This window comes from Trichosurus vulpecula, chromosome 6 (genome assembly GCF_011100635.1).
Source record: "Trichosurus vulpecula isolate mTriVul1 chromosome 6, mTriVul1.pri, whole genome shotgun sequence".
NCBI lineage: Eukaryota > Metazoa > Chordata > Mammalia > Diprotodontia > Phalangeridae > Trichosurus > Trichosurus vulpecula.
The window spans coordinates 266,997,396-267,067,456 of NC_050578.1; the positions used below are offsets into that span (position 1 = coordinate 266,997,396).

The 70,061-nt window shown below is 37.9% G+C and overlaps 1 protein-coding gene and 1 pseudogene across 1 annotated transcript; both read left to right on the forward strand.

The window, feature by feature from the left end:
* Positions 1-21,309: 21,309 nt before the first annotated feature.
* Positions 21,310-22,829, forward strand: LOC118855133 (olfactory receptor 5B12-like). Its single transcript, XM_036765238.1, has 2 exons — positions 21,310-21,346; positions 21,838-22,829. Exons 1-2 carry the CDS (start codon positions 21,310-21,312, stop codon positions 22,827-22,829), a joined length of 1,029 nt encoding a protein of 342 aa, XP_036621133.1.
* A 191-nt stretch (positions 22,830-23,020) lies between these two features.
* LOC118855134 lies at positions 23,021-58,936 on the forward strand (annotated as a pseudogene).
* Positions 58,937-70,061: the final 11,125 nt, after the last annotated feature.

Genomic DNA, 70,061 nt, shown 5'->3' on the forward strand with positions numbered 1-70,061 from the left:
GTGTACCTATCCTATTCCACTGATCCACACCCCTGTTTCTTAACCAGTACCAGGCAGTTTTGATGACTGCTGCTGTGTAGTACAGTTTAATATCTGGTGTGGCTAAACCACCATCTCTAGCATGTCTTTTCATTAATATCCTAGATACTCTAGACCTCTTGATTTTCCAAATGAATTTTGTTATTATTTTGTCCAGCTCGGTAAAAAAATTTTTTGGTAGTTCGATTGGTATGGCACTGAATAGATAGATTAATTTAGGTAGAATTTTCATTTTTATTATATTAGCTCGGCCTAACCATGAGCAAGTGATATTTCTCCATTTATTTAGATCTGATTTTATTCGCGTGAAAAGTGTGTCATAGTTATGTTCATATAGGCCCTGGGTTTGTCTTGGCAAATAGACTCCCAAATATTTTATAGTGCCTTCAGTAACTTTGAATGGAATTTCTCTTTCTATCTCTTGCTGTTGGGCTTTGTCAGTAATGTATAGGAATGCTGAGGATTTCTGTGGGTTTATTTTATATCCTGCAACTTTGCTAAAGTTGTTTATTATTTCAAGTAGTTTTTTACTTGATTCTCTAGGATTCTCTAGATAAATCATCATATCATCTGCAAACAGTGATAATTTAGTTTCTTCTTTTCCTATTCTAATTCCTTCAATTTCTTTTTCTTCTCTTATTGCTACAGCTAATGTTTCTAGAACCAAATTGAATAATAGGGGTGATAATGGACATCTTGTTTCACCCCTGATCTTATTGGGAATGCATCTAGTTTATCCCCATTACAAATAATGCTTGTTGATGGTTTTAGGTAGATGCTATTTATAATTTTGAGGAAGATTCCCCTTATTCCTATGCTTTCTAGTGTTTTTAATAGGAATGGGTGTTGTACTTTGTCAAAGGCTTTTTCTGCGTCTATTGAGATGATCATATGGTTTCTGCTAGTTTTGTTGCTGATATGGTCAATTATGCTAATAGTTTTCCTAATATTGAACCAGCCTTGCATTCCTGGAATAAATCCTACCTGGTCATGGTGTATTATTCTCATAATGAGTTGCTGCAATCTTTTTGCTAATATTTTATTTAAAATTTTTGCATCAATATTCATTAGAGAAATTGGTCTATAATTTTCTTTCTCTGTTTTAACTCTACCTGGTTTGGGTATTAGTACCATATTTGTGTCATAAAAAGAATTTGGTAGGACTCCTTCTTCACCTATTTTCCCAAATAGTCTACAAAGTATTGGAATTAGTTGTTCTTTAAATGTTTGATAGAATTCACATGTAAAACCATCTGGCCCTGGAGATTTTTTCCTAGGGAGTTCGTTGATGGCCTGCTCAATTTCTTTTTCTGATATGGGGTCATTAAGAAATTTCACTTCCTTCTCTGTTAGTCTGGGCAATTTATGTTTTTGTAGATATTCATCCATATCTCTAAGGTTGTCAAATTTATGGGCATACAGTTGGGCAAAATAATTCCTAATTATTGTTTTGATTTCCTCTTCATTAGAGGTGACCTCACCCTTTTCATTTTTGATACTGGTAATTTGATTTTCTTCTTTCTTTTTTTTAATCAAATTGGCCAAAGGTTTGTCAATTTTATTGGTTTTTTCATAAAACCAGCTCTTTGTTTTATTTATTAATTCAATAGTTTTCTTGGTTTCAATTTTATTAATCTCTCCTTTGATTTTCAGTATTTCTAATTTGGTATTTAATTGGGGGTTTTCAATTTGCTCTTTTTCTAGCTTTTTCAGCTGTCTGCCCAGATCATTGATCTCCTCTTTCCCTATTTTATTCATGTAGGCATTTAGAGATATAAAACTTCCCCTAAGAACTGCTTTTGCTGCATCCCATAAGTTTTGGTATGTTGTTTCATTATTGTCATTATCTTGAATGAAATTATTAATTGTTTCTCTGATTTGATCTTTGGCCCACTCACTCTTTAGAATTAAATTATTTAGTTTCCAATTAGTTTTTAGCTTATTTTTCCATGGTACTTTATTAAAAATGATTCTTATTGCATCATGATCTGAAAAGGATGCATTGACTACTTCTGCTTTTCTGCACTGGATTGTGAGGTTTTTATGCCCTAGTACATGGTCAATTTTTGAGTATGTGCCATGTACTTTTGAGAAGAAAGTATATTCCTTTTTATCCCCATTCAGTTTTCTCCAGAGGTCTATCATATGTGCCTTTTCTAAAATTCTGTTTACCTCCTTAACTTTTTTCTTATTTATTTTGAGGTTAGATTTATCAAGTTCAGAAAGGGGGAGGTTGAGGTCTCCCAATATTATAGTTTTGCTGTCTATTTCTTCCTGTAACTCCCTTAACCTCTCCTCTAAGAATTTGTATGCCTTACCACTTGGTGCATATATGTTAAGCAATGATATTGCTTCATTGTTTATGGTGCCTTTTAGCAGGATATAATGTCCTTCCTTATCTCTTTTAATTAGATCTATCTTTACCTTTGCTTTGTCTGAGATTAGGATTGCTACATCTGCTTTTTTTACTTTAGCTGAGGCACAATATATTTTACTCCAGCCTTTTACCTTAACCCTATGTGTATCCCCCTGTTTCAGATGCGTTTCTTGTAAACAGCATATTGTAGGATTATGGTTTTTAATCCATTCTGCTATCTGCTTCTGTTTTGTGAGAATGTTCATCCCCTGAACGTTCAGGATTATGATTTCTATCTGTGTCTTTTTCTCCATCCTAATTCCCCCTGTTTATGCTTTTATTTCTCCCTTTCCCCTTCTCCTCCCCAACAAAGTTTTGCTTTTGACCGCCGCTTTCCTCAGTTAACCCTCCCTCTTTATTCCCCTCCCTTATCTTACCGTTACCCACTTGCTACTTCTCCTCTTCCTTCTGCCCTCCCCCCTCCCTTTTTCCCCCCTTTCCCTCCCACTTCCCGTAGGACAAGTTAGATTTCTAAACTTATCAGAGTATGTTATTCCCTTCTTGAACTAGATCAGATGACAGTAAAGCTCAAATACTGCTCTTCTCCCTCCCTTCTTTCCCTCTACTATAATATGTTTTTTTGCCACTTCCTTTGGTGTAATTTACCCTTTTCTACAACCTCCTTACCACTTCCCTCATAGCCCTCCCTTTATATCTCTTATTTATATTTTATATCTTTACATCAGTTAATTTATACAGGCATTCACAACCTATGTATATCCCTTTCATTTGTCACAATAGTTGTACCATTCACAAGAATGACTTATATATGTATATGTATAAATATATATATACATATATATATATATATATACATAAAAAACATACATAAGATGATATAATCCCATATAAAGATGTAAACAACCTAACCTTATTGGTTAATGAAGTTTGTGGGGTTTTTCCCCCTGGTTACCTTTTTATGTCTCTCTTGAGGTTTGTATTTGGAGATCAAATTTTCCATTGAGTTCTGGCCTTTTCATCAGGAAGGTCTGGAATTCCCCTATTTCATTGAATGTCCATCGCCTTGCCTGGAAAATTATGCTTAGTTTTGCTGGGTAGTTGATCCTTGGTTGTAGTCCCAGCTCCTTTGCCCTTCGGAATATCATATTCCAATTTCTCCTGTCTTTTAATATGGAAGCTGAGAGATCCTGCGTGATCCTGACTGTAGTTCCACGATATTTGAATTGCTTCTTTTTGGCTGCTTGCAGTATTTTCTCCTTGAGTTTATAGCTCTGAAATTTGGCTATAATATTTCTTGGTGTTTTCAGTTTGGGATCTCTTTCAGGGGGTGATCGGTGAATTCTTTCAATGACTATTTTGCACTCTGGTTCTAGGACCTCTGGGCAGTTGTCTTTGATAATTTCTTCGAAGATACTGTCAAGGCTCCTTTTTTCATCGTGGATTTCCGGTAGACCAATAACTCTCAAATTGTCTCTCCTGGATCTATTTTCCAGGTCAGTAGTTTTGCCAATCAGATATTTCACATTTTTTTCTATTTTTTCATTCTTTACGTTTTGTTTTATTACTTCTTGATGCCTCATAGATTCATTAGCTTCTATTTGCTCAAGTCTAATTTTAAATGAGTTAGTGTTTACATTTTGCTTTTGAGCCTCCATTTTCAATTGGTTGATTTCACCTCTCAGGGTGTCCTTTTCTCTCTCTAGATTCTGAATCTCCATAGCCATTTCACCAATCTTATTCTTTAGGGACTTTTCCATTTTTTCCATGTTTTCTTTTACCTCCCTAATTTGGTTTTTAAAATCCTCTTTTAGCTCTTCCAGCAGTGCTTTTTGGGCTGGAGACCAGATCATATTAGCTTTTGAGGTATCTGATGTATCTACTGTGTCATTGCTATCTTCTTCTATGTCGATATTTTGATCCTGCCTGTCTCCATAAAAAGAATCTATTGTCCTCGGTTTTTTTGTGTTCTTCTTCATGTTGGTTTGCCTTTTGCTGGCTTTACAATGAATTTCTATCTGTGGATCTCAGGGCTTTCTGTCCCAGCTTTCTTATTCTGGGGGTTGTGAGTCTAGAATTATAACCTTCAGTTTCCTGAGGTGTGGGGGAGGGGTCTGGCTCCCTGGCGTCTCACTCCCTGTGGGTGCTCTCCAGCACTTGCTTTTCAGCAATGGTCTCAGCTGTTTGTTGTTTGAGCTGATGACTGGCGCTTCCCCTGGGGGAGCAAGGTTACGTCTGGGCTCCTGGCTTGGCCCCCTGCCGACTCTTCCCCTCTGGGACTAATGAGCTTCTAGTATTTGTCCTGTGAAGCCCCGCTACTCTCTCCTCTGTTTCAATTCTCTTTTTTTTTTCCCCGAGGAATTCTCTGGGTGAGGGGGGGAGGGGTTAGAGCCGGTTACCTGGCCATTGAGTCTTCCGGAAGTTCAAGAAGCCGAGTTCCTGGGTTTTGCAAGCGGCAGGGCTGGGTGTTTTCGCGGCTGGTGGCGCTGGTGGCGTTGCGCTGCCTCTCGTCGCTCCCAGATACTACCGTCCTGTGTTGGGAGGCCTGGGGATCTCGGCCGGTTTCGGGCGCCCAGCTTTCTCCCAGCCCGTCTCCCACGTGGATTTCCCGGCCGGCTGCTTCCGCCTTGGTCTGGAGCAGCTCCGCACCGAGCACTCTCCGCGCCTGCAGGTACGTTCCTCCGGCCTTTCAAACTCTCCCGGCTCGGAAATTTGCCCCACGCAGACTGCTCGCGGTTTCTGACTCTCTCAAATCTGCTCAAATTCACTTTTTTATGGGAATCTGACAGACCTTGTGAGAGAGCTCCGGTAAGAGGCTGCCTTCATGCGGCCATCTTGGCTCCGCCCCCAAATTGTAGGATATTCTTTTGTATGAAGTTTATAGTTTGCATTTCCTCTTTTGAAAACTGTGTAGCCATATAATTTTACTTTTCAATTAGAAAACATTTTTTTCTATATATTTCTATAAAAAATAACTGTTATCACCCACATGGGACACAGGCTGGGAGAAAGCTGGGTGCCTGAAACCGGCAGAGATCCCCAGGCCTCCCAACACAGGATGGCAATCTGTGGAAGTGAGGAGAGGCAACACAATGCCACTGGCTGTGAGACACCAACTCCTGAGGCTTACAGCCCAAAGGTATGAAACGTGGGTTCTTGAACTTCTGGGAGACATAATGGCCAGGTAAATGGCTCTAATTACTCCCCTCTCCACCCAGAGAGTTCCTCAGAAAAAAAACCCTGGAATAGAGGAGGCAGAAGTGGCGCTTCAATGGCCAAGTAGTGGGAGTTCTTGAGTCCCAGAAGGGCAGAGCCAGCAGGGGTCAACACCAGGAGTCCAGACACACTCTTGTTCTCCCAGGGGAAGTGCCAGACACCAGCTCAAACAACAAAGAGCTTAGACCATTGCTGAAGAGCAACAGTGCTGGAGAGCAACCCTAGGGGAACAGACCACAGGCAGCCAGATCCCTCCCCCACACCTCAGGAAACTGAAAGCTATAATTAACAAAGCCAATAACTAGACTCACAATTCCCAGAATAAGGTAGCTGGGACAGAGAGCCACAAAAGCAGAAATTTGTTGTAAAGCCAGGAAAAGGCTAACCAACATGAAGAACACACACAAAAAAAACAAGGACCATTGATTCTTTTTATGGAGACAGGCATGATCAAAATATCAATTTGGAAGAGGATAGCAATGACCACCCACATCTGATACCTCAAAACGTAATGTGAACTGGTCTCAAGCCCAGAAAGTATTACTGGAAGTGCTAAAGGAGAATTTAAAAGAAAACAAATTAGGGAGGTAAAAGAAAAAATGGAAAAAAAATCCAGTGATGAAATCAAGTCCCTAAAGAATAAAATTGGTGAAATGGCTACAGAGATTCAGAATCTAAATACAGAAAATGACACCCTGAGAGGTAAAATCAACCAATTGGAAAAGGAGTCTCAAAAGCAAAATGAAGACAGTAACTCATTAAAATTAAAGCTGAGCAAGTGGAAGCTAATGACTCTATGAGGCATCAAGAAGTAGTAAAACAAAATGTAAAGAATGAAAAAATAGAAAAAAAATGTGAAATATCTGATTGGTAAAACAACTGACCTGGAAAATAGATCCAGGAGAGACAATTTAAGAGTTATTGGTCTGCTGGAAATCCATGATGAAAAAAAGACACTTGACAGTATCTTCAAAGAAATTATCAAAGATAACTGCCCAGAGGTCCTAGAACCAGAGGGGAAAATAGTCATTGAAAGAATTCACCGATCACCCCCGGAAAGAGATCCAAACTGAAAACACCAAGAAATATTATAACAAATTTCAGAATTACAAAGTCAAGGAGAAAATACTGCAAGCAGCCAAAAAGAAACAATTCAAATATCATGGAACTACAGTCAGGATCACGCAGGATCTCTCAGCTTCCACCTTAAAAGACAGGAGAAATTGGAATATGAAATTCCAAAGGGCAAAGGAGCTGGGACTACAACCAAGGATCAACTACCCAGCAAAATTAAGCATAAATTTTCAGGGAAGGAGATGGACATTCAATGAAATAAGGGAATTCCAGACCTTCCTGATGAAAAGGCCAGAACTCAATGGAAAATTTGATCTCCAAACACAAAATTCAAGAGAGACATAAAAAAGCAAACAAGGGGAAAACCCCCACAAACCCTATTAATCAATAAGGGCAAATTATTTGCATCTTTATATAGAATTATATCATCTTATGTATGTTATATATATATATATATATATATATGTACATATATGCATATATATATGTCAATCTTGAGAATAGTATAGCTATTATGACAATTGAAAGGGATACACATAGACCGTGAATGTCTGTATAAAATAACTGATATAAGGATAAAAACATAATTAAGAAATGTAAAGGGAGGGCTTTGAGAGAAGAGGTAAGGAGGCAGCAGAAAAGGGGAAATTACACCAAATGAAACAGCACAAAAACACATTTATTAGAGGGAAAGAAGGGAAGGAGAAGAGCAGTATTTGATCTTTACTGTCATCTGATCTGGTTCAAGAAGTAAATAACATACCCTGATAAGTATAGAAATCTAACGCGTACTACAGGAAGTGGGGGGGGAGGGGGAAAGAGAGAGGGGGGTGGTCAGAAGGGAGTGGAGAAGTATCAAGTGGGAAATGGTAAGATAAGGGAGGGAAATAAAGAGAGAGGTTAAACTGAAGAAGGCGGTGGTTAAAAGGAAAACTTTGTTGAGGAGGGGAAGGGGAAAAGGAGAAATAAAAGCATAAGCAGGGGGAAATAGGATGGAGAAAAAAACACAGCTAGAAATCATAGCTGTGAATGTGAATGGGGTGACGTCTCCCATAAAACGGAAGCAGATAGCAGAATGGATTAAAAACCATAATCCTACAATATGCTGTTTACAAGAAACACATTTGAAACAAGGGGATACACACAAGGTAAAGGTAAAAGGCTGGAGTAAAATATATTGCACCTCAGCTAATGTAAAAATAAGCAGGTGTAGCAATCCTAATCTCAGACAAAACAAAAGTAAAGATAGACTTAATTAAAAGAGATAAGGAAGGACACTACATCCTGCTAAAAGGTACCATAAACAATGAAGCAATATCATTGTTTCACATATATGCATCAAGTGGTATGGCATACGAATTCTTAGAGGAGAGGATAAGGGAGTTACAGGAAGAAATAGACAGCAAAACTATAATATTGGGACACCTCAACTTTCCCCTTTCTGAACTTGATAAATCTAGCCTCAAAATAAATAAGAAAGAAGTTAAGGAAGTGAACAGAATTTTAGAAAAGGCAGATATGATAGACCTCTGGAGAAAACTGAATGGGGATAAAAAGGAAGATACTTTCTTCTCAGCAGTACATGGCACATACTCAAAAATTGACCATGTACTAGGGCATAAAAACCTCACAATCCAGTGCAGAAAGTCAGAAGTAGTAAAAACATATGTTTGAATTGATTTAATAAATAAAACAAAGAGCTGGTTTTATGAAAAAAACAATAAAATTGATAAAACTTTGGTCAATTTGATTAAAAGAAGAAAGAAGAAAATCAAATTACCAGTATCAAAAATGAAAAGGGTGAGTTTACCTCTAATGAAGAGGAAATAAAAAAAAATAATTAGGAATTATTTTGCCCAATAGTATGCCCATAAATTTGACAACCTTAGAGATATCGATGAATATCTACAAAAACATAAATTGCCCAGGTTAATAGAAAAGGAAGTAAAATTTCTAAATAACCCCATCTCAGAAAAAGAAATTGAGCAAGCCATCAATGAACTCCCTAGGAAAAAATCTCCAGGGCCAGATGGTTTTACATGTGAATTCTATCAAACATTTAAAGAACAACTAATTCCAATACTTTGTAGACTATTTGGGAAAATAGGTGAAGAAGGAGTCCTACCAAATTCTTTTTATGACACAAATATGGTACTAATACCCAAACCAGGTAGAGTCAAAACAGAGAAAGAAAATTATAGACTAATTTCCCTAATGAATATTAATGCAAAAATTTTAAATAAAATATTAGCAAAAAGATTGCAGCAACGTATCACGAGAACAATGCACTATGACCAGGTAGCATTTATTCCAGGAATGCAAGGCCGGTTCAACATTAGGAAAACGATTAGCATAATTGACCATATCAACAAAAAAACTAGCAGAAACCGTATGATCATCTCAATAGATGCAGAAAAAGCATTTGACAAAATACAACACCCATTCCTATTAAAAACACTAAAAAGCATGGGAATAAATGGAGCCTTCCTTAAAATTATGAATAGCATCTACCTAAATCCATCAAAAAGCATTATTTGTAATAGGGGTAAGCTAGATGCATTCCCAGTAAAATCAGGGGTGAACCAAGGATGTCCATTATCACCCCTACTATTCAATTTGGTACTAGAAACGTTAGCTGTAGGAAGAAGAGAAGAAAAAGAAATTGGAGGAATTAGAATAGGCAAAGAAGAAGCTAAATTATCACTTTTTGCAGATGATATAATGATTTACTTAGAGAATCCTAGAGAATCAAGTAAAATACTACTTGAAATTATAAACAACTTTAGCAAACTTGCAGGATATAAAATTAACCCACATAAATCCTCAGCATTCCTATACATTACTGACAAAGCCCAACAGCAAGAGATAGAAAGAGAAATTCCATTCAAACTTATTGTAGACACTATAAAATATTTGGGAGTCTATCTTCCAAGACAAACCTAGGGAATATATGAACATAATTATGAAACAGTTTTCATGTGAATAAAGACAGATCTAAATAAGTGAAAAAATATCAGTTGCTCATGGTTAAGCTGACCTAATATAATAAACATGACAATTTTACCTAAATTAATCTATCTATTCAGGGCCATTCCAATTGAACTACCAAAAATTATTTTACAAAGCTGGATAAAATAATGACAAAATTCATCTGGAAGAACAATAGGTCTAGAATTTCTAGGGTATTAATGAAAAGAAATGCTAGAGAAGGTGGCCTAGCCATACCAGATATTAAACTGTACTATAGAACAGCAGTCATCAAAACTACCTGGTACTGGCTAAAAAACAGAGCTGTGGATCAGTGGAACAGGATGCACAGGATGGAGAAGTCAACGACTATAGCAATCTACACTTTGATAAACCCAAAGAGGCCAGCTTCTTGGCTAAGAATTCACTATTTGTGTTGGCAACCAAAAATGGGCTCCTTAGAACTTAGTCAACAAGTGGCCTTGACTAGTTTGGCTTTTTCCCCTGAACTGAATGCTGTTTGTATGTTGGACTGGAGTAAGCTTGTCGGCCCCTTCACCTTGCTTCCCTTGCTTAAGCTGATGGAAAGAACCTGTGCTTTCCCGGTCAACCCCTTCACCTTGCTTAAGCAGATTGAAAGAACCTGTGCTTTCCCTGGCGTATCTTACACCCCTGCAGAAGCTGGATGGTTAAAAACAGCTTCCGTTGGAGCCAGAGGCTGCCACAGCCACAGCTGAAGCAGGAGCTGCCAGTGGCAGAGCTGACCTATGGGAGGAAGCTGAACAAAGACTTCAGGCCAGTGGGTAATCTTTTTATCATAGAGGGGGAAGCATGATTTTGCTTTACACAATCATGCTTCTCTGTAGCCTCCTGGTTACTCTTTCGAGGCGTACTTATTGGGCCTGGAAGCTTTTGATCAATATATCAAAATGGGGTTGCTGGTTCATGGGTTGGTTACTGTGGAGCCTAAATATATGTTTTGATCCTTCTGCCTTCTACTTTGAGAGTTTCTTATATCTGGCGGTTCCGAACCTTTCAGACATGTATATGATCCTCTTTGAGATTATAAACTCTGCCCTCCTAATACACTATTTCACAAAAACTGCTGGGAAAATTGGAAAATGGTAGGGCAGAAACTGGGCATAGAACAATATCTTACACCATATACCAAAATAAAGTCAAAATGGGTTCATGATTTAGGAGTAAAAGCTGATACTATAAATAATTTGGGAGAGCAAAGAATAGTTTACCTATCAGATTTATGGAAAAGAAAAGAATTCATGACTCAACATGAGATAGAGAGCATTACAAAATGCAAAATGGATAATTTTGATTATGTTAAATTGAAATGTCTTTGTTAAAAAAAGCCAATGTAACAAGGATTAGTAGGGAAGCAGAAAATTGGGAGAAAATCTTTACAGCTAGTGTCACTGATTAAGGCCTCATTTCTAAAATATACAGGGAACTGAGCCAAATATATAGGAATACAAGTCATTCCCCAATTGAGAAATGGTCAAAGGATATGAACAGACTGTTTTCAGAGGAAGAAAATAAAGATATCTATAGGCATATGAAAAAATGTTCGAAATCAGTACTGATTAGAGAAATACAAAACAGAACTGCTCTTAGATACCACATCTCTCCTGTCAGATCGGCTAAAATAACAAAACAGGAAAATGATAAATGCTGGACAGGATGTGGGGAAATTGGAACATTGTTACATTGCTGATGGAGTTGAGAACTGATCCAGCAATTGGAGAGCAATTTGGAACTACACCCAAAGGGCTATAAAAATGTTCATACCCGGATGGCGGCTGGTAAGCACGGACTAGAGTGAGCTCCGTACCCCAGTCCCTCCAAAAACCTATAAAAATGGCTCTGAACCAATTCTAGAACGGCAGAACCCACAGAACAGCAGAGGGAAGCAGGGCTCCAGCCCAGGACAGCCTGGATGGTCTCTGGGTGAGGTCTATTCCACACAGAGCTGGGAGCTGGGAGCTGGGAACGGAGTGGAGCAGAGCCCAGCCTGAGCGGCGTGGACGATCCAGACCAGAAGCCGGGCGGAGGGGGCCCTAGCGCCCTGATTCAGTGAGCTGCGGCAGTTACCAGACCCCTCGACCCACAAACACCAAAGACTGCGGAGAAGGTTAGTGGGAAAAGCTGCGGGAGTGCAAGGAGTTCGCAGTTCGGCTTCCAGCCCCGGGGGCAGCGGAGGTGGGGCAGCTACAGCTGTTGCTGCTTCAGGCTCCAGGCCCACCTGGTGGGAGGAATTAAGTGGTGGATCAGAGCAGGAGTGCAACAGCCTGCTGAAGATCTAAGCCCAGTCTGGACTGGGGGTCCTTGGGGAAGGAGGAGTGCGGCTCTGACAGAGCTGGCACCTCCCCCCCAAACGTAGAACATAGAACTCGTTAGTCTACAAGCAGTCATACCCCACTGAAAAACTCAAGGGTCAAGTCAGTTGGTTGGGAATATGGCCAGGCAGCGAAAATGCGCCCAGATTCAATCTCAGACTTTGGATTCTTTCTTTGGTGACAAAGAAGACCAAAACATACAGCCTAAAGAAGACAACAAAGTCATAGAGCCTACAACAAAAGCCTCCAAGAAAAACATGAACTGGCCCCAGGCCATAGAAGAACTCAAAAAGGATTTGGAAGAGCAAGTTAGAGAAGTAGAGGAAAAACTGGGAAGAGAAATGAGAAGGATGCGAGAAAACCATGAAAAACAAGTCAATGACTTGCTAAAGGAGACCCAAAAAAATACTGAAAAATACACTGAAGAAAACAACACCTTAAAAAACAGACTAACTCAAATGGAAAAAGAGCTCCAAAAAGCCAATGAGGAGAAGAATGCCTTGAAAGGCAGAATTAGCCAAATGGAAAAGAAAGTCCAAAAGACCACTGAAGAAAATACTACTTTAAAAATTAGATTGGAGCAAGTGGAAGCTAGTGACTTTATGAGAAATCAGGATATTATAAAACAGAACCAAAGGAATGAAAAAATGGAAGACAATGTGAAATATCTCCTTGGAAAAACCACTGACCTGGAAAATAGATCCAGGAGAGATAATTTAAAAATTATTGGACTACCTGAAAGCCATGATCAGAAAAAGAGCCTAGATACCATCTTTCAAGAAATTATCAAGGAGAACTGCCCTGATATTCTAGAGCCACAGGGCAAAATAGAAATTGAAAGAATCCATCGATCACCTCCTCAAATAGATCCCAACAAGAAATCTCCTAGGAATATTGTTGCCAAATTCCAGAGCTCCCAGATCAAGGAGAAAATATTGCAAGCAGCCAGAAAGAAACAATTTGAGTATTGTGGAAACCCAATCAGAATAACCCAAGATCTGGCAGCTTCTACATTAAGAGATCGAAGGGCTTGGAATGCGATATTCCGGAGGTCAATGGAGCCAGGATTAAAACCGAGAATCACCTACCCAGCAAAACTGAGTATCATGTTCCAAGGCAAAATATGGATTTTCAATAAAATAGAGGACTTTCAAGCTTTCTCAGTGAAAAGACCAGAACTGAATAGAAAGTTTGACTTTCAATCACAAGAATCAAGAGAAGCATGAAAAGGTAATCAAGAAACGGAAATTGCAAGGGACTTACTAAAGTTGATCTGTTTTGTTTACATTCCTACATGGAAAGATGATGAGTATGATTCATGAGACCTCAGTATTAGGGTAGTTGAAGAATATGCATATATATATATATATGTTTATGTATATATATAAGTGAATGTGTATGTATGTATATATCTATGTGTATGTGTATGTATGTGTATATATATGTGTGTTTATATATATATTTATGTATGTATATATATATATATATATATATATATATATATATATATATATATGTAAAAGAGAGAGAGCAGACACAGGGTGAGTTGAAGATGAAGGGATGATATCTAAAAGAAATAAAATGAAATTAAGAGATGAGAGAGCTACATACTGAGAGAGGGAGATAGGGAAGATAGAATGGGGTGGATTATCTCGCATAAAGGTGGCAAGAGGAAGCAGTTCTGTGGGAGGAGGGGAGAGGGCAGGTGAGGGGGGAATGAGTGAACCTTGCTCTCATCAGATTTGGCCTGAGGGGGAATACCATACATACTCAGTTGGGTATCTTACCCCACAGGAAAGAAGAGGGAGGAAGATAAAAAAAAGGGGGGGGATGATGGAGGGGAGGTCAGATGAGGGTGGAGGTAATCAAAAACAGACACTTTGGAAAGGGGACAGGGTCAAGGGAGAAAATTCAATAAAGCGGGATGGGTTGGGAAGGAGCAAAATGTAGTTAGCCCTTCACAACATGAGTATTGTGGAAGGGTTATACACAATGATACATGTGTGGCGTAGGTTGAATTGCTCGACTTCTTAGGGAGGGTGGGTGGGAAGGGAAGAGGAGAGAGAATTTGGAACTCAAAGTTTTAAAATCAGATGCTGAAAAACAAAAAAAGTTTTTCCATGCAACTAAAAAATAAGATACACAGGCAATGGGGCGTAGAAATTTATCTTGCCCTACAAGAAAGGAAGGGAAAAGGGGATGAGAGGGGAGGGGGAGTGATAGAGGGGAGGGCTGACTGGGGAATAGGGCAACCAGAATATAAGCCATCTTGGAGTGGGGGGGAGGGTAGAAATGGGGAGAAAATTTGTAATTCAAACTGTTGTGAAAATCAACGCTGAAAACCAAATATGTTAAATAAATAAATTTAAATTTAAAAAAAAACTGAAGACACCAGCCTCTTCTCACTTTGCTGATGATGTAACAAAACATTATACTTTATTTCTCTCTCATCTTCCCCACAAATATTCATATATTTTTATTTAGAAAGTCATGTGATATTGAAGTCATGTGTAATAGTATCCCCAGCACCAAGGACTGTGATTAACAGTCAAATTCCTTTTTTTAATATTGTGTTTTGATTCTCTTATGCAGTGAACTTCAACTTTTCAAGGGGACTTCTACTGCATTTGATTTAACAAAAAAAGTCATGGTGAAAATGCAAATCATGTAGATTATCGCTGAAACCTCGATACCTATACGAACTCATTATTTTTGATAATTTATGATAAAAGGAACAGTGTGCAGTAACAGTGTCTCTCTTCTGTGAAGAGTGAGGACAATGGAGAAAGAAGATCTTTATAAATGCAACCCACTGCTGACTTGCTAGGTTCTCACCTGGGCCCTTCTCATCTAGGATAAAGATTCATTTTATTTTTATACTCTACTGCCCAAGCTCCCAGGCCTTTTCTTTCCTTCTCCAGTTGTCCTGTAAATCCAAAACTTCTGCACCCAGATCATTTATGTAAAATATTTACCAATTAATTAAAAACGAATTTTAAATGCTCACTTCAAGACATGAGATCATCATGGTGCAAGAGAAATTAGAATTCCAGAATTTAAGATGGGAGGTAGCAACTAGTTATGGCAGAGGCAAGCTAAGTGCAAGTTGAGAAAAGTAATTCCTTCTACAAAGAGAAAGGGGAATGGATAAAATGTCAGATAAGGAGAGGTGGATGGAACGATGTGATTAACAAGGAACAAGTAATTGGGAACAAGGCAATTACGGCAGTGTGAGAGGGATGAGTATGATACTCTTAGAGGTGAGATTAAGTACAAGGAGGGAAGTTCAGGTGAATGTCAGTCATACTTGTTGCCATTCAAAATAGTTGTACTCACTTTGTCTTCAAATGTCACTGACCTCATTTTGAAGATTAACACACAGTATGGTTGAGAGTTCAAGTAACTTACCCACGATCATATGGCGAGAGCCCTTAGTGTGAGTCACCTGATTTTAGGCTGATTATTAAATTACCCTGAACTTCAATGTCTCTCAAATAATTACAGTTTCAATAATAATAACTAATATGTGATATAATTTTAAATATGTATTGTATCGGCGTGTATAACAGCTATAAACGTAATATGAGTGCTGCATTCATAAATAGCTTCTTTTGGCCATGGTTCTGACTGATCATAGAGGAGGGACACTATTACCATACACTCTGTTCCTTTTATAGTGTACAAAAGTATATAATGAGTAAATAAATGATATTTAGTATTTTGATTTTTGTAAAATACTTAACATATATTAATTCATTTCACGGGGAAATGGAGACACAGCGAAGCCCAACTGACTTATCTGGGGTCAGACAGCTAGCAAGTTTTTGAAGCAGTATTTGAATGGAGTTCTCCCTGGCTACAAGTTTTGGCCTATGTCCGCTGTAGGAGGGAGGTCACAGTGGTGTAGCAGAGATGCTGACAAAGGAGGAAGACAGTTAGCGGTACCCACCATTGTCAGTGTGTCTGTGGGTACATTCCCATTTTCCAGATGCTGACCACTCAGCACTTGTTGATTGACTCCACATGCTTCTCCCAGATAAGAGTATGACACCCAGCTGGCATTTGATAGATTACACACATGTATGCATTCTCACAGGTATAATTCACCTCTCTGGAGTTCAGAGTTATGCATTGTTAGTGGTGGAAATGACCTTCTAGATCAGTGCTTCCCAACCTTTACGATATCAGAACTCCTTTACAATCTTAAGCATGATTTGTACTCCTAAGAGCTTTGTTTGATATGAGTTGTATATGTTGATTTTTTATAAGTAAATAGCCTAATGTAATCATAAAATATATTTCAACCTTGTGGACTCCTTGAAACTTTCTGAGGGACCCTAAGAGTCCGCAGATTGCATTTTGGGAACTGCTGTTCTAATGTGGACCATGGTTGAGATTCAGTCTTGGGAAGAAACAGGATTTTTAGGAGAATAAAATGTTCAAGCCAATGCTCATATCATTTCACCTGAAGTTTTTATGATTGCTCATTCTCATATGCAGCAATATCCAAGGTAGCAGGAGTAGGGAAGGAAGAGCACTATGGGGCAAACAGTTTGACCCTAAGTAGCACAGCAGCTGACACCTCTGACTAGAGGGGCCCTTTGATGCCCCATTCCGGAAACTTATAAAGGCTATTCAGAAGGGAAATCTTACAGAGAGTAATCCAAAAGTGCAATGGACTGCCTCAGGAAGACTTAGATTCTCCCTCACTGGAACACTTCAAACAGAGCCTGAATTGTCAGGAAACTTGAAGAGAAAATTGTAGTTCAAGAGTGTATTAAAAATAGGGCTGGTGAAGTCATTAACACTTCTGGAAACCTTGAATTCTGAAGTTGAATATTTCAACTTAGCTCTTAAGAAAGAGTAAGAAAAGCCAATTTTAGAGATTCATGCTAGAATGAACCATGATTGTTAATTTTCCAGAGAATCCAGGCTGTGCAGCCAAAGTGAAGAGGCATTTGATTTATGAGTGATTCACAAATTATACTCATTTTTTTTCAAGTCTACTATAGAAAAGGCCAAAGAATCACTCTAGAGTTTCATTGGTTTCATTATGAAAATGACTTTGAGCTATACAGTGGATTTGCAAAAGTAAGCTGGTCGATTCTTTAATATTGTGCTTGACACAGGTCCAATTTCTTTGGTTGATAATTACATGAAATTATGCAGAGGGACATTTCTTTTCAAAAACTTCAATGAAATCTAGTTGTACTGTATGAAGCCTCAGTGTTTACCCTAGAGGACTTGACAGTCCCCTGAATGTCTGCTGCTTAGTGAGGCTCATGGCCTTCACTTCTTGACTCTCCTGAGCTTTGTGTTCTATGCACCACAGAAAAGTGTTGATGACAACAACTGAATACTCCTTAGAAATCTGGACTCTATCTCTATGCACTAGAGAACTAATTTTCTCTTCTGAAATCAACTACATGAAGAGGTGTGGTCATTCTCAGAGGAGTGATTTCCCCTGAAGAGGACCTATATTCTCAGGTCTTGAATGGTCTGTCCTCAATTCCCTTGACATGGAAATCCTATTATGGCTTCATTTGGATTAATTTTAATGAAACAAAAGTGTAGTCAAGAGGGTGTCCATTATTCTTTTGTTTGCCCGAAAATATTTTTGCCATGCCACAGTTCACCTATTGACTTTGCCAGAATAAAATTCATATGAAAGTGATGGTTGAGGACCAGTCATTTTGATGAAGTGATCTGATTTCTAAATGCCATGAACTGGAGAGGAGTTTCTCCAATGTGACCTCTTCTCTCTTCTCTGAATGAGGCTTTGAATTGAAGATGGGTAAGTGAAGGTTCTCTGCCACTCCTATCACTTTTGAATTTTTCTACTCATCCTGAAAGACCTAGGTAGATATCCTATAATACAATTTTAATATCATATCTTACTCAGATTTACAATTCAAGTAACATATAAAATTAAAGGAAGGATTTTCGTGTAGGTAACATCACAGATTTTTAATATTAAAACAAAAACCACTAATGTCAAAAATTGTCCTCAGTGGAATGTTGAAGTTTTGAGAAAACTTCAAGCTTCCCTAAATTTCTAAAAATTGTAGTATCCAATTTTGTTAGACAAAAAGCAAATTATCTCCTTTTCCCTGGGTAAAAGGGGAAGTGTGCTGCTACAGCATCCACAGGAGAAAAATAGATTATGAACCTTTTAGAGGTTACACTTTAAAGATCCAAATGGAGAAGAAAAATATTATTCCTTTTTCTCCTTAGTTCAGCAAGGAGTAAAAGGAAAATTTTATTATTTTTGCAATGCCACTTTGCTTGATTTGAAACCACCCTGTGCCAATTCATGTCAAATTTGACTCATCTACTACAACAAAGTATGAGGAAATAAGTTAGAGAATAACTAAAGACTGTTTCTAACATGTTCAGAGGCTTTCTCAGATTTTGAATATTTACTTTTAGAAAGTATGAAAATTTTCTCATATGTTTTATTTTCTTTTTTCTCTTTATCACGCTTCTAATTGAACGTATTTTGTGAAGATGCTAGGTCAATTGTATTACTTGGGACCTTGTCAGTCACTTCTTGGATATCAGAAGTCTAGTGGCACACCTGACTCAGTTCTACAATATTCATGGCCCATAAAAGTTAAAAAATGTCTTTGTCTTCAAAGTGGGAGCATTTTGGAGACATTGTTTTTTTGTTCACTGTATTCAAACTGATGGTTGTAAGAGATAGTAAATATTTCACCCTTCAAACTTGGCACAATAATTTACATTTTAAAATATTCATTTGATCTTTACAACAACCTTTGTGAGGTAGGGGCTACTTTCATCCAAATTTTGTAGATTTGTAGAGAGAGGTTGAGTACCTTGTAGACTCATACAGATCCTAACTCTCTAGGACAGGGTTTGACCTCAGTTCTTCTAGACTTCACATCATTTGTTTATCCTTTATAGCATTGTGCTGTTCTCTGAGAATGCACAAACAAACCACCTGAAAGGCAGCAGAATATAGGACTAATTCAGAAAAAAACTCATCAGGTATTCAATTTTACTGCTGAAGTGACTCAGGCTCTGAGAATGTGAGAAAGGCCTAACCTAAAGGAAGAGAGTAAGTTAGTGTTGGTGGCAGGGTTATAACCAAGCTTTCCCAACTGAGAACCCACCAGCCTTTCCACAATGGTAGACTTCTTTAAGGAGTAAACAATTTAGAACTAGAGTACTGGAGTTACAACCCTAGTTCTGCCATTAGACCTTAGGCAAATATCTTAGCCTATCTGTGCCTCAGTTTCTTTCTTTGTAAAATTAAGGGATTAGACTAGAATCAAGGGTGGTGAACCTGTGGCCTCAAGGTCACATGTGTCCCTTTAAGTCCCTAAGTGTGGCCGTTTAACTGAATCCAAACTTCACAGAAGTTATCCCCTTAAAAAAGGATTTGTTCTGTGAATTTTGGATTCCAAGGGGCATTTCTCTGTCTTGATTACTGTTTTCCCAAGCTTCCTATTCCATGCCTTTTGTGCATTCCATTGTATTCATTCAAATAATTCAGTTCAATGAGTATTAATAAGGTGCCTGCTATGTGCCAGGCATTGTGTTATCCTCTGATGATATGCAAATAAATAAACCATTTCTTGTCATCAAAGAGCTTACATTCCACTGTGGGGGAACTGTGCATGAATAAGTCAATACAACATCTATTCCAAGGCAATATAAATCTTTCAAGTGGGGAGCTAACCACAAGAGAAACAGTAAAGGTTTGGATATAGGATTTGGTACCTAATTCCAATTTTGAATGATATATGGGATCTCAGAACAAATACCAAATAAATGGAACATTTGAGGCCTGGGGGACAGCTTGCACAAAGGTACCTAGATTGAAAAGAGCAGATCCTGGGTAGCAAAATATGATATCCGTGTGTCTGAAATGATGAATACATGACTGTACAAAAGTGAAATCCCACTGGAAAGATGAATTAGGCAGAAATGGTAAAGACCATGGGACACCAAACACACACATACACACACACAAACAAACTTACACACACACACACATACACACACACACACACAAACACACACACTTTGGAAGCAGTAGCCATTCAGTAAAGCAGAAGGTACTAGAGCATTATAATGACAAGGCTAAGCTGTTCTTTAGGGATAATCGGCAGTTGCATTGGAGGTGAATTCTCTTAAGGAAGATACTATTTAAAAAGATGGGGAAACAAAGGCATTATTTTAGATGGTAGAACAGGAAGATGTGAAAAAGGATAGAATTTAAAAAAAATATTGGGAATGATTGTTGGACAAGTTCCTGGAGGCAGTCAGATATCCTAGTGGATTCTGTGTTACCTGTGTTCTCAGGAAGACCAGACTTTACTCATTTAGTGTGTCACCCTGGGTGAATTGCTTAAATGTTGTCTGACTCAGTTTCCTCTTTTGGAAATTGGTTACAATAACAGCATCAACCTCCTTAGCTAATATTTCAGAATTATTCATAAGCTTTTTCATCATATATCAAAGTTGGTTATTGTCATTGTTTGGGAGAGGGCAGCTAGATGCTGCAGTGGATAGATCACCAGGCATACAGTCAGGAAGACTGAGTTGAAATTTGGTTTCATTCACTTACTAGGTTCGTGATATGGGGAAAATCACTGAATCCTTTTTGCCTCAGTTTCCTCATCTGTAAAATGAGTTGGAGAAGGAAATTTCAAACCACTTCACAATCTCTGCCAAGAAAACCCCATATCAGGTCATGTAGGTTTAGGATCAGACATGACTGAAAAGTGAGTGCACAACCACATCAGAATTGTTATTGGAGGAAAGAAGAGGAGATTCAATGGGGAAAAGAAATGAAGAAGTTAACATTGGTAAAGAGAAGACACATTTCTTCCCCTAAAGTAACGTAAAAGGAGAGAATGAGGCATAATGAAAATGGCATTCATGTATGGAGTAGGTGAAAGATAGAATTCAAGAAAGGAGACATGTTCCTCTGTTAAGACAGAAGATGAAGTAAATAACATAGGAAGACTTAGAAGAGAGAAAACTTTTGGTAATACTGTATTTTGGAAGGTGCCATTAGGAGTTAGTTATGATTAATAAGTTGATTGCTTTAGGCATGTGAGAACTCAAGTGAGAGACCTAACATAACAGTAATTTGTAGTAACCTCAGTCAACAGGGCAATGGGTCTTATTTGGTAATACATTAATAGTACCAGAAAATGTAGATGGTAAGCATAACCTAGAGTTCGAATAAGTGGTGAAAGTACAAAGTGTCATGGATACTAGCCGAACCAATAGAATATTGTTATAGCAGCCAACCACATGGTTGGGACTGTGAAAGTAAAGGAGACAGATCCTGGTAAGATTGGTGAACTTGCCAAACAGTGAGGGATTTAGCAATTGTTTTTCAGGGTAAGGAATACATTTGTTTTGAGAAGGGTTGAGGCAGAATGTGTGATGGAAAGCTAGGACATTGTTATTGTAAACAGGCATTTCAGAGTTCTGAATCATAAAGGTAGAACAATTATGAGTGATGGCCCAATCAAGGATATACACATTTCTCTGTGTGGCTAAGGTAGAATCCACATGGAGGTCATGGGAATTGAGGAGGTTGAAGTTCAGTAATAAAAAGTCTTTAAGGAGTTGAAAAATGTGGAAGGGGACTTTACGTATCATAACTTGTGCTGAGAAATATCATAATTGCAGCATTGGCATTATTTTGTGAAGTCTAACCTACATAAAAAGTTGTCATTTCAGAAGCTCACAGTTTCATATTTTAATAACATACATGATTCCATGATCCAGAGAAAATGTTGATTACTGCCACATCTTATGTATTTCTTTTCCCAGGCGAATTACCCAAATCCTTCAAGTCCTTCTTGGAAAATGGATCAGAGGTGAAGGAGTTCATCCTTGTGGGGCTAACAGATGTCTCAGAGTTTCAGGTGCCCCTTTTCATAGTTTTCACCATCATCTACCTCATTACCCTGGCGGGGAACCTAGGGATGATAGCCCTGATTTCTTGGGATCCCCGTCTCCACACACCCATGTACTTTTTCCTCAGTAATCTCTCTATAGTGGATTTTGGCTACTCCTCTGCTGTTACTCCAAAGGTGATGGCTGGGTTACTCCCAGGGGACAAGATTATTTCCTACAATGGATGTGCTACACAGTTATTCTTCCTTATTGGCTTAATCTTTGTTGAAAATTTCCTCCTCTCTGCAATGGCCTATGATCGCTGTGTAGCTATATGTAAGCCCCTCCATTATCCCACTCTCATGACTTCCAGGATATGTGCTCGTTTGACAATTGGGTCCTACATATGTGGGTTTCTTTGTTCCTGTATTCACACAGGAAACACTTTCAGTCTCCACTTCTGTAAGTCTAATGTGATCCATCACTTTGTCTGCGATATTCCACCAGTCATGGCTGCCTCTTGCTCTGACATACACATTAATGAAATGGTTGCCTTCTTTGTTATATCATTTACGGCCTTTTTTGCCCTTTTCATCATTTTGATATCCTATCTATTCATCTTTATCACCATCTTGAGGATGCATTCAACTGAGGGACGGCAGAAAGCCTTTTCCACCTGTGCTTCTCATCTCACAGCTGTATCCATCTTCTATGGATCTGGAATCTTCATGTACTTACAACCCAGCTCTAGTCATTCCATGGACAGAGATAAAATAGCATCAGTCTTCTACACTATGGTAATCCCCATGTTAAATCCTCTGGTGTATAGCCTGAGGAACAAAGAAGTCATAAGTGCATTTAAGAGAGCTCTGGATGGGACAAAATCATCCTTTAGGTCCTCGTTGCTCAGAAAAATTCCTCAATGATTGTCCTTGTCCACTTTGATCTTTTTGGTACACCTCAAATTTGTCCTTGAAGCTTACATACTTTGTCCACATATTGAGACGGCAGGACTCTTTGGAAAAGACCCTGATGTTGAAAAAGCTTGAGGGTGAGAGGAAAAAGGGGCAGCAGAGGATGAGATGAAGAGATAGATAGTTTCATGGAAACGGTGACCATGAGCTTGGACAGATTTTGGGAGATAGTGGGTGATAGAAGGGCCTGAAGTACTACAGTGAATGGGGTTATGAAGAGTTGGACAAGACTGAGTAATGAAACAACATCAAAACTCTGTGTGCGGTTTATCATTCCTCAAGGATCAAGGAATTTCCACTCTCCCTCTTGATCCAGCAGCTGAAACTGGTGCCCCCTTTGTGCCTTCCTTCATTTGATTCTGTGATTTATAGTTTTCATAAATTTGGGGATTCTGAAAACTTTTCTCACAATTCCATCCTTTTATTGAAGATTTTCCTTGAAGTTTAATAAAAAGTTTGTTCATTTTTAAACTTGTATTTTTAGAGTTTCATAGAGTTAGTAAATGCAGAGGTTTAATTAACTAGGTATGGTCACAATTCAATCTGAGAAGATTTAATTGACTCTGAATCATTTGTATTGATCTTATGTATGGTGAATTCATTTTGTCCTGTAATTACCTAAGTCTTGGTTCTCTGTCTCTGAATTTAATTCAGTTGACTTGTAATAGGTTAAGTTTAGAAATCTAGTTCGCCTCCTAATCACTGTTCTGTCCTTGTCTCAAAAACGTCTATTAACCTTGAGGGATGTGGCCTGCCATGCTGGAGTCTTGGCCTAATATGTACACACTACCAAGGTATCCTTTAAGGATGTCTGGTATTCTTTCTTAAAAAATCTATGTTCTTATTTTGTTCTTTCAGGTGGACTCAAGCACTGAACACTTTTTAGTCTCGGGAGTGAAGGAGGCGGTTGTTGCTAGACCCTCATTACTTCCTTACCAATTTCCAAGCAATTTTGTTAATTCCCATGCCTCAGGTATGGATCCAATCATGTTGCCCTTAATTCCTTGATGTAAATTATTTTGTTCTGTTCTTTGTCCTGTACTCCCCAACACCTATAGCAGGGGAACTGTCCTTTAGTTTGGGGTCTTTGGCTAGAAACTGAGGCAGCCATTGCCACTTTTCTAGGTAGGTAACATGCCCCTGTCAATAAAACCACATGTTGCTTGGAGCAACATGCCTTGGTTTACTTTTTAATCAAAGTTCATTAATGACAAATCATTGACAGGAACTACCATAGTGCCTGGCATAATGTATTTCATACATGCTTATTTTCTAATTCCCTGTTTTGTGTGTCAGATAAGCCTCTGTTGATTTATGCCATGAAGACTCATGCTTTTCGATAATAGAAATAAGAGTTTTAATTTAGCTGGATAGGCTTTTATCTAAAAAAAGGTGATCTTTTCTGCGTGATTTCTTCATAATGACCTTTAATATATTCACTATCACTTAGAATAAGAATCACAGATTTACCGAATGTGAAAACCAATTATGTATGTGGGTTTTATTGATATTGATATTATTGTGTTAAATTTACCTCCACTGACACACAGTCTAGGACATATTCAAAAGTCACGTTCAGTATCACATTCCTGACAAGATATCATCCCGTTTCTCTATGAACAATCTCAATAAAGGGAAAACCACTGACACTCAAGGCCTTCCATTCTACTTTTTCCATTGTTAACAGGAAGCTTTTTTATAATGTCATAACTAATTTTTCTCCTTCATGTCTTTCCTCCATTATTCGTAGTTCTGAACTGAAACTAAAAAAATGAGAATTTATTCTATAACTGATTGCTCCTGATATCCTCAAAGTCAATGATCATCTTCCTTCACTGATGCTTCTATTCTCCTTGCTAAAAATGCCCATTTTGTTTAAAGGATTCTCTTAGAAGTGGGCTACATTCCCTTCACTATTCTGCTTTCTTTTTTTGCATGACCCTGAATTTATCAAATTATTTATTATATTGTGAATCTGAGATAGAAAAAAAAGTTGTTCAGTCCTCTGTGGAGTTTGTTTTGCAATATCCTTCTTAGTCATGTGTCTACTTTTTCAGAGAGACTAAATGAAGGTGAGTCACCTGCCTCTTCTCCCCATGCTTATTAGAGATCAACATTTTACACCGAATTTCAGCCTTTCCTGTTCCCCAAAGATAACTATAGATTTTTATTCAAAAAGCATGAAATAATGAAGAGTGAAATGGAGAGAATGAAGAGAATGTTGTATATGATAACAGCCATATTGTTTTAAGAATGACTTTGAACAAATAAGTTACTTTGACTATTATCACTACCCAAATTAAATATAAAGGACGTATGAAGAAATGTGCTCTCTTCATCCAGAGAAAGAGGTGATAAATTAAAGTATTTCTAGAATAATTCTACATACATATGTACATATACATTTGTATATATGTATTATTTATGTCTAATAGTAGCCTTCTCTAGGGCAGGGTTTTGGAGAAGGGAAGAGAAAAAGAAATTTACATGATAATTTTGCTGCATATTTGAAAAGAAGAGCAATTTGTGCATAATAGATTTGCAGTTTCCTGTACAATTCCCTTTTTTTATTTTGCTACATTATGAAAAATCTTGTTTTATTCCAAAAATTAAAAATGAAATTTTAAAAATGTCATATGATCTTGATGTTGTATGTATTAATATCTCCAACTCACAACATAGTGGTTGACAAATTATAAATGCTTAATAAATGTTTATTGATTTGGTTGCTTGATTCTTCTGATGTTTTGTCCTTTTGTTTTTCTTATTTAATGAACTTTACCTTTAGGTCAATTCCAATGATTTTGGTTTAACAAAGAGCTATGGTTACATAGTGGAAATTCATGTAGATATGTATTAAAACTTGAAAATCTGTGAAAACTCATAAAACTTGTATATTTATTAGAAAGGAACAAAATGTATGCTAACAGTGACTCCCCTCTCTGAGCAGTCAGGACTATGGAGAAAAGAAGCAATTAGTGCTGCCTTTCACACTCTGCTGATTTGTTGACTTTCTGCCTAGGGCCTTTCTCATGTAGGAATAGGATTCATTCAATTTTCAGGCCCAATTGCACTGACTCCTAGGTCACCCCTTTCCTTTCCTTCTCAGGAAGTCCTAGACTGTTGCCTACCCCAAGGGTCTCCTCACTCCTTCCATCCATTCAGCCACTAAAGTGTTTTTCCTGAAAGGCAAATCTGATCATGTCACTCCTCCTCCCATGTTCAATAAAATCCAGTGGCTTCCAATTGCCTTAGAGAATAAATTGCTTAACTTGCAATTCAAATCCCTTCATAACCAACCCCTACCAATTCCAGTTTTTTTACATGTTACTCCCCACACATCTTCTTTGATCCAGTATCATTGGCCTTCTGGCTTTTTCACAAAGCAGACACTCCATCTTTTAGCTCCAAGCATCATATCTGGTTGTCCCCTATGCCTGGAAGTCTCTCCTTGTTCTATTGGAACTACTGATCTCCTTGGCTTCCTTTTAACTTCCCACTAAAATCTCATTTCCTAAAGGAACTCTTTCCCACCCCTGTTAATTTTCATGCCTTCCCACAGTTAATCACTTCCTATATACCTTGCATATATCTTGCTATGTTTAAACTTTTTTTTGCAAGTTTTCTCCTCCATTGAATTCTAAGCTCCTAGAGGGAAGAGATAGTTTTTATTTTTTCCTTTTATATCATCACCATCTTGAACAGTGCCTTGGATATAGTAGGATATTAACACATGTTTATTGATTGATAATGTTGATTGACCAAGACTGCAATTTATTTTTTAGAGAGTTTCCTGGAGATTTTAAATGATTTACCCAGAGCCATACAGCATGTGTAAATAGTAAGGAATGGACCTAGGGCTTCCTGGCTTCAAGGTGACTCTCCTGTTCATTATGCCATGGCTGCATCTCTTTCCCCAATTAATGGGTGCCCACTTGATTTTAAGTTCTTTAATACCAGAGAAGTGTTGCTAAAATATGATTATACCTATGGACCATTCTCTTCTGTCTTTTGAAGTCTTTTATGGATAATTTGGTAAATCTAGGTATAATTCCAAATTGTGTTTCATTTTGGTTGAATTAATTCAAAATTCTACTAATAGTGCACCAATGTGTCTCTCCTCCCATATCCACTTTCAACAGTCATCCTTTTCATTTTTCCTGTCTTTTACAATCTTATGAGTATGTAATAAATTATTTTATTTAAAATTATAGGATGTTCTTTCATATGATGTTTATAGTTTGCATTTTTTCTTTTGAAAGTTGGGTAGCTATATAATTTTATTATTCAATTAGAAAATATTTATTCTTATATATTTCTATAAATAAACTGTTTATGAGATTATTCTACAATCAGGAATATTTGTTGAAAATATTTTTTGTATTAACTGATGTTTTTATAATTATAATGTCATCGATTTTCTTTATGCACAATATTTTCCAATAACATTGTCCATTCAATCTTTGATTATCAATTCTACATTTTCTTTTACTGAAGAAATCTGCTTCACTCAAAAAATGTACCTCTTTCCATTCTTTTTAGAAGTTGGGGATGATGGGTGTTCAAGCTTATGTATATAATTTCTGACTTGGTTTATATGTTCATTGTTTTGAAGTGTTTTTTCCCACCTTCTTAATTGTTTGTTACAAGGAATAGCTCAATGGATGAGGGGATAAGTTGAAATATATCTGGAAATGAATGTAATATAAAAATAACAAAAAAATAGATAATAATAAATAATATATTTTAAAAAAATATATCCCATTAATGTCATAGTTCAGAGCCACATAGCTACTATTTGCTTCTGAATGTATTTCTTGCTCAGTAAACAGCCTAGCCCCTATGAATCTACTTTCCATCACCCTTTTATGGAAGTCCCTTCCTCAGTCCACCACTGATTGGTGACTTCCTGCTTTTACCTTTCCTGGTGTACAAATTTGGTCCTCTTTCAGTTCTTGGGAGATATAATGTTTTTCCTGGTATATTACCAGCCAAATCCCATCAGCAGTGGCCATACACCTCTGCTCTCTCTCTCTGTGCCCTGCCCTGAGCTGGAAAAGGAGTCACTGTGATTTTTTCTTGGATTTCTTGATCACAACCCTTATCTTGTGGGGATTTGCTTTGGTTTGTTTTTTTTTCAAATATTTGTGAAGCAGTTTGTCTTAGCTAGCTGGGCTATACTTCATCCTACTACTCCACTGTCTTGATTTTGACCCTCCAGAATTGTAAGTAATATGGATATACTAAATGTCTTTCCAATAAGAACAGGGCTGAATCAAGGCTTGACTATTACTTTCCATAGTGGATGAAATGCTAACTACAGCCATGTGACAAGTAGTGAGAAATGGAAGGAACAATCATAGGCAAAAATGAAACAATTAACACTTTTGCAGATAATTTGGTGGTCTATTATAGGAACCATAACCAGTCAACTAAAATTAATGAAACAAAAACATCAGCAAAGTAGTAGAATTAAAAAAAAAACATACATTGTTGGACTTTTTGCACAAATCCAATGAAATCAAGATTGAAGGGATAGATCAAGTCAATTAGAAAAACTACATAATCTATAAAACATTTGGGAGTATACCTATGAAGACACACTCACAACATATAAATACAACTACAGAATACCATTTACTTTACAGACAGGAATATATGCAGAGGTATTAATTGATTAATTTTGGGCCATGCCCAAGTTATACTACTTAATTTACTTATTCACTGCCATACCAAAGAAATTTTTAAGTTTAGGGCTTGAAACTACAGAGCTTGAAAAAAAATATTGACAACAATTTTTGAGGAATTAAGGGTCAATAATTTCAAGATGAATAATGAAAAAATATGAAAAGGAAGGTAGGCTAGGCATACCAGATCTCAAAGAATACTGTAAAGGTATAGTCATAATTTGCTACTGGTTAACAAAACTGAAGCAGTGGAACAGATTAGGTTAACAATAAACAAAAGCAAAATAATTTAGAAGCATAAAATTCTTTTCAATTCTTCCATTTGCTCTTTGTTTCACATCGGTACAATTCTTCATTAAATGATTTATGGGTCACTCTCCTTATATTACCTATGTCAGAGAGTTGCCAGAATGTTCAATAAAAAATTCAGTCATTCTTCTTCCTATCCTTTGCATCAGGGCTTTGGGCGTCCACTTCACAGAGGGTTAGTGTATAGAGCTCTCAGTGTAACAACGCCCTCTCCTGATGCAGTTTGGAAACTCATTAGTAATTATCCTCTTAGACATTTGTATTGGGGGGACTGGGAGGTTCAATTCTTTATAAGTGGTCATATTTCCAGTCATAGACGGGACCTAGTGTATGCTGGAAAATAGTAAAAAGTTAACAAATGTTTATTTATTGAGTGACTGCCTTGCATACAAACCAGCCTCTTCTCCATTATGCTATGGGGTCTTAATTTTTTTACATTGAAAATAAAAGTCATAATTCAGGTGAACAGGGGTGGAGCCAAGATGGCTGCTGGTAAGCAGGGACTAGAGTGAGCTCCATATGGAGTCCCTCCAGAAACCTATAAAAAATGGCTCTGAACCAATTCTAGAATGGCAGAACCCACAGAACAGCAGAGGGAAGCAGGGCTCCAGCCCAGGACAGCCTGGATGGTCTCTGGGTGAGGTCTATTCCACACGGAGCTGGGAGCTGGGAACGGAGTGGAGCAGAGCCCAGCCTGAGCGGCGTGGACCATCCAGACCAGAAGCCGGGCGGAGCGGGCCCTAGCACCCTGATTTAGTGAGCTGCGGCAGTTACTAGACCCCTCAACCCACAAACACCAAAGACTGCAGAGAAGGTTAGTGGGAAAAGCTGCGGGAGTGGAAGGAGTTTGCAGTTTGGCTTCCAGCCCCGGGGGCAGCGGAGGTGGGGCAGCTACAGCTGTTGTTACTTCTGGCTCCAGGCCCACCTGGTGGGAGGAATTAAGTGGCAGATCAGAGCAGGAGTGCAACAGCCTGCTTAAGATCTAAGCCCAGTCTGGACTGGGGGTTCTTGGGGAAGGAGTAGTGCGGGTCTGACAGAGCTGGCACCTCCCCCCCCCAAATGTGGAACATAGAACTCTGTAATCTACAAGCAGTCATACCCCACTGAAAAACTCAAGGGTCAAGTTAGTTGGCTGGTAACATGGCCAGGCAGCAAAAACGCACCCAGATTCAGTCTCATTTTGCATTCTTTCTTTGCTGACAAAGAAGACCAAAACATACAGACAGAAGAAATTACTAAAGTCAAAGAGCCTACAACAGAAACCTCCAAGAAAAACAGGAACTGGTCCCAGGCCATGGAAGAGCTCAAAAAGGATTTGGAAAAGCAAGTTAGAGAAGTAGAGGAAAAATTGGGAAGAGAAATGAGAAGGATGCGAGAAAACCATGAAAAACAAGTCAATGACTTGCTAAAGGAGACCCAAAAAAATACTGAAAAATACACTGAAGAAAACAACACCTTAAAAAACAGACTAACTCAAATGGCAAAAGAGCTCCAAAAAGCCAATGAGGAGAAGAATGCCTTGAAAGGCAGAATTAGCCAAATGGAAAAGGAGATCCAAAAGACCACTAAAGAAAATACTACTTCAAAAATTAGATTGGAGCAAGTGGAAGCTAGTGACTTTATGAGAAATCAGGATATTATAAAACAGAACCAAAGGAATGAAAAAATGGAAGACAATGTGAAATATCTCCTTGGAAAAACCACTGACCTGGAAAATAGATCCAGGAGAGATAATTTAAAAATTATTGGACTACCTGAAAGCCATGATCAAAAAAAGAGCCTAGATACCATCTTTCAAGAAATTATCAAGGAGAACTGCCCTGATATTCTAGAACCACAGGGCAAAATAGAAATTGAAAGAATCCATCGATCACCTCCTCAAATAGATCCCAAAAAGAAATCTCCTAGGAATATTGTCACCAAATTCCAGAGCTCCCAGATCAAGGAGAAAATACTGCAAGCAGCCAGAAAGAAACAATTTGAGTATTGTGGAAACCCAATCAGAATAACCCAAGATCTGGCAGCTTCTACATTAAGAGATCTAAAGGCTTGGAATGCGATATTCCGGAGGTCAATGGAGCTAGGATTAAAACCTAGAATCACCTACCCAGCAAAACTGAGTATCATGTTCCAAGGCAAAATATGGATTTTCAATAAAATAGAGGACTTTCAAGCTTTCTCAGTGAAAAGACCAGAACTGAATAGAAAATTTGACTTTCAAACACAAGAATCAAGAGAAGCATGAAAAGGTAATCAAGAAACGGAAATTGCAAGGGACTTACTAAAGTTGAACTGTTTTGTTTACATTCCTACATGGAAAGATGACATGTATGATTCATGAGACCTCAGTATTAGGGTAGTTGAAGGGAATATGCATATATATGTTTATGTATATATATATGAGTGAATGTGTATGTATTTATGTATCTATGTGTATATGTATGCATGTGTATGTATATATATATATATGTGTGTGTGTGTGTTTTTATATATGTATACAAACATATATATATATGTAAAAGAGAGAGAGCAGACACAGGGTGAGTTGAAGATGAAGGGAAGATATCTAAAAGAAATAAAATGAAATTAAGGGATGAGAGAGTAACATACTGAGAGAGGGAGATAGGGAGAGATAGAATGGGGTGGATTATCTCGCATAAAGGTGGCAAGAGGAAGCAGTTCTATGGGAGGAGGGGAGAGGGCAGGTGAGGGGGGAATGAGTGAACCTTGCTCTCATCAGATTTGGCCTGAGGGGGAATACCATACATACTCAGTTGGGTATCTTACCCCACAGGAAAGAAGAGGGAGGAAGATAAAAAAAAAATAAAAGGCGGGGGGATGATGGAGGGGAGGGCAGATGGGGGTGGAGGTAATCAAAACAAACACTTTGGAAAGGGGACAGGGTCAAGGAAGAAAATTCAATAAAGCGGGATGGGTTGGGAAGGAGCAAAATGTAGTTAGCCTTTCACAACATGAGTATTGTGGAAGGGTTATACATAATGATACATGTGTGGCCTAGGTTGAATTGCTCGGCTTCTTAGGGCGGGTGGGTGGGAAGGGAAGAAGGAAGAGAATTTGGAACTTAAAGTTTTAAAATCAGATGTTCAAAAACAAAAAAAAAGTTTTTGTATGCAACTAAAAAATAAGATACACAGGCAATGGGGCGTAGAAATTTATCTTGCCCTACAAGAAAGGAAGGGAAAAGGGGATGAGAGGTGAGGGGGGTGATAGAGGGGAGGGCTGACTGGGGAACAGGGCAATCAGAATATAAGCCATCTTGGAGTGGGGGGGAGGGTAGAAATGGGGAGAAAATTTGTAATTCAAACTGTTGTGAAAATCAATGCTGAAAACCAAATATGTTAAATAAATAAATTTAAATAAAAAAAAAGCTGTGAGGGGAAGATAACTTCCAATGGGCCATATTTTTCCTTAGAGAGAAAATCCTATCTATATATCCCTCATTCTGGGATTCAGCCTCCAATTCAGATTATTTTTCTTATACATACAGAAATATAATCAAGTTTTTTTTTCCAAAGGCAACATTTGGTAGTATTAAGTGTCATAGATCTTGAGTTAGAAGAGACCTGAATTTGTATTGTCTTAGATGCTTTCATGTTGTATAGCCTGATTCAAGATCCAATCTCACTTTCCTTATGATTAAGGGGCCTAAATAGTATCCCTTCTCTTGTTAGATTGCTAAGTGGAATGAATAATATATGTGTGCTGCTTTCTTCTTGTTGTTCCATTGTGTGTGGCTCTTTGTGACCCCCTTTTGTCTTGGGTTTATTCATTTTTTTTTGGCAAAGACACTGCAGAAGTTTCCCATTTCCTTTTCCAGGTCATTTCACAGATGTGGATCTGTGGCAAACATGGTTCAGAGACTTGCCCAGGGCTATATAGCTAGTAAGTGACTGAGGCTCTATTAGAACTCATGAAGATGAGTCCTACGGCCTAGATGCACATGCACACACACACACAGACACACACACATACGCCCCCTAAGTTCAAGATAGCAATTGTAGTGATTTTCCTAGAAAGAGAAGATCAGCTACATAATTTTTGAATAGTTCATTACTTTGAGAAAAAAAGCCTAAGTTATTCAGAAGATATAGCTTTGATGTTAATGACATTTATTGTTCCGCAGCCCCTAAGGCAGAGCTGAGCTGGAAAACACTTAAGAACCAACTATCCAGAAAAAAAGTAAATGTATACATGACACATTTTGAAATTTAACCTATTATATTCTCTGTCATTTTCTGAAATCTAGATAAAAATTAAAACTATAAATTAAGTCCTGATTTGGAGAATTTATTGTTTATAGTCTGGGTGCACAAACTTAAAATGTAATAACTTCTTTGGCTCCATGACACCACTGCAGTATGGCTGCCTTTAGGAAGGAATATAAAAAACAGGATTGTCCTATTGGCCTGGGAAGATCTTTGATCCTGTAGGAGAGGCATACTTCATTGGAATGTCAATGTTATATCTTGAGGCCAACACAAGTATTCACAAGCTTCAAGATTAATTCCATTCTATCTAATAGGTTCTTTATCTGTTCCATGTCTGAATAGGGGATTCTATAAGGTTTTATTTATATTAACATTTTTTGATTTTTTCTGTGGCATGAAACAAAGGGTGGCCAGGACTTAATAATTTGAATCGTTTTATAAGAGCTGAAAGCCCTGTTGACCACACTGGTAGAAACTTCGGAACAAGTTATGGTGTCATCAAGTAAGGGTAAGCTAGGGTAAGAAGCTAATGAGAGAGAGAGAGAGAGAGAGCAGAAAATCATTTTTGTATCTCTTTATTAAGGATGTGAGCCCAGATGACTCATTGGGGAGAGAGGGACTTTGAAAGGAGTTACAGTTGGACTTCAAGTTGAAACCTTTCATAGGTTTCAGAGAGGAAGTAATTGAGGCCCAACTCTGTAGTAGGTCGTTGGTGGTTCTTTCCATCCTTTGACACTACACAGTATCTATTTGTGAATTGAATTCGGGGAAATAAGGGGAGCTCAAACCAATTGGCTCTAAGTCACTATAAAGTAGCTGTGGTTCCTTTACAAAAGTACTTGAGTATTAGTGGGCCACCAGTATAACATCAATCAATGGTATACTTGGAAGCAAAAATAGTAATGTCATATTCAACCACATTGAGAAACCATTTTTTCCCAGATGAGGGAGGGGATGATACTCCTGTCATCAGCCCTTTGCAGAGTTTTTGTTGTTATTCAGTTGTTCAGTTTCCTCCAATTCTACACAACCCTATGGTAATTATTTGTGAGAGTTTTTTGTTTGTTTGTCAAAGTGTGGAAGTAATTCACCATTTCCTTCTTTGGTGTGTTCTAATTTTACAGAAGAGAAGCTAAGACAAATAGGGACTAAGTGAATTGTCCAGGGTTACATGACTAGTTAATATCTAATGCTGGCTTGGAACTCAGATCTTCCAAACTCCACACCCAGTGCTTTATCCACTGCAACACCTGGTTTCCTCCTTTCAAAGTTCTCCTGAGTGTTTTCTTCAGTCCTGCTTGTCACAATTTAGGAAGAACATTGACAGCTGCATCATGCAAAGGTTAGATTTACTGGAGATGATTCCATATATGGAATAATAAGGAATGAGTACATTTATCTTGGTGAACAAAAATGTTAGTGTGTCTGGGTGAAGTATATGAAGATGTTCTCATGGAAGAGATATTAGGCCCATTCTGTTGGCCCCTAGAAGGAAGAACTGGGGGAATGGCTGGGATGTTCATGGGCACATTTTGGCTTAGAGCAGTGAATAGGTTTCCTAACAAATGTATCACTTTACAACTGGCACCCTATCTTGAATAATGCTTTGCTGTAGGTCTCCAGGTGGGTTATCCATTTATTGGATATTTTACTGAGAATATCCCTTTTCAGAAATGGATTAGATTTCACTGCCTCTGAGAGCACTCTGACTCAGATTCCATGATTCCCTCCATCTTTCCTTCTCAAGAATTTCTGCTGCAGGGGCACTTATGTCAACAGTGGGTAGAGCACCATCCCTGGACTCAGGATGTGATGACCTGAGTAAAAATCCAAACACCTCATGCCCTTAGTAGCTGTATGAACTTGGACAAGTCACTTAGCCTGATTTCTTCCAACCTCTCCCCCCCAAAAACAAACAAAACCAAAAAGCTTTCCATTTGGACCTTTGATGTTGGCCTGGTGTTCAATAATATCACTGCTTCCAGACACCTGTTACCCTATTGGGACATATCAAACTTGTACCTTTTGCTTTGTCTGTCTAAGTGCTCATATGCCATCATGAGCATAGATTGCAATGCATGAAATAAAAGAGTACTCTAATGTTAACTAGCTTTCTCAAGATATGAGTCACAGGAATATGTGGTAAGCCTGACACCTTTATCCATGTAATTGATGGTTTCCATCAATTCAATTTTATTTGTGTGCATTTGGTGCCTACTGAAAAAGGGCAGAAGAGGGGGGCAGAGTCAAGATGGTGGCTGGAAAGCAGGGGCTTGCCTACAGCTCCCCCCCAGGACCCTCCAAACACCTATAAAAATTGCTCTGACCAAATTCTAGAACTGCAGAACCCATGAAATGTCAGAGGGAAGAAGGGCTCCAGTCAAGGACAGCCTGTATGGTTGCAGGGTAAGGTCTATCTCACCATACTGGGAGCAGAGCCCAGTGTGGGCCATACCATGAACAACCAGAGTGGGAGCTGGGCAGAACAGGCCATAGCACCCTGAATCAGTGTTTCAACAATACAGCTAGCAGCTGTTGTGGGGGTGAAAGCCCAACAACAAGAACACTAAAAGCACGCTGCAAAAGCATAGGTTTTTTTGATCTGCTTAACTAAGGAAAGCTATGTTAAGGGGTTTGACAAGCTTACTCTAATTCAGCATACAAATATCATTCACTTAGTTCAGGGGAAAAAGCCAGCACCCTGAACTTCAGAATAAATACAAACAAATTACAAACAGACAGACCCAATACAATTCATAGTTACCAACATCTAGGTTCAGCCCGGGAGCTCATAACGTGGGCTGACCCAGAGTCACTGGCACCACTACTGCTGTGGGAAAGAGCTCCAAAGAAGAGAAGGCCAACCCCTAGTTTTATATCTTTTTCAGCATCAGGGGTGAGTCACACATGCGACTCACCCATGTGACCTAAAATCGTCATAAAGAGGCGACTTAAACCCACGTGGTCTAAGAGCCTCTGATGTCCCAAACCTATCACTCAAACTCATTTGTAAACTAGGCCCTCCCCTGAGTTAGCCCCACCTTGGGCCCCACCTTAGCTACCAATCCACACCCACATAGGTTTTACACCTAATAGGGTTTTGGGCCTGGGGCTTAGCACCTAGTAAGGCTCAATGAAATACACTGAATTACTCAAAGGAAACAAACCAAACTCTTCAAGGGCACTTGTTGAACTAAGTGCTAAGAGCCCATTTTGCTTACCAACACAATCAGTGATCTGTGGGAGTAACCAGACTTCTCAACCCACAAACACCAAAGACACCAGAGAATTTTAGTGAGAAAACTTCAGGGACATAGTGAATAGAGGTAATGGAGTTCTGAGGCTGCTGACAGAGCTCCAGCAGCAGTTGCTCCTGGCCCCAGGTCCACCTGGTGGGAGGAATTAATTGGGGGATCAGAGCAGGAGTGCAGAGACTGCTTAGATCTGAGTTGCAGTCCGGGTTAGGAGTTCTTGGGGGAGGAGTAGCACTGGTGTGACAGAGCTTGTTGTGTAGAAATAGCTCTGAAAACAACAGCACAGTCCCTCAAGTTTGAGACAAAGTACTCTCTATTCTACAAGCAGTCATACACCAATGAAAAGCTCAAGGGTCAGGTAGTTGACTGGGAACATGAACAGGCAGTGAAAACAAACACAGACTCCAACTCAGACCCAAACTCAAACTCTAGATTCCGTTTCTGGTGACAAAGAAGACCAAAACATACAGCCAAAAGGAGTCAACAAAGTCAAAGAAACTAGATCAAAAGCCTTCAAGAAAAATATGAATTGGTCTCAGTCCATGGAAGAGCTCAAAAAGGATTTGGAAAAGCAAGTAAGAGAAGTAGAGGAAGAATTGGGACAAAAAATGGGAATGACACAAGAAAACAATGAAAAACAAGTCAATGACTTACCAAAGGAGACCCAAAAATACTGAAGAAAATAATACCTTAAAGAATAGACTAACCCAAATAAAAAAGAGCTCCAAAAAGCCAATGAGGAGAAGAATGCCTTGAAAGGCAGAATTAGCCAAATGGAAAAGGATGTCCAAAAGACCACATAAGAAAATACCACCTTAAAAATTAGATTGGAGCAAGTGAAAGTTACTGACTTTATGAGAAACCAAGATATTATAAAAAAGAATCAAAGGAATGAAAAATGGAAGACAATGTGAAATATCTCATTGGAAAAACCACCTACCTGGAAAATAGATTCAAGAGAGATAATTTAAAAATTATTGAGCTACATGAAAGCCATGATCAAAAAAGGAGTCTAGACATCATCTTTCAAGACTTAATCAAGGAGATCTGCCCTGATATTCTAGAACCAGAGGGTAAAATAGAAATTTAAATAATCCACTGATTGTCTCCTGAAAAAGATCTCAAAAAGAAAATTCCTAGGAGTATCGTCGCCAAATTCCAGAATTCCCAGATCAAGGACAAAATGCTGTAAGCAGCCAGAAAGAAACAATTTGAGTGCTGTGGAAAAACAATCACAATAACACAGGATCTAGCAGCTTCCACATTAAGGGACCATTGGAATACGATATTCCTGAGGTCAATGGAGCTAGGATTAAAACCAAGAATCACCTACCCAGCAAAACTGAGTATCATGCCCCAAGGCAAAATATGGATTTTCAATAAAATAGAGGACTTTCAAGCTTTCTCAGTGAAAAAACCAGAGCTGAATAGAAAATTTGACTTTCAAACACAAGAATCAAGAGAAGCATGAAAAGGTAAACAAGAAAGAGAAATCATAAGGGAGTTACTAAAGTTGAACTGTTTTGTTTGCATTCCAACACGGAAAGATGATGTGTATAATTCATGAGACCTCAGTATCATAGTATCTGAAAGGAATATGCATATATATACATATGTGTGTGTCTCTGTATGTATATATGTAGGTGTATATATATATATATATATATATATGTATGTATATATATATATATATATATACACATATGTATATATATAGACAGAGGGCACAGGGTGAGTTGAATATGAAGGGATGATATTTTAAAAAAATCAAATTAAGGGATAAGAGAGGAATATATTGAGAGAGGGAGAAAAGGAGAGATAGAATTGGGTAAATTATCTTGCATAAAAGTGGCAAGAAAAAGTGGTTTTCTAGGAAGGGAAGAGGGGGCAGGTGAGGAAGAATGAGTAAATCTTGCTCTCTTCGGATTTGACCTGAGGAGGGAATACCATACACACTCAGTTGGGTATCTTACCCCACAGGAAAGAAGAAGGAAGAAGATAGAAAAGGAGGGATGATGGAAGGGAGGCCAGACAGGGGCAGAAGTAATCAAAAACAAACACTTTAGAAAAGGGACAGGGTCAAGGGAGAAATTCAATAAAGGGGGATAGGTTAGGCAGGAGCAAAACATAGTTAATCTTTCACAACATGAGTATTGTAGAAGGGTTTTACATAATGATACGCATGTGGTCTATGTTGAATTGTTTGCCTTCTTTGAGAGGATGGGTGGGGAGGGAAGAGGGGACAGAACTTGCAACTCCAACTTTTAAAAACAGACTTCAAAAACAACAAAAAAATTTTTTGCATGCAACTAGGAAATAAGATACACAGGCAATGGGGTGTAGAAATTTATTATGCCCTACAAGAGAAGAAGGGAAAGGGGGATGGGAGGGCAGTGGGGTGACAGATAGGAGGGCTGAGTGGGGAATGGGGCAACCAGAATATACGCCATCTTGGAGCTGGTGGGAGGGTAGAAATGGGGAGAAAATTTGTAATTCAAACTCTTGTGAAAATCAATGCTGAAAACTAAATATATTAAATAAATTAAATATAAGAAGAAAAAAAAGAAACTAAGCTTTGTCTTCCATGTCAAGGGCTCCTTCTATTTCTCCCAATGATGAGGTAGATTAACAAAGGAACACAGCCAAGAAAACAGAATACTTTAGTTTTGGCCCCATGGCCAGAGTGTAATTGTATGTTTTCTATATGGTGACTGAAGAGCAGCCGTTTGTTTCTTAGGGAAAATATTCTCTCAATAGTAACTGCCCTCCAAGGTTTGTATAAAGATGTTGCTTAATTTAAGACTTCACCTTTGACTTCCATGTAGTACACTACTAAGTCTCCTTAAAATGGGACAAACCCAGAGACAGCAATTGCTATAGTCACTCAGTCATTTATCTGCTTTCCATTGCTCATCCAGAGACTAAGAAGGAAGGAAGGTCCCTAATTCTGCCTCTATCCTTGCAGGACAAATGATCAGGGATAACCTCACCTGATTTAAGGCCTTTCCTATAGCTAGCATAAGGTACTGGGGAAGAGGTTCTTGAAAAGCATCAACTACATAGTAAGGTTGGGACTTCAAACCAAAGACACCCATGTGATGGTGCTTGGCCAACTCTCCCCTTTGCTGTCCCACCCACTTATGTCCACATGCCAGTAGGTTCTGGGAAATATAATGGAAGGCTAAGGGGCTCATATGGAGAGCAGCATAGCCCAGCGGGAAAAGTGATGGACCTGGAGTCAGAAAGATCTGGATAAAAACCTTGCCTGAGCAAGTCGTGGTGTACGATTGTGATGGAATACTACTATGCTGTAAGAAGTGATCATCTCCATGATCTTAGGAAAGCCTGGAAAGACTGACATAAAATAATGATGAGTGAAATGAGCAGCACCAGGAGAAAATTATATATAGTAATAGCAATATTACATCCAGAGAAAACTGATAAAAATAAGTATAGAAAAGTTTACATATATATGTGTATGTGTGTGAATGTGTGTGTCTAATGATAGCCAGCCGGGGGGGGAGCAGAGAAGAAAAAAAGAAAATAAATTTAAACAACTTTGTTGTATATTCAAAAGGAATAGAAATTTATGTATATTAGATATGTAGTTTCATATGCAATCATCTTTTTTCATTATGCTATTTTATAGAAATGTTTGTTTTATTCCATTAATTAAAAAGTAAAAGAAAAAAAACTCTTGCCTCTGAGATTTCCTTCCATTAATACAGTATACAGCTTGTGCTTACATAGATATTTGCTTATCTCCCTTTTGGAATGTGAGCTTCTTTAGAGCAGGGACCATGGTTTTGCCTCCTTTGTATCCCTGACACTTAGCACAGTGCCTGTCATACAGTGAGTGATTGAGAGATGCTTTTTGACCAACATCTTTACCTCTGAAATTTACCAGCTGATTCACCATGGGTAAGTCATCTCAACTCTCTGAGCTGCGATTTTCTCCTCCACAAAATGTGCATAATCATTCCAATGAACTTATCTCATAGTCTTGTCCTCAGAATTAAATGGGATAATAGGCAATATGGTATTTGCTGACCTACAACTCCACAGGAAAGGCCAGGAGCAGAACGGGGTCTGTATAAAACATGTAATGATCTGATCATGGTCTTTAATAATGTTAGTCATTATGGCTTATAGAAAATTTTTTCAAAATTTGGTTACCTCAAGAAATTCATCAATATTGTGTCTCAGCTTCACGATGGCACACTTGTACAGGTTCTAGATAATGTAGGATTCTCCTTTGCTTTTCCAGTCACCAATGGAGTGAAGCAGGGATTCACTTGTGTGTGCTTGCTTGGATGTAATTAGAAATGACATTTTCAGCAACATTGTCTGACATCTTCAATGAAGATGAAAAGGTCATTAAGGTTAGCTAACACACTGATAGTAAATTATTTATTTAACATAAAAAAGCTCCAAGCCAAGGCTAAAGTAGAGGGAGGTTGCTGCATGATTTTTTTGTTTTCACATGATTGTGTAGCCATTGAGGCTTGTGAAGTTGAGATGCAACAAAGTATGGATCAAATTACTGTGCTAATTTTGGCCTAACAATTAACAGCAAGAAAACACAGGTTCTTCACCTGCCAGCACCACATCATCCATATGTGGAAACATTGGTTACAGAAAATGTACTGTACAGTACAGAGAAGTACTGATTACTGTGGATAAGTTTACTTACCTTTGCAGTATACTTTCTAGGCATGTACATGTAAATGATGAAGTCAATGCACACTTTGCCAGAGCTAGCTTAGTGTTTGGGAGACTCTAAAAGAAAGTGTTAGATCAAAGAGGTATTATATTACTTACCAAATTGATGGTCCACAGAGGTATTGTGCTGACCCTATTGGTGTATGCCTCTCATACCAGTACCATTCTAGAAACTGAGTTGCTTCCATTTGAATTGTCTTAGGAAGGTTCTGAAGATCATCTGGCAAGATAAGGTACCAGACACTGAGGTGTTTTCTTGAGCTAAACTGCCAAGCATTAAAATTTCTACTGGAGAGTGCAACTCCAATTGGCTAGCCATGTTGTCTGACTGTCAAACATCTATTTGCCTAAAAGACTATTTTATGGAAAATTAGCACATGGCAAGTGCTCACATGGAAGTCAGAAGAAGTAATACAAGGACACTTTCAAAGTGTATTGAATGGCATGGGAGACACTGGCAAACGATAAAATGTCGTGACATGTCTGCATCAAAGAAGGTACTCTGTGAGTGAAGCAGCATTTCAGTAGCTCAAAAGAAAAGTGAGATGTTCAAGTATAGAGACATCTCCATTCCAAAAATTTCATATGGATTATGAGATAGAGCCTTCCAACCTCATATTGTTCTGATCAGCAACAGTTGGACATGCTGTACCTTGACTCCATCATAGTGGTCCTTTCCAAGTGGTCCTCTTCAAGAACAAAGGACAACAACCAACCACCATCTCCACAAGACGGCTACATAATTCCCTTCAATAAATACTATAGGCATTACTACAAGAAAATTTCTGTCATTATTGTTAGGGGAGAATCTGAAGCTTTTGAAGAATGTACATTCTGTAGATATGGTTACTATCCTACACATGGGGAATATGGATCAGATTTGAGCTTCTATTCACTTTTTCATTTATGTACATCAAATGTCTACTAAGTATCTACTTTGTGAAAGGCTAGACTTGGACCCAGAAGAGTTCTACAGATCAGAGGTAGAAAGGTTTAGTGCAATGTTTCCCTTTTCGTTCATAAACTCTTCTGGTGTTTGCAATGACAGTCCAAGGACTTGGAGCTAACCATATCTGGTTAATTGAATAAACACTAAATGATTATTCAATTGTAGTAAAATGTCTTTTTCTTCTGTGGTAATCAAGCATGCTCATGTTTAAAACCATTTAGACTTGTTTCTGCAGCAACCTGAAACTGTCAGGACTGTGTGTACAATAATTTGGAGGCATGTTAAAAAAATACCATGTAAAAGTCTTGGACAGCTCTGACAAATGTGAGGGGCTCTTTCAGTTTTTCAAATTCTTGAATTGTTTCCAAAATACCACAAAGGTTCTACATGTGAATGCAAACTGATCTCAATGGATAGGCACACAAAGCTGCATTCCCTCCTTTTCACTCTGTCCAATGCCCCAGAGTAGCTCACTTGTTTCTTTCTTTTACCACGTAAATGTAGCTATGAAACTTTGTGACATTATATTACGAAGACTTAGAATTTTTGTGTGCTTGAAACCAAATCCTCAGACTGTCTGGAAAGCCATTTCACTGGACATTCTGATTGCAATCCTTCTTGAAATCATCGTGGACCATGACAAATGTTCTTCAAAACAAACCTGAAGGAGGTGGAGGCAAGATGGTGGAGGAAAGCCAGGGACTGAATTGGGTTCTCCCTTAAGCCCCTCCAAACAGCTTTATATAATACCTCAAAATAATTTCTGGTGGCAGAACCCACATAAGAATTGGAAGAAACAATTTCCCCATCTAAGACAACTTACAAGGTAGACAGGAAAGGTCTTTTGCATCAGGGTAAGAGTGCAGTGCAATCCAGCATAAGTCATTCCATAACAAACCAAAGAGCAATGCCCCAGGCCTTGAGGCTGACTGAATGAGTGGCTGCAGTGGATGTTTTCTGGACCTCTCAGGCCACAGACAATAAGAAGTCAGACAACTGGTAAGAAGGAATTGCAGAGGTGCCTTTACTGGCAGCAGGGTCAGGACTCAGTTGCATTTCCTAGATTTGGATCTTGGTTGAAGCCATGGGTCATATGAATCCTTTTCTCATCAGAAGCCGCCCAAAAGGGAATAATGACAAACACATTCAGTTAGGTAGGGAAATCTATTTTTTTTCCATTCAGGAATGTAGGAGGGGAAGAGGATAAGCAAAGAGAGGTGTTGATAGAAGGGAGTGAAGACCGGGGGAGGCAAAAGTCAGAAGCAAAATGCTTTTGATAATGGGCAGGGTGAAAGGAGAGAGAGATTAGGATAAAGAGAGCAAAATAGGGTGGAGGGAAATACATAGTAAGCTTAAACATGGAAAAACTGTACAACAGTTTTCTCTGATTAAGACCTTATTTATGAACTATATAAAGAATTGAGTCAAATTTATAGATATAGGAGCCATTCACCAGTTGATAGATGGTCAAAAGCAGTTTTCACAAGAAGAAATCAAAGTTTTCTATAGTCAGATGAAAAATGCTCTAAATCACTATTGATTAGAGAAATGCAAATTAAAAAAAAACTCTGAACTACTGTCCCACTTGTATCAGATTAGCTATTACGAGAGAAGAGAAAAATGATAAATTTAGAGGGCATGTGGGAAAATTGAGACACTAGTACTCTGTTGGTGATATTGATTCTACCCTTCTGAAGATCAATTTGGACCTATGTCAAAAGGGCAACTAAACCTTGCATACCTTTTGAGCAAGCCATACTACTACTATGTATGTGTCCCAAAGAGATAAAAAATGCAAAGATGAATATGACCTTTACATTTAAAAATATTCATAGCCATTTTAGTGGTGGCAATGAATTGGAAATTGAAGGGATTTCCTTCATTTGGGGAATGGACACGTTGTGTATGACTGTTATGGAATACTATTGTGCTGTGAGAAATGACAATAAGAGTGCTCTTAGAAAAACCTGGAAAGATTTACATAAACTGATAAAAGTGAAATGAGCAGAACCCAGAGAACATGGCACACAGTAACAGCAACACTGTGTGATGATCAATTGTGAATGACTTAACTATTCTCAGCAATACAATATCCCAAGGCAGTTCTGAACGGCTTATTATGAAAAATGCTATCCATCTCCAGAGAAAGAGTTGGTGGAGTCTGAATGCAGATTGAAGCACACTTTTTCTTTACTTTCTTATTGTTCTTGTTTTTCTATCTGCATTGTTTTCACATGACTGACATGTAAATATGTTTTGTGTGACTGAACATGTATAAGCTATATTAAATTGCTTGCCTTCTCAATGTGGGGAGAGAAGGTAGTAAGGGAGGGACAGAATTTGCATCTCAAACAATTTTAAAGGACTGTTAAAATGGTTTTTACATGTAATTGGGGGAATGATAAAATATAAAATTAAAAAAAGAAACAAACCTTATATTGCCTCTTATTTTGGTATTGAGGCTGAAATTTGCCAATTTAGCCTTATTTTCTACATATGTTACTCTCCTATTTGGTGAATTTTGAAATGACGTGGTTGGCAACACTGATCAGTCATTCAATAGAGTTTCTGTAGGCATGGAGCCAGTGTACCAGTACTAGTATAATGATGATGAAGATAAGAATGAGGAGGAGGAGGATGGTGATAGTGGTGGTGGTGGTGGTGGTGGTGATGATGATGATGATAATGCTAATTAGCGGGCATATAGCATCTACCTTTTGCCAGGCATTGCACTAAGTGCTTTACAAAAAGCCTTGCATTTCATCCTCACAACAACCCTGGGAGATAGATGCTATTCCTCAATTTCACAATTGAGGAAACTGAAGCAAACAGAGGTTCAATGACTTACCCAAGGTAACACATCTAGTGTCTTAGATTGGATTTGAACTCAGGTGTTCCTGGCTTCACAACCAATGCTTTCCCCATTGTGCCAACAAGCAGCCTTTAAGAGAAGGAAGTAATATCTGAAGAAATTCTTTCCCTAACAAGGTTAGTCCATATATTTAAATAATGCTTTAAAAGGGCAATACATACAATTGAACATCAAGTTCATTTATCATTCATTGTTTCTCTTCTTCAGGGAAGGCACCGTCTTTTACCTCTTTTTACATTCCCAGCAGTTAGAACAGTGTCTGACACCTATTAGGTATTTAATGAATATTTATTGATTTAGTGATTTTTAGCAAGTAGAAAAGTAAATAGTTCATGTCACAACTAGTTATTTTCAATGATTTGTTAGGTGGATAAAGTTTTTAAAAAATGTTCCTTCACAAAAGAAATTCTTAAAATTCTTCTACCATTTTCCACCTCATATATCTGTGAGCAAGCATTTCTATTTTACTCTTGTTTTTAATCAAAATGCAGACATAAACTTGATAGAGAACCAGGTTTAAGACTGTGTGAGATGTTCAGCCAAATAGTGTAATCTTTCTTCAAATTAAAAAGTTTAGCACTGAATTTTAATTACACAGCTGTATAAATGCATGTTTATGGCATATAATGTTGCCCATATTACTATGTGTCACTTAATGTATTAAAATGTATTTTTTATTCAACAAAATTTATAAAACAATAAAATTTATCAGGAAATCTGACAGATAAGGGTAAGCATTTGAGTTCTTCCTAAATTATTTTTTTAATGCTTCCATAATGTGCCACATAAGCATATTTGGATAATTAATTGAAGTTTTATAAATTTGCACTTAAAGTTTCATTTAGAATTATAGGTAGAATAAAATTTTGAGTTTTATAATTATAATTCAATAATATGGACTTTTCTTTTGAGGTTTTTGGGCAAAAGTTATCATTGTAGTTGTTATAAAAGAACATATACATACACACACACTCACAAACACACAAACATACACACATATCCTGAACCTGGTCATCTAAGTACAGAATATGAGGTGAAATTTCTGGGAGGATGCACATTGGACAGCAAATAACAGAAGCATACAATTTTGCATGTTTCCTTTGTAAATTTCATCTTGTTAGATCCAATTGAAAATTCTGGCCTGCCGAGATATTTCTCGTCACTGAGTGTGTTTGTTATCCCTACTGTATTTTTCCCATCTGGGAATGTGATAAGGATGCCAAAGGTTATTTGTCCATGTAAGTGACAAATCAGTTGAATTCCACAATAATTCATTAGGCTATTACTTTAATTAAGGCTCAGTGTATGTTCTGAGTACACTAAGACAAAAAGAATATAGTATGTGTCCCACGAGAAGCCAAATTTTATTGGGTGAAAATAAATACACATATATAAGTGAACATAAAATATATACAAGTAAATAAAAGTTGATTTTGCAGAGTGGGGAGATACTAGGAGGCCAGGCCCAGTTGACAATGAGGCATTATTGAATCATTCTTGATAAGTAATCAAAAAATTTGGAATCTGCTACGCTGTGTTCTTTTTTGTTTTTCTTTGCATCTTGTCATTAAGATGCGAGCTTGTCAAAGACTCTACTTAAACTTTGAAATATGATTATTATGACATTCCTTCCAAGTATGATTGAGCTAGAACCTTAAAGGCACCTGTCCTCATGGACCAGCGTTACAAAGCAGTGTGAGACAAGACCAGATGGAAGTTGGGGAGAGAAATTGGGATCTCGGAGTAGATTTTTTAAAAAAGAATATTCAGGATATAAAGAATTAAGAATACTTAAATATTCAGGGTAATAAGAACTCTCCTCACAATGGTGCTGAGAGGTAGAGCATATAAATATACTTATTTGCATTCACAAATGAGAAAATCAAGGTTCATCCGGGATAAGGGACTTGCCTAAAGTTTCAAACTGACCATCATTCCATAATCAATCTTCTAACACCAACTTCAGTGATCTGTTCACTACCCCACGTCATGGAGGTCTTTTCATTACCCTATCTCTCTTTCATTTTCAGTAACATATTTGGTCTCAGGTCTGAGATTCTTATATGCATTTAAAAGATGAATGAACTGAGATTTGGAGATGTTCAGTGACTTGGACAATGTCACATAGCTAGGAGGTGGCAGAAGCAATACTAGAGTCTAGTTTTTGACGATGGTCATCTCCAGGTTGCTTTCTTATGTAATTTTGTTAACAACAAGGTAAGAATGACCAAGTACCCATGATAAAATAGATTTTTCTTTCCCAATTGTGAGAGCAGACCTTAATGGCTTGTTTCTTCATGAGCTGGCAGCAGAGCTGCCAAGTATCTCCAAGGGAGCCCCATTTCCCAAGAGTGGTAGGGCTTCCTGGTCTGCATAAAGTCTCTGCAGCCTCCCTGACTTTTGCCCTCTACATTGAAACATTCCATTTTATGTCTCAGTTCTGTTGTACCAGTTTGTAGGTCAAATTCCCTGAGTCATTCATTTATTCATCTAGCTCTTTTTCTATTTGCAGAGGCTGAGCTGAAGGTTGGGTTTGGGTGGATGTTGCTAACTCTATTGCCATCTATGCCACAACAACGACCAAGAGTGACCACTCTACCACTAGGAACCTTTTAACTCTTTACCCCAGTGACTAGTGAAGAATTTCTCCAACAACATCACATGTTTCCTAGGCTTGGGATTTCAAGGTCAACCTTTGAAGATAAAGTTCTGGGCTACCTCTCCTCTTTGGAGTCCTAGCCACCTTTCTCCACAATCAACCCAGCTAAATGCTAAAGAACCAGCTCTCTGGAAAAACAGACAAACCAGAAACTTTCTCTATGACATACTTTAACATTTGATCCTCATTATCGATTTCTAGATTATCAACAAAACAATAAATTAAGGTTTGATTGGTCACATTTACTGATGTCTTCATTCTAAGTGTTCACATTCAAACTTCAGTTATCTCTTTTCAATCTACTTGTAGCTCACTCCCTCACACTACTACAGTATGGCAGCCTTCAGGAAGGAATATAAACCACTGGGTGGTTGTAAGGGCATGGAAAGAACTTTGAATGATCTTGTGTGGAGGGAGATATACCAATGTACTCTCGGTGTAGTATCCTGATGCCAATCAATTCCACTCTAGATAATATGTTCTTTTGGTGCTTTATGTGTTTCTGTGTCTGAATAGGGATTCATGTGATTTTTAAAAATGTTTTGAATTTTCTGGGTGATGAAATAAAAGCTGGCCAATATTTGTTGATTTGAATTATTTTGTATGAGCTTGAGACACACCTTTGTCATATTGGGAGAGACACAGGGACATGTTATACTATCACAACATAAGATGATTTTCCAAAAACAACTCCATTCAGAGACTAATGTGAAATTGAAAATTGATACCCCACTTTATTTTGGACCATTAATTAATTATTAATTACTAATTGTATGTAGTCACTGGAATTAATATTTGACTATCAAATGCAGACTTGTTTGACCTCACTGGTAATATTTGTAAGAGTTTAGCTTCCCCATTTGAATGGGCTTAAGTCCAACCACAAAAAACATTTCTTTGAGCTTTTGTTTACCATTGACAGAGATGAGTCACTCTTGTCATAGGATATTTGCTTACCATCAGACTTTCCAGGGGACGTTAATTAACTCTATGTTTTCCTGGATTATGGATTTTCCTGCTTGTAGTTAAGCCAAGGTAAGCCCATCATACCTCTGTATGTGTGACCAATCACTGTCTTAGTTTAGTTTGCATCCCTGGATGGGTTCTGGTACTTTATGTAATCAACTATATAAAAAAGCTGTTCTGATTGTCAGGTGTATCCTTGACTAATGAAATGCTTGGATCCATTTTATTGGTAATTGCTAGCCTTGCTAATAAATTGATTTGTGGTCAGAGCTTTCTGCTTCAGTTTCTTTTTGTCTGGATTTTTATGATGACAATAAGGAGGTAATAAGAGAGAGAGAGAGAGAGAGAGAGAGAGAGAGAGAGAGAGAGAGAGAGAGAGAAAGAGAGAGAGAGAGAGAACATTGTGTTGTCATTTTCCATGATTAAACATGGTCCTTGTGAGCCAATAAGTCTCTACTGAGTACAAGGGACTTTGCTAAGTGTTTGGTGTTTCTTTCACTACTTTGACTACACTTTCTCCCTTTGGGATGTGAGTTATTTGTGACTCAAATCAACTGGTAATGGGTCACTATAGAAAAGGCATAGTTCATCTGAAAAAGTGCAGTGGGTTTTAATGGTCTCCTAGTATAATACTAGTCAATAGTAGGTCTTGGAAAGAAAAATGCTGATGACATACACAACCACATTGAGGAATTTTTTTGCCCAAAATGAGGGAGGTAATGGTAAGGCTATCTTTTGCCCTTTCTAGAGTCCATCTGAGCATTTCATTCAGTCTTGGTAGTCACATTTTAGGAAAAACAAAAACAAAATTGATATCTGGAGCATGTACAGAGGAGGATTACTGGACACTATTCCATATTAGGAACAGATAAGGAACTGAGTATATTCATCTTGGAGAGTGAAAATGTAAGTGTGTGAGGGGTTGAGGAAGTATTTGAAGGCATGTCTTGTGGAAAAGGGATTGGACACATTCTGCTTAGCCCTAATGGGCAGAACAGGAACATTCCATGCCTGCAGCGTTCAAAGGCAAAATTTGGCTCAATGCAAGAAAAATTTTCCCTCTAAAATGAAGCAATTCATAATTGGCAGATGAATTCTCCTTCACTGTAGGACTTCAATAGGGATATCCACTTACTCGGTAGGTTAAAAGAATATTCCTTTTCAAGCATGGATTAGATTTGTTGACTTCTGGGAGCTCTCTGACTCTAAGATTCTATGAATCCCTCACTCTATCCATCTCAAGAATTGTCCCTTGACCTTTGGTGCCTGGCCTGGTATTCATATACTATCATTGCTTCCAGATACCTGGGGCCCTGTTATAAATTTTACATATAATATATGTTATAAAATTACACATGCATTTTACTTAATATCTCTAAAGCCTCACCATGCCATCATAGACATGGATTGCAAAGCAAGAAAAAATACATCACTCTACCACTCCCCACCAAGTTTAAAATGGAATGTGAAATGGTAAGGATATTCAGGCAAAATTAACAATATTCATATCCCTCTGCATTATTCTAACAAGGTCAACTTATGTCTTAGTATTTTCTCTTTATAACCCCAATGAATGGCATGATCTATGACTTTTTGTCTTTGATTTCACAGCCCTTTACATGTTTAATTCATTAGAAAATGAATGAATGAAACCTCATGCATTAAGTATTTATTATAATCTGTCATCCTGTGCATTTTACTGTCTTTATTTATGTCCTATCCTCAAGAAGAGGAGGAAGGAGTTTGTCAAAGGCTCTACTTAAACCTTGACAAATAATTGCTTCAGGCTTCCTCTAGTTACCATTTAACTAGAACTCTAAGGGCATGCATCATGGAGAAACAGAGCTACGAAGAAGAGTGAGACAGAATAAGATGGAATTTGGGGAGACAGATAAATTGGGAGCTTTGAGCAGATTAAAAAAAGAATAGCAGATTAATAAAAAATATCATTTAAAATTTCCAAATTACTATCCTCATAATAATATTGAGAATTAGATGATACAATTATGCTTATTTGCATGTTATATATGAGGAAATCAAGGTTCAGCCAGGATAAGTCACCTGCCTATAGTTTCACAGTGACCTCTAACTTCATCTCACATCTTCAAAACCCAGTTCAGGGATCTTTTTACAACCTCATTGTCTAGAGATCTTTTCACTACCCCACATCTCTTCCATCTTAAGTATCTTATTTGGTCATCATCAAAACTTTTTTATTGTATTCTGAGCTTATTATGCCCATTTCAAAGGCGGATAAACTGAGAATTGGAGATATTCAGTAACTTAGCCAATGTCACATAGCTAGGAGGACTAGAATCCAGTTTTTTTTACTAATGTCCTTGTCCAGGCCCTGTTCTGCTTCGCTTTGGTAACAACAAGATAAGAATGACAAAGTACCTGTGAGGAAATGGTCTCTGTGGATATTCATGGTTTTTCCCCATGTTTGGAGCAGAGTTTAATGGTTTATTTTGTTCATGATTTGGCAGTAGAACTGCCAGGTGTCTCTAAGGGATCAGCATCTCCCAAGAGCTGCAGGCCTCCCAGGTCTGCATATAGTCCTTGCCTCATCCCTGACTTCAGCTACTGACATTGAAACATTCCACTACAGGGCTCAGAGCTGTAATACCAACTTATAGGTCAAGTTCCCTGAGTCATTGACTCATTCATTGAGTTTCTTTTGTTTTTGCTGAGGCAGAGGTGAATGGAGGGTAGGGATATGCATTACTAACGCTGTGTCCATTTGTGTCACAATGATGACCAGGAACCAACTCTCTGTCAATAGGAACCTCGACCTCTTTACCCCAGTGACTAGTGAAAAGTTTCTCCAATACTATCACATTATTCTTAGGCTTGGAAATTCAAGGCCAAACCTTGAATATAAAGTACTTGGCTAACTCTCCTCTTTGAAGTCCTGGCCACATTTCTCCATATCATTTCAGCTAGGATCTAGAACATCCAATACAAGGATAAAGTGCTTATGTATACAACAACATGGTATAGTGGAAACATCACTGGACACTAACTCACTCTTTCCCCATGGGTAAGTCACTTGACTTCTTCCCTTTTCTTATCCATAAATTTGTTAAGGCAATTAGACTTTTCTCAGTTCTTCACTTTGGGGATGCTAAGACTATCAAGTCTCCCTTTTGTTTGAATGTGTGGGAAATCTTTTTGCTATCTTTGTCTTGGAATATTTCTCAGCTATTTCTCAGAATTAAGACAATGGTTAGTAATTGAATCGTATATGATGTGATACTAGGAATGGGGAACTTTCACACACCCAGCCTGGGTGAGGTAAGAGCCCACAGGGATCTGAAGAGGATATAATTGAGGGAAGGCTCATGTTTCACTTTTGGGGCACACTCATGTAAGCAGTGTTGAGACTCTGGGCAAGCCATAACTGCCTCCGGCTTTGTAACCCAGACAGATAAGACGTTGATGCTTCTTTGGTAACTATGAATTGCGAATTGAATCAGACAACGTTTGTCTGTTGATGTTTGTAATTTATGCTGGCATTTGCTACTTTAAAAGTTCAGGGGGCTGATCTTTTCTCTCTGACTTAAGTGAATAATGTATGTATATTTGATTAAACTGACATTTTTAACCCCATAAAGTTACTTTCCTTAGTAAAGAAGATCAAAGAACCTGTGTTGGCAACTTTCTGTGTGCTGGTTGTTGGTGGGTCTTAACCCCCAAAAGCAGCAGCTGCTAGCAGATTGATGCTACAAAAATGTGCATGATTACAGTTGTATTTATCTCCTAGGGCTGTGTTGGGGCTCAGACAAATTCATGAATGTGTTCAAACAATTGTGTTCAAACATGCCTATGCTCTATAAACACCAGCTATTACCTTCTGTGTGTAGCTTTGTGTAGCTTTTCAGGGTCATTATCCTTCAAGTTACTGAAGGAGCAATTTGAGGAACTGATGTCTTTATGGTACTAATGAACATTTAATTGAGTAATGGTGATTAATTGGATACTGTGTACAGAGCACTACATTAAGTTCTTGAGGGAAGGGGAATGATAACAAAATTTAGATGAGATATAGTCGTTGTTCTCAATAATACTAGCTCTCATTTATGTAGTACTTAAATATTTGCAAAGACCTTTTTACATTGATTTTCTCATATCAATCTCCCCAAAAGTGTGTGAGATAAATACCATCATTATATCATTTTTACAGAGATTACCAATTTGAGGCTAAGTGAGTTAAGTAACTTGTCCAGATATATACAATTAATAAGAATTTAAGGTGGGATTTATATCCACATCTTCTTGACTCAAATCAAACAAAGCTCTCTGTACCACACCACATTCTCACACAAGTGCTTTGTAGTTTAGTAACACTTCTATCCTCTTTTCCCTCTGTCTTTGTTTCCCCCCCACCAGAGGACTCACTCATTCATTATCATGTACAAGCCCATAACTTTTGCTGATCATGGTAACTCTCATGTCTACACCACTCGATCCTTGGTAAACACTTTTTTCACAACCACTGTGCGACCTCCATAGTTGAAAAACAGAATTCCCATTTTCCAAATGAGGAGGCAGAGGCCCATGAGGAGTGATTAACTTCTGTGAAATCACAGGAGAAATTAGTGGAAATCCAAGCAAGATTAGATTTCAAGTCTTCAGAATCCTAATCAAGTGCTCCTTGCAAAATGGTACTACCTATCAACACCTCAGCATTTCTGAGTAAAAGACAAATCATCTTATCTGCCCTGGCAACCAAGAAGGGCTCTCTCCACACATGGGAACGCAAAAGGACACAATCTTGTACTACATCAGCAAGATGGTAATAGACATCCTGACCTATTTATTCAATGTATCGATTACCAAAAAAATTTCTCAAGAGTACCACGTAGGAGACAAACATAAATCTTGACCCTAAATTGCTTGTTTCTCTTCTATTTAATGTAGTTCCTATTGGATTAAAGGAAAATCCTTCAATGCCTTAAGTTGTAAAAACACATTTTTCCTTACACCCCTAATAGTTTATGGGATGAAGCTTTAATTATTTATTTGCCCTTTTTAAATTTTGTCCTTACCTACAAGTTCCACATTAAAAATGTTAGAACAACAATCCTTTTAGGGTAGTGTTATGAACACTAATGAAAATCTTTAAAATTAATACAGGTTAAAAAACATCATTAAATCACTGATTTAGAGCTAGAAACAACCTTACAGGTTATCTAGTCCAATGGCTTTTTTCTTCATCAGTGAGGAATTTAAGGTCCATAAGGTCCCAGGAGTAAAAGACCTTGAGAAACTCATGAAAGAGAACAGAGATAGTACTAGTATTGGTAACATTTATATAGAGGTTTAAGGTTTTCAATGTAATTTACAGGATAATCTCCTTCCATAGTTTGAAAAGTCCTATGATGTAGGTGTCATGAATATTATCCTCTTTTAACCTATGAGCGAATGGAAACTCTGAGATGAAGTGACTTTTCTATGGATATAGTAACAATAAGAAAAGCTAGGAGTCACATTTGCCCCAAAATGATGAATAAACTTTTTCTGACTCTGTTTCTCTTCCCCCCACTCTATGTCTCTCTCTCTCTGTGTCTCTGTCTCTGTCTCTGTCTCTGTCTCTGTCTCTCTCTCTCTCTCTCTATATATATATATATATATATATATATAATCTCCATTCACATACATATACGTGTATATGTATGTATATGTATATGTTTGTGTGTTTATAGAATTTATGTGTATTTGTATATATGCACGTAGACATACATTTGTATGTGTATACCTGCATAACAATATTGAACATGTGGTCCACTCACCCTTCCCTCAAGACTTCAATTGAGGCAAATCCTGTATATGTCAAAGCACTCCCTTACGTATCTGAATAAGAGTGGTTTTGGAATATTTTCCTTACTTAAAACCTGTTTGTTTCTTCTTAACTCCTACACTTTGCTCTTGGTTCTTCCTTTTAGGTACAAATGAAACAAACCAAATCCTTTCTCCATATGTCAGTTCAGCTGATTCCTGAAGATGGCTAATCCCAACCCCTGCCCTGACACCCATCTTTTATATTATTTTTACCAAACACACTCATTTTCTTACACCAGTCTCAATATAACAAGATTTCAAAGTCCTTCTTCATCATGGCTGAACTCTTCTGGAGAATCTCTGGGTTATCAATGCCCTTCCTAAAGCATGAAATGCACAACTGAACATTTTGCTGCAAATTCAGAATGGAGATTACCACCTCTGTACACCTGGATACAGTTCCCTCCATTCAGTGTAAGGTCAGATTAATTTTCTTATTTGCCATGTATGTCACAAAGTTGTTGTGGTGATAAAATGATGCAATGTATTTAAAATACTTGGCCAACTTTAAAGAGGAAGCTCTGGCACAGTGGATACAATGAACTGGGCTCGACTGAAATCAGGAAGCCCTGAGTTCAAATCCAACCTCAGATACTTAGGATGTGGCCCTGAGCAAGTCACTTAAGCTCTGTTTGCCTCAGTTCCCTCAACTTTAAAATGGGGATAATAATAGCACCTATGTTGCAGGGCTGTTGTGAAAATCAAATGAAATAATATTTTTAAAGTGCCCAACACAAGCCAAGCACTTCATAGATGCCATAGAAATACTTCTTCTTTTCTCTTTACTAACAGAGGTGACTCCCCATTATCTCTAGTTGTTCAGTTCTTCTAAATCCAAAAATCATTTCCTTGTCAGAGAAAACAGAAGCAAAATAGATTTGAGATACTCTCCCTATGCCTTCCATTCACTGCTCTTTTCTCATCAACCTTGAGAATCAATCCAATTCTATGTCTTTTATTTACATAAATGGCCAATTCCCTCCCCCCCCCCAAAAGAACTCAACCTTCTTATAGTCTTTAGCTTTCTGAGCTTCCCTCAGTTCATCCTGAGCCCTGGCACTCCTCTGACTCTATAAGATAGTATCCGCTTTCACATTCGTCCTTGGTTACCTGCATGTTTTTTTACTGCAGATTTTTTCATATCTAAGTTGGCCTAAGAGACAATTTTTTTCTTCTTGTACCTTCAAATTTTTTTTTTGTGAAATCTTCCTGTCCCTTCAGATTTGAACTTCCTCTATAAATAATTCATAGCATCCTGATTTATCCCTCCTCTGAAAGGTCTGAAATTGACCCACCTCAAACCTAATGTGCATGTCCAACAACTGCAAGTTTGACTTTCTTTGTCTATCTCAAACTTTGAGATGACTGAATTACTTTCCTCCTGTTCCTGTAACATTCCCCATTATTTTGATCCTACCTAACAGTTCTGCATCAATTTTGAGAATCAAATTTCCTCTTATTGGTTGTTTCACTTTGGAACTTGGTAAAAAATACTGTCATCAAGAAATCAATAGCAGTACTTTGAGGGGAGAGAGAGAGAGAGAGAGAGAGAGAGAGAGAGAGAGAGAGAGAGAGAGAGAGAGGGAGATGCTAATATGTAGATATATAGGAAGAGACCACAGAGAAAACCAGGCAAACACAATGTCAAAGACAGAGACAGACAGATAGAGAAAGATGTAGAGACAGAGACAGTGATAGAGGGAGACAGAGAGATAGAATGAGAGAGACAAAATGACAAAAAGCAGTCTGGCAAATGCCTAGACGAAGTCCCCTATCACTAATATATCATTCCTTCATGCCAATTTTGTGATGTTTACCAAATTCCTGATCTATTTCCTCTTCCAATACAAATAATGGATATAACAGTATACTTATATGCTGATGACAATATAATTCTTTCCACCATGTTTTCCCGTTCTAGTTCCTAGATATCCTCATATGAATACATATTCTCAGTTCTAAAAAAAAAATACAGCAGCCTACTGTTACCTATCGCATTTCATTCAAATAAGGGAGAAATTTCTCCCACAACCACATTCCAGTTATGGTTCCCATTTCTCTAGTCTAAATGTTTTCTTAGCAGCCAGAATTGTTTTCTTGTGTTAGAGATTCTAATTTATCCTCCTTGTCATGCATAATTCCTTGAGGACCCCACTAGGCTACTATAGGTGTATATCTGTTACATTTCCTTCTTTGCACTTAATCAGCTCTTCTCCTTTTCCAATCTTATGTACCTGTTGGCATGCTTTGATAGAGTTGACTTTTGGTCACATGTGAGCTAAGGTAAGTGACCTTGGAGGAAATATACTGACTTAAGCTTCTCTGATTTTGTTTTCTATATTTTCAGCAAGATGCAACTTGACATAGATGCTATGTGGCAGCCTACTTATAACTTCTATGAAAACTTTTTTTCTAATGCCTAATGTTTGTGGAGATGAAGCTAAGTATTCTAAAAAAAAGTCAGTGAAACATAACCATGGAAGGTGCTTCCAAGCTGTAAAGTCTTATAGTGGAGTCTGGGGATGGACTATGTATTTGTCTAATGCCCAAAGACCACCTTGACTTAGTTCAGACAGGGAGGGTTACTACTGGTCAACCAGGGAGTCAGTAAACATTTATTAAGTGCCTACTATGTGCCCACCACCATGCTAATCACTAAGAACACAAAGAAAGTTAAAATAGAATCCCTGCCCTCAAGGAGTGCATAATCTCTAAATAACATGCAAACAACTCTACAAGAGAGGTATATCCAGGATAAATTAGAGATAATCAAAAGAGTGGAGGCACTGGAATTGAAGTGGATCAGGAAAGGTGGGATTCTGGCTGAAACTTGGAGGTTAAATCAAACATTGGTGATTTCTCCAGGACCCAGTAAACTATGTGAATGAAAAGACTAAATGCCAGCTTGCGGCCCCCTTCTGCTTCTATGTTGACAGAGTTGGAGAATTGAAAAAAGATACAGGAAGCATAAGAGGAACAGATTAAAAAAACCATACATATTGCTACGTGTTCTGCCAGTGACCTTTTTGACAGATAACTCTCACTGCAAGGCAACTGGTGTTCACGGCAGCTGTTCCTCCTCAGGAAATGGTGACCTCAGTCCATTGTATAGACTTTACAGCCACAATGATTGCACAGCTATACAGGATCCCAGTAAAATCTCAGACAATTTTCTTTGATCATCTTTTCCATCTCTCAGTCTTTTATTTTCCCTCTTATTCCTTCCTCTTGTTTTTTATTCCTCTTTTCTCTCTTCATCAGAGTGAAACATATTCATAAGGAAAGAGCTCAGTCTCCAACCCTGACCAACAATAATCCCCCTTGTCATACTAATTTCACCTGGAAGCAAGGCATTCTCCATTCCTAAAGTCAGACATGCCACTTTGGCACATCGCTGACCACCGTTTGTGTCTTTGAGTCATTCATCATGTAGAGTGGATTTTTCTGATAGTCACTGTATTGTTGCAGTTTCTTCTTATTCAAAGGACCTTAATAGTATGCCCTATGTTCTAAGGTTGTTGTGTGGAATGAATGGCATGCTCACACACACACACACACACACACACACACACACACACACTCACATGGAGAGATAGAGAGAGAGAGAGAGGCAGAGAGAAAATGACAACACTTTCAAATGCATCTATGGAGAACAGATCTGATGTGAGTAACAGATGCTCCAGGGCTTCAGGCTCCTCTCTTCATAATGTTCACCTTCATCTACCTTATTACCTTGCAGGGATTCTGGGGATAGTGGCTCTGAGCTCCTGGGATTCCTGCCTCCACACCCCCATGTATTTTTTATCTCAGTAACCTCTCTCTGGTGGATTTTGGCTACTCCTCAGCTGTTACTCCCAAAGTAACGTCTGGGCTCCTCACAGGGCACAAGGTCATCTCCTATAATGGATGTGCTACACAGCTGTTCTTTGTTGTGGCCTTTGCTACTACTGAAAATTCCCTCTTAGCCTCCATGGCCTACGATCGTCATGCGACTGTTTGCAAGCTGCTATATTATACCACTACCATAACTTCAACAGTATATATGCCTATCTGGCCAGTGGTGCTCATATCTATGGCTTTCTGACCTCCTCCATAGTCATAGGAAACACATTTAGCCTTTCATTCTGCAGGTTCAACATAGTCCATCACTCTTCTGTGATATTCCCCCTCTCCTACTTCTCTCTTGCTCAGATATGCAAATAACTGAGTCACTATTCTTTATTTTAGGATCATTCACTGTCTTTTTCCCATTTCTTGTTATCTTTGCTTCGTACCTATTAATCTTTATCACTATCCTCAAGATCCATTCTATTGAAGGCTGCCAGAAAGCATTCTCCACCTGTGTTTCCTATCTCACAGCAGTGTCTATATTTTATGGGACAATCATCTTTATGTACCTTCAACCCAGATCAAGTCATTTAATGGACATAGACAAAATGGTGTCAGTGCTCTACACCATGGTCATCCCCATGCTGAACCTTCTGGTGTGTAGTCTGAGGAACAAAGACGTCAAGAATGCTTTGATGAAAGCTGTGAGAAGACAAGTTCAATTAAATCATCCTTTTTCATAGAGAGAAAATCCAATCTATATCTTCGCCCTTCTGGGATCCAGCCCCCCAGTCAGGCTATTTTTCTTATGTGTACAGAAGTGTAAGCCAAAATTTTTTTCAGAGGCAACATCATGTAGTAGAGAGTTTAACAGACTTGGAGTTAATAGAGCCCTGAATTTAAATTATGTCTCAGATAATTTTTTTATGTTGTTTGGCCTTACAAGTCTCAGCCTCAGTTTCCTCTTATTCAAAGGACCTTAATAGTATGCCCTGTCTTCTAAGATTGTTGTGTGGAATGAATGACATATTCACACACACACACACACACACACACACACACACACACATGGGGAGAGAGACAGAGACAGAGAGAGAGAGAGAGAGAGAGAGAGAGAGAGAGAGATGCTGCTACAGCAATTCTAGCTATTAACCTTTTAGAAAGAGGAAGAGCAGCTCCACAATTTCTGAACAGCATAGTTCTTGGAGAGCAAAGCCACTGAAGTTCTTGAATAATGCAGCTTTGATGTTAATAGCATTGCTAATTCAACAGCTCCTAATCAGAGGTATGCTGGGAAATGCTTAAGACTCAGCTCTCTGCGGAAAAATGAATCCTTAACACACTTCAAATTTTATCCATATGATTATTTTATCTATCATTCTGTGAAGTCTAAATCATCCACAAAACAATAAATTAAGTCCAGACTGTAGAATTTACTGTATTTCTAAAATCTAAATGCTCATACTTGAAATTTGGCTATGTCTTTGTGAGTCTCTTTGTGCTGGTTCCCCAGCACCCTTGCAGTATGTCTGCCTGTATTGAAGGAATACAAACCACAGTGTGGTCCTAAGGATCTAGAAAGAACTGTGATTGATCCTGTGAGGGAGAAGAATGTCACAGTCATGTCAGTGTAGTATCTTGATGTCAACCTCACCATCAATTCCTTTCTAGGTAATCATTTTGTGGGTGCTTTATTTGTTTCTGAATAGGATCCTTATTTGTTCCTGAATAGGGGCTTCACTGCTGGGTTTTTCACATCTTTTGATTTTTCTGTGAGATGAAATAAAGGCTGTCCAGTATTTGATAACTTAAATGATTTACTAGGAGCTAGAGATCCATCTAGACCATAAAAGGAAAAACCTAGGAATATGTTATGCTATCAGCATGTAAGTTGATTTTCCAGGAACACCTCTATTCAGAGGGTAACATGAAATTGAAAACTGATGGCCTGCTTTATTTTGTGTTGTTGATTATTTATTGATTGACAATTGTATCTAAGCACTGGAATCAATATTTGTGGATCAAACATAGACTTACTTGTATAAGCCTCATTGGTACAATTTGTAAAGGTTAACTTCTGTGTTCCTCTAGGCTTAAGTCCAATCACAAAGACTCAGATCTTTGAGTTTTTGTTGACCATTGGCAGAAATGAGTCAACCTGGTCATAGGATGTGTATCCACCATAAGACTTTTTAGATGTGATTCAACTCTCTGTTATCCCTGTTGGCAAGGGTTATGGAAATATGCTCTCTGAAACAGGCTAAGCAAAGCCCACCCTTTCTCTCTGTGTGACCAGTAGTGGACTTATGTAATTCACATCACTGGATTGCTTCTGGTATCTTATGTAACCCAACTGTATTAAGTGGCTGCTCTGACTGCTGGTGCATCCTGGTCTATTGAGGGGCCTTTTTGTTGGCAATTGCTCATCTTGTAGTAAATTAACTACACTCAGACATTTGTCCCTCAGGTTCTCTTTATCATAGGGTTTTTTTTTGCAATAGTAATGAGCTAAAGAGAGAGAGAAAGCAATTTTGCAAGTTATTTTTCAGGATTAAACATGGTCTATCTGAGCCCAGAAGTCTTTGTGAGGTATGAAAGACTGGTAGGTCTTTAGTTTCCTTTCCCTACTTGTACTCCATATGTTTTCCCTTTGGGATTTGAATAATTTTGCATTCAAAGTGGTGCTGAATTCCTATAAAAATGGCATGATTAGTTCAAAAATATTCAATTGGTATTAGTGGGCTACTAATATGATATCTGTCAATGGTATGAAATATTTTGCCCTAATTAGGAAGGTGATGGTACTTGTCTACTCTGTCATTTTCAGAGCACACCTGAGCATTTTATTCTGTCCTGGGTCTTTATTGGTGTCTATTCCATAGGAGAAACAGTTAAGGAATTGATTATAAACATTTTGGAGAATGACAATTTAAGTATGGGTGGGTGACAGATTTGAAGATGTGTCTTGTGTAAGAGAGATTAGATATATTCTGGTTCTCCTTAGAAAGCAAAACAGAGAGTAATGGCTGTAATGTTCAGAAGCAAATTTTGGCTCCATGTGAGAAAAATGTTCCTGAAAAAATGAAGGAACTTATAGTGTGCAGAATAATTCTTCTCCACTGTAGAGCTTCAATGGAGTATCCACTTACTAGGGGTATTAGAGAGAATATTCCTTTTCAGGCATGGATTAGATTTGATGACCTCTGGGAGGCCTCTCACTGTTAGATTCTGGCATTCCTCCACTCTATCCCTCTCAAGAATTCTGTCGACCTTTGGTTCTTGGCCTGGTACCACTGATTCCAGATGCAATTGATTCCAGATACCTGGGGCTAAAGTTAAATCTCTGATAAGAAGGGGGAAGAAAATGAGAGTCCATCCTCCTGGACCTCATACCTCAGTGGTGAGCTCCACCTAGCACCTGTGAGAGGATCTGACTTCCCTTGACCTTTCCTTGGTTGTCTTCAACTCAAAAAGGTTTGTCCCAGTCTCTAGTTAGCTATCATTATAGGTGAGCCTCTGGGAAAACTCTGCATCAAAAAATCACTTACCTGAGGAAGATCTCAGAGAGGACACTTAGAAATCTGAATGAATCTTGCATAATTAGATTATGAATGGAGATCCTTTCTGTGGAGCTAGTACAGAGGTTACCATATAAAGTTTCTGCATTACAATGCAGAGAATATCTTTACATTCAAAATTAAGGGAAAAGCAACAAAAAAATGGACAGTAGCTAGGTTGTGCAGTGGATAGAGTTTGGAAGATTCATCTTTCTAAGTTCAAATATGTCACTTACCTATGACCTTGGGCAAGTCACTTAATCTTGTTGACCTCAATTTTTCATCTGTGAAATTTATTGTAGAAGGAAATGACAAACCATTTCATTATCTTTGCCAAGAAAACCTCAAATGAGTTCGTGAAGAGTCAGACTTTACTGAAACAACTGAGCAACAACATAAGAAGGAGGAGAATTGTGTTGTTTGTGGGTTATTGTAAATATCATTTTGTGTTTTCTACATTTGGTTGGCAAATTCCATGCAATAATTGCATCTTCTGCATTTTGGATAAAGAAAAAAAAGACTATACCCTGCCAAATATAATGGATACATTGAGTGCTTACTTTGGAATCAGGGACTCTTCTACTTAAATTTGGGGAAACCTAAATATGAGTTGTATTTAAACTACACTTGAAGATTTCAGAGTTACCTATAGATGAAGGAAAGACTAAAGAAAGGGAATTTTATAAAAAGGAGGAGTTGCCCAGAATCAGTCTCTGTTTTCTATGGTCCCTTCCACCTCAAACATGCTCTTCCTCATTCCTTAAGGACAGACCTCATTTCTTGTACACACACACACACACACACACACACACACACACACACATAACCAAATGCCTGGACACATGCACACATACGTATATACACAAATACATAAATCTATTTATCTATACACATATACCTGTGTACACATGCCAACACACACACGTATATATGTATATGTATATATACATACATATATATTCATAGTCTAAGTTCAGATTGCTTTTCTATTTGTAGGTATTAGAGTATTTCCAAATCCTACCTGCTCCCACTTCCCTCATATCTGATGCCCTGAAGCATCAGTGTGGAATCTGAGGCTGATTTCTTACTCAAGATATTTTTTATGACTCCCAACATTGATGCTTCAGGGCATCAGACATGAGAGAAGTGGGAGCACATAGGATTTGGAAATATTGTGTACTCCTTTCTCTCAACTATCTGTGGCAAATTATACCCACAACCTCAGATTCCACAATCAGAGTAAACTACATTGTCTGGACTGGGAGCCAGAATAGCTCGACAGATCAGAGGTAAAATGATTTAGTTAGCGCAGTGTTTCCCATTTAGTATTTCACAACCACTTTGGGGGTTTGCAATGATAGTTCAATGAATTGGAGCTAACCACATTTTTTGGTAACATAAGCAGTAAATAATCTCTAAATTATATTACAAATATCTTTTTCCTCTGTGACTGCAGCATGCACAAATTTGAAGCATTTTAGTAATTTGAAATTTGAAATTGTCATGACCATGTGCAAAATAATTTAGGCTTATGTGCAAAAGTTACGTCAAAATCTCAAACTGTTTTTTTTTTAATAAATGTGAGACATTCATTCAGTTTTTCAACAAATACTATTTCACTTCATGCTAGCATACAAGGTATTAGGATAGACCATATTCCAAGATGATAGTGAGCCATTATTGTATTTTCTTTGGTCTAAGTACTTAACACATTCTGAATCTGTCACAGTGTGCTTTTTACTGTCTTTCTCTGTATCTTGTCCTCAAGGATAGTGGGAGGGAGCTTGTCCAAGGCTCTACTTGAACCTTGACAAATGATTATTACAAGATTCCCCTAATTACTATTGAACTAGAACTGTAAGGACCTGTATCCTTGAGAACCAGAGCTACCAAGCAAAGTGGGACAGAAAAAGATGGAGTTTGGGGAGACATATAAAGTGGCAGCTTTGAGTAGGCTATAAAGAAAGAATAGCAGTAACATTCAGAGTAATAAGAACATCATTTATAATTTACAAATTACTATCCTCTTTACTACCCTCACAATAATCCTGAGAGTTAAAGCATACTGTTATGCTTATTAGGATGTTAAAAATGAGGAAATCAAGGTTCATCCAGGATAGGTGACTTGCCTATAGTTTCACAGTGACCTCTAATTTCATCTCAGATCTTCAAAACCCAGTTCAGCGATCTTTTCACTACCCCATTTTCAATATCTTTTCACTGTCTCTTTAATTTTCAGTATCGTATTCAGTCTTCACCAAAACTTCTTGATAGTATTCAGCTCTGAGATTATTATGCCCATTTCACAGATAAATTAACTAAGACTTTTGACTATTCCATATCCTTTCATCTTTAGTGTCATATTTGATCTTCACCAGATTTTTCTGGTTGTATTCAGCTCTGAGACTAATATAGCTATTTCAAAGACAAATAAACCAAGACTTGGAGATTTTCAGTAACTTAGCCAATGTCACAGAGCTAGGAGGACTAGAATCCAGTTTTTATTAATGGCCATATCCAGGTCCATTTCTATTTCACTTTGGTAATAAGAAACTAAAAATGGCAAAGTTCCCTTGAGGAAATGGTCTCTGTAGGTACTCATGGCTTTTCGCCCATGTTCAGAGAAGAATTTAATGGTTTGTTTTGTTAATGAGTTGGCAGCAGGACTGCCAAGTATCTCCAAAGGACAATCATCTCCCAAGAGCTGCAAGATTCCCAGGATTGCATATAGTCCCTGCCTTATCTCTTACTTCAGTTATTGACATTGAAACATTCCACTATAGGGCTCAACACTGAGGTACCAGCTTGTGGGTCAAATTCCCTGAGTCATTGACTAATTCACTAAGTTTCTTTTGTGCTTCCTGAGGATGAACCAAGTGGAGGGAAGGGATGAGCAATGTTAACTCTATATCCATTTGTATCACAACAATAACCAGGAATGAACTCTGTCAATAGGGACTTCGAACTCCTTACCCCAGTGACTAGTGAGAAGTTTCTGCAGCAGGATCACGTGCTTCCTAGACTTGGGACTGCCAGGCCAAACTTTGAATATAAAGTTCTTGGCTAACTCTCCTCTTTGAAGTCATGGCCATCTTTTTCCATATCAAGTAAGCTAGGGTCTAGAACATCCAATCCAAGGATTCTGTGCTTCTGCATACAGAAACATTATGGTGAAACATCACTGGACCTGGAGGCAAGAAGACCTGGATCCAATCCTTCTCTATCTCACTGTTTCCCATGGGTAAGTCACTTGACTCATTCCCTTTTCTTATCCTTGAACTGTGCATAATTACTCTTGTACTTATCTTATCGGGTTTGTGTTGGGGCTCAAACAAATTCATGAATGTTAATTGTGTTCAAACAGTCAAGTTCTCTATCAACACCAACTATTACTTTCTATGTTCAGTTTTTCAGTGTCATTAACCTTCTAGTAACTGAAGGAGCAATTTGAGAGACTGATTTCCCTGTGGTGCTAATGAATGCTTAATTGCATAATGGTGATTAAGGCATACTGTATGCCAAGCACTGAATTAAGTTCTTGAGGGAGAGGGTTGATAACAAAATTTAGATGAAGTACATTCCTTGCCCTCAATGATAATAGCTCACATTTATATAGGACATAATATTTGCAAAGAGCTTTATATTTATTTTCTCATTTGATTTTCCAAACAACTGCTAGATAACAGCATCATATTGGGAATAGTGGAAGGAACTGAGGATGTTTGGTGTAAATAGGATAAAAGACGGGTGTCAGGGCTGGGGTTGGGATTAGTTATCTTCAGGTACCTACAAGACTCACATATGGAGGAAGGATCAATACCATTATTATTATTCCATTTTTACAGACAAGTAATTTGAAACTGAATGACTACAATGACTTGTCCAGACATATACAGTTAATAAGGGTCCGAGGTGTGATTGAAATCCACATCTTCTTGACTCAAGGATCAAACAAAGCTCTCTCCATCCCACCACATTGCCACACCAGTACATCATAGGGTATCAATAGTCTAACCTGCTTTGCCTCTATCTTTGTTTTTCTCAAAGCACTCACTTATCCAGTATCACGTACAAGCCCAATACCTTTTGCTGATCATGGTAACTCTCATGTCTATAGCCCTTGATTCTTGGCATTCACTTTCTTCAAAACCACTATGTGACTTCCATACTAGAAAAAAGATATAATTCCCATTTTCCAAAAGAGCAAACAGTTGTCCAGGATGCTTGATTCACTTCGGTGAAATCAGAGAAGAAATGATCACAAATCCAATCAAGATTAGAACCCAAGTCTTCAGATTCTTAATCAAGTGCAATTTCCAAAATAGTACTATCTGCCCACACCTCAGAATTTCTAAGTAGAAACCAAATCACCTAATGTGCCCTGGCGACCAAGGAGAGCTCTCTTTAGACATGGGAACACAATAGGATATGACCTTTATTTCACCAGTGACAGTGTCACAGAGTATGTCTACACCTGTTGATTCAATAGTATTGATTGCCAAAATGGCTCAAGAGTGTCATGCAGGAGACAAACATTACTATAAATCCTGATGCTAAGTTGGTTATTTTTATTCTATGTAATGTTCTTCCTATTACATTGAAGGAAAATCCTGCATTGTCTTAAGGTGTAAAAATGGATTTTTGTTCTATACCCCTAATAGCCCTTGGGATAAAGTTTCAGTTATTTATTTTGTCATTACCTACAAGTCCGACATTCACCGCATTAGAACAACAAAATCCCTAAATGCCAGAGAGCATTATGAAGACTAATGAAAAGGTTTCTTTTAAATATTTTTATTTGATATCTTTTTCCCCGAGTTACATGTAAAAAAAATAACATTTATTTTTAAAGTTTTTAGTTCCTCGCCATTCCTCCCTCCCCACACCCTCACTCCATTGAGAAGGCAAACAATTTATTATAGGTTATACATGTGTGGTCATGCAACACATTTCCTTAACAGTGATATTGTGAAAAAAATATAGAGAGAAAACCTCAAGAAAATTTTTAAAAAGTACTCTTCAATTTGTATTTAGATATCATTAGTTCTTTCTTTGGGGTGGATAGCATTTTTCACGATAAGTTCTTCAGAGTTGTCTTGGATCATTGTATTGCTGAGAAGGACTAAGTCCTTCACATCTGATCATCTTACAATTGTGCTATCCCTATGTACATCAGCCCATGCAATATTTTTGAGGTTTTTCTGAGAGCATCCAGCTGATAATTTCTTATAGCGTAGTAGTATTTCATCATAATCACATACCACAACTTGTTCAATCATTCCCCAGTTGATGGGCATCCCCTCAATTTCTAATTCTTTGCCCCAAGAAAAGAGCTGCTATAAATATATTCATACATATGTGTCCCTTTCCTTTTTTAAAATCTCTTTAGGGATACAGACTTAGTAGTGGTATTGCTAGGTCAAATGGTATGAATGATTTTATAGCCCTTTGGGCATAGTTCCAAATTGCTCTACGGAATGGTTAAATCAGTTCAAAACTCCACCACCAGTGCATTAATGACATTTTTCTTCATACTCTGCAACATTTGTTATTTTCCTTTTCTGTCCTATTAGCCAATATAATAGGTATGAGGTAGTACTTCAGAGCTGTTTTAATTTGCATTTTTCCAATCAATAGTGAGTTAGAGAATTTTTTTCATATGTCTAAAGATAGCTTTGATTACTTCATCTGAAAACTGTTCATATCTTTTCATCATTTATCAATTGGGGAATGGCTCTTATTTTGATAACTTTGACTCAGTTCTCCATATGTTTGAGAAATGAGGCCTTTTCATAGCTCCTATTGCTAACTGTATTTCCCTCCATCTTATCTCCCCCATTTATTCTATTCTCTCTCCTTTCACCCTGTCCCTCTTAAAAAGTATTTTACTTCTGACTACTGCCTCCCCTAATCTTCCCTCTGTGCTTTGCTCTGATCACCCTGAGCCCTGGCACTCCTCTGATTCTGTTAATGTAAGAGAGGATGCTTTTGCATTCATCCTTTGTTACCTGTCTGTTTTCCTTTACTCTAGAATTTTTTCACATCTAAGTCAGCCTGATTGACAATTTTTCTTCTTGCACCTTCAAAATTCTGTCCATAAGATCTTCCTATCCCTTCCGGCTTGAACTCCCTCTAGAATTAATTCATAGGATCCTACTTTATCCTTCCTTTGAAACTCTGGATTTGACCTGCCCCAAACTTAATGTGCATGTCTGACAACTCTGAGCTTTACTTTCTTTATCTATCTCAAACTTAAGATGATTGAGTTACTCTCCTCCTGTTTCATTCCCTGTTATTTTGATATTACCTACAAGTTCCTCATCCTTTTTGAGAATAAATGTAGAATAGAATTCCCCCATAGTAGTTCCTTCATATTTCAACTTGGAAAAAATATCATTTTCATCAAGAAATCAATAGCTGTACTTTGAGAAGACACAACTAGGTAGGCTAGTTAGCAAGCTAGGTAGATAGATTATTATGGATATGCACGTAGAAAAAAGACATAGAGAAATCCAGGCTAAGACAAAGGAAAAAACAGAGACATACAGGTAGAGAAAGATAAATATAGACAGAGGCAGAGATGTGGATAGAGACAGAGAGATAGAGACACAGAAAGGGGAAGACAGAGACACAGAGTGAAACAGAGAGACAGAAGGTGAGAAATAAAATGAGAAAGAACATTCTGGCAGATGCCTAAAGTCCCCTATCACTACTGTATAATGTCAAGTTTATGATCTTTACTAAATTCCTGATCTATTTCCTCTTTCAGTGTAAATAATGGGTATAACAGAATACTTTAATGCTGACAAGATTTTAAAGACTTTCCAACATGTTTTCCCACTCTGGTTCCTAGATACCCTCATATGACTGCATATTCTCAGTTCTAAAAAAATTATAACAGCATACTGTTACCTATCATGTTTCATTCAAATAAGGGAGAAAGTTTTCCAGAAGCACATTCAAGTTATGTGGCCCATCTCTGCAATCTAAGTGTTATCTTAGAAGCCATATTTGTTTCCTGAATTAGAGATTATAGTTCATTTTCCTTGTTAGGCATAAGTTGTTGGGGAATCCAATAGGCTACTAGAGCTATATATCTCTTAATCTTTCATTCTTCCTACTTAACCAACTTTTCTCCTTTTCCAATCTTACATGACTTTTGGCATGTTTTGATGGAGGAGAGTCTTTGTCAGATGTGAGCTGAGGCATGTGACCTCTGAGGAAATATACTGACTAAAGATTTTCTTATTCTGTTTTCTACATTTTTGTTTCAAGATACAACTTGACATGGATAGCATGTGGTAGCCAACTTATAACTTCTATGAAAACTTCCTTCTAATGTCTAATGGTTGTTAGAGATGAAACTAAATATTCTAAGACTAAGTTAGTGAAACATACATGTGGCAGTTTCTTCCAAGCCACAAAGGTTTATGCTTGAATCTAGTGACGGACTATGTATTGTATGCTGCCCAAAGGCCACCCTGCTTAGTACAGACAGGGAGGGTTTCCACTGATCAATCAGGGAGCCAATAAACATTTATAAAGTGCCTAGTACATGCCCAGAACCATGCTAAGCATTAAGAAGAAAATAAAGGTAAAATAGAGTCCTTGCCCTCAAGGTGCTCCCAATCTCTAGACCACATTCAAGGAACTATATACAAAAAAGCTATATCCAGTATAAATGGAGGAAATCAAAAGGAGAAAGGAACTGGAATTGAAGTGGATCAGAAAGGCTTCCTGTAGGTAGGATTTTAGTTCAGACTTGAAGAAGTGTAAACCAAAAATATAGTTATTTCTCTGGGACCAAGAAAACTTTAATAAATTAAGAGGACAAAATGTCCTTGTTTGTGGCCACTGTCTGCTTCCACAGTGGGGGAGAAGTGAAAAGGGAAAGGCTGTGTAAAGGGAACAGATTTAGAAAACATACACATTGTTATGTGACCCACCAGCAGTCTTTTTGACAGACAACTCCTGCTACTAGGCAAGTCATCTCCACTGATGGTTCTTCCTCCTCAGGAATACTAAGTAGTGACTTCAGTCCATAGTATAGAATTTATAGTCTCTATGATAGTAAGAGTAAGCAGCATTCCTGGGAAATCTCAGCCAACTTTCTTTGATCCTTTTCTGCATTCACTCAGCAGTCTTTCTACTTTCCTTCTATTTTATTACTTCTCCTTTATTTCTCTTTTCACTCTTCTTCAGTAGAGTGAAATATATTCATTGGAAAAGAGCTCATCCCCCTTCTTATCTTGATTCTTACCAGGGTATGAGGCATTTCCCATTGCTAAAGATGGAAATATCACTTTCCAAA

What these genes read in the sequence shown, in the direction of transcription:
- LOC118855133 (XM_036765238.1), top strand. Translation starts at nt 21,310, where the DNA reads ATGGTTGGGACTGTGAAAGTAAAGGAGACAGATCCTG. An exon ending in AGTAAAGGAGACAGATCCTG is followed by an intron (nt 21,347 to 21,837) that starts GTAAGATTGGTG and finishes TTCTTTTCCCAG; the next exon opens with GCGAATTACCCAAATCCTTC.